Below are 72,089 nucleotides of genomic sequence, written 5' to 3' on the forward strand. Positions count from 1 at the left end.
AGAGAGAGAGAGAGAGAGAGAGAGAGAGAGATTAGGGGAGAGGGGGAGAGAGAGATTAAGACATCATAGGACATCATGAACCCTTATGACATTAAGACATCATGAACTCTTATGAGATTAGGGGAGACAAAGAGAGAGATTAAGACATCATGAACCCTTATGACCTCTTAGGACACCATATGACCCCTAATGACACCATATTGGGTCGCTTTGGGTCATATTGTGTCCTAAGGGGTCATATTGTGTCCTAAGGGTCTTACGACCTCTTAGGATACAATATGATCCCTAACGACACAATTTGGTGTCTTAAGGGGTCCTATGGTGTCCCAAGACACTATATGGACACCATATGACCCCTAACGACACCATAGGACCCCTTAAAACACCAAATCATCTTATTAGGGGTCATATGGTGTCCTAAAGGGTCGTAGGACACAATATGACCCCTAACAACATGATTTGGTGTCGTTAGGGGTCATATGGTGTCTTTGAACACCATAGGACCCCTTAGGACACAATATTACCCAAAGCGACCCAATATGGTGTCATTAGGGGTCATATGGTATCCTAAGAGCTCATAATGGCTCATGGGACACCATATGACCCCTAACGACATGATTTGGTGTCTTAAGGGGTCCTATGTTGTCCATAGGGGTCATATGGTGTCTTGGGACACCATACGACCCGTTATGACACCATTATGGACACCATATAACCCCTAACAACACCATAGGACCCCTTAAGACACCAAATCATGTCGTTAGGGGTCATATGGTGTCCTAAGGGGTCATAGGCCACAATATGACCCCTTAAGACATAATATGACCCAAAGAGACCCAATATGGTGTCATTAGGGGTCATATGGTGTCCTAAGAGGTCATAAGGGTTCATGGGACACCATATGACCCCTAACGACATGATTTGGTGTCTTAAGGGGTCCTATGGTGTCCCAAGACACCATATGACCCCTATGGACATCATATGACCCCTAACGACACCATAGGAGCCCTTAAGACACCAAATCATCCTCTCTCTCTCTCTCTCCCTCTCTTTCTCCCTCTCTCCCTCTCCTTCTCTCTCTCTCTCTCTCTCCCCTAATCTCTCTCTCTCTCTCTCTCTCTAAAATATGACTAATAAAATTCGATATCCGATTTAATCGGATATCGGATTTCTACCATGTGGCAGTTTACTAAATAAATGGCGGCAACGAGAAATTTTTTGGGACCACAAATTTTGGTACTAAAATCGGATATCCGATTTTAGTACAAAAAACCAGGAAAAAAAGGGTTTGTGTGCCATTTTGTAGATTCCAACGGCCCACAGTCTACATATTCTGTTTTCTATCGAGGATCACGGGTTTTCAGACAACTAGAGACAAATTTGTGGTTTTGGGAGATTCTTAAAGTGAAAACTTACATTATCAATCATGAAGGAGCATGTGTGGAGGGAAATGGGGAGTAGTAGTTGTCAAAAGTCTAAACGCAAAACAAAACTTTCAAATGACCAAATTGAAGTGTATAGAGAAAGAGATAGAGAATGTCATAGGAGGAGAAGACAAGGTATGTTAAATATTGCTAATGTTACTTCAACTAAAGAGGAAATTGAATTTGAAAATGTGCCACAAGTTATTGAAAATGAAAATGTAGATTTTGAAAGTAAAAATATTGAAAATTTTGAAAATGTTGAAAGTGATAACTAAAATGCTCAACATGTGGAAAATTTTGACATAGGAGGTGAAAATGTGGAAAACTTAACATTGAAGGTGGAATTGCTCAACCAAGTGAACCATATCTAACACCTAATTACTTTAGAAATAAAGACCCTCTCATGGATGAAAGAAAAATTCCAAATCCAAGACCTTCAAGAACCCCAAAATGGTTATTTGAAATCGATGAGAATATTATTGCGAATCTTGAAGGCAAGAGGTCAACAAGAACCATTCGGTTGTAGGCTACACAAATTTTCAACCAAAATTTTAGCAATAAGACATTGACCGAGCACTGCCAAATCTTTGATCAATTGCTAAATATGATAAAGATGAGACCATTGCTAAACAAATTGAAGATTCGTATGAACAAGAAGGTGGAGAGAAATTCTTTTATTGAAAAAAATCTATTTGACGCTCTCAATTCTATTGGAAAGAATACCAAAGAAAGAGATAAGAGAGCCACTTGAAGAGTGATTACAACCTCCTTAGTAAGCCATCAATTGAGGAAGGCTCATCAAATGAGACAAACTTGTGTTGATTTTAACATAAACCGTAAAACTTTGGATAGAGCACTTGCACGAACACAAAGACTTAACGATCCACTTCAACAAGATACATGGGCATTTGGTGGGCGGTTTCCATGTGTTGATAGAAAGTTGACTGACAATGTGAAGGAAGAGATTCAACAATTTTGGCACTCTAATTCTAGAGTGTCACCCAATGTAAAGGATGTTTTGAAATTAGGAATCGGCAACCGAGACCGCACACCGCACCCCAAACATTTCTTGGAATCAAGCCAAACAATGTTGTACAAAAAATTTTGTGAATTACATCCAACTTTGCAAATATCACAAAGGGCCTTTGAATCTTTGAAACCATTTTATTGTGTTCCTCTTAAGATTCGCAATACCTGTTGTTGCAAGTACCATGTGGAGTTTTCAATGTACCATGAACTTTTATGTCATATTCGTTCTATGATGCATACTATTGAGATGTTGTAGGAGTGTGGTGCAATGCTATTTCCAAGATCATCGAGAGACTTGCAAGATCTATTTTTATGCCCTAGAGATGATGGCTGCTATTTCTATAGAAATGATTGTTTGAATGAGAAGTGCTCAGAATGCGGTGGGTTGTCCAAGTTTTTTTCATGTTTTCATGAGGGCAGCGAACACGAGTTTGGAAATAATTATGTTGAGAAAAAAAGATACGAGACAGTGAAATATACTTTGAAGAGTGGAGGTGAAAATTCTAGATGTGAATTAGTCTCAATAGAAGTAAGTATTGCTGATTTTAATTTGGATTTTAAGGAAAATATTTTCTACAAGTATGCAAGGCACACTCATAGGTCTCAGTGGTTGGATCAACAGTTCAGGATGTGTAAGAACTCTTTCCCAATTGCCACTATTATATTAGTGGTTGATTTTGTAGAGAACTATACATTGCAACCATAGAATGAGGTACAGTCTCAGTACTACAATTAAGTCTAGATTGCTATTTTTGTTCACATTACATATAGACATGCTCCTGATAGTACAAAAGAGGACAGGAAGATAATCAGGGAGTATCATTTTTATATGAGTGATGATAGATCACACTCCTCCGAGTATGTGCAACATTCTTTCGACAATTTTTTTGAGTTCTTGCATGAGAAAGATATTGCAATTGACCGACATATAATATGGTCAGATAACTATACGGGTCAATTCAAGAATGCCCGTATGTTTTATTGGTTGAGTAGAATGCATGTGGAGAGGTGTATACCTCATATTTGGTGTTTTTTTGAGGCAGGGCATGGGAAGGAGAGCATGATGGAGCAGGTGCATGTTTGAAGAGAGCTCTAGTTAAGGAGCAATTGAGGATTTCAGGTGCAAATTTCTTTGATGCACGTTCTATTGTTAATTGGTGTACTTCAGCATTATCACATGGAGGCATTCTTGATTCAGCAATGAGCATATTCTTTTGGTTGGTTGAGGAGGGAACAGTGGGAGATAGATTGGATTGTCAAACAATTAAAGATTCTTCAAAGATGCATTCATTTCTCAACTCAGATGCAAGTACATGGACCATTTGGACACGAGCGTTGGCTTGTTTTTGTTAGAGTTGTGTTCGGTGTGATTGGGTTGATACGTGGGTTCCCCACTATCTAACTCCTTTATCTCAAACAATATCCTTGTCAAACAATGACATGGAAAGTTCACTTGAGTATGATAGTCTATCAGATCTTGTACATCCAGGACATGTTTTTGTAGTTGTTGCACCGCAAGGGAATGAAGAGAGATCAGAATATTGGTTGGTACGACGTGTACAGGGAAAAAAAAAGCTAACACAACCAGTGATAGATGATGACGGGTTCACATATCCTACAAGTTCAGTTGTTGTTGTGGGAACTTGGTTGCGAACATACATGATTAGAAATAATGGCATACCTGGATTTGAAGACTATGAGAGACACAAAACCATTATAATGTATTCACACCTTATTATAGCTGCAAATGTCAAGTTGGTGAAGCATCAAGCAAAGCCAAAGACCAAAGAGTTATGGACAGTGACTACTGTTGATCATGAAGCAATACTGGATACTCTTAAACAAAGAGATGACCCTTCAGGCACACTTGAGTAGTAGGTCTTTAATGGTGCCTTATTTTTTTTATCATGCATTTCATTTCGAACAATGATCATTAAACCTTAATGATCAAGTTTGTTATGTGTATATTAAGGATGTCTTGAAAATGCAGGTCTATTGATGAACGTTTTTTTTTGCAACACAGTTTTTGCTTGCACATAGCGGGTACAGGATATAATCGGAAGGGACGTATTTTTGCAACACGACTTATTATCGTGCATTTGATGAGTTTTACAATTTTTTATGATCTAATTATTGCAAAACCTTTATGCTCATGCAAGTCTTTATTGATGTTATACAATAGTACATCACATTATGATTTTTGATGATATACAAGTTCATACTAGATCATTTGTCGTTGACAAGACCCTCTCTTGGTGATGGTACATATTATTTTGTGCATAAACATTAAGTCAAGTGAATGTATTGCTATTTAGAAATGACCATATCTACCATCGTCTTCAACCATGCAGAGAAATACAGTGAGAAGGGCTTTAATTAACATGCGTCTTTCTTCAAAGTTATGCTTGTATACTTTGCAGAGAAACTAGTAAGTTTCGTAATTATACAATCTTGTGTGTCTTAAAAATGTTTGAAATGATCTATTTATAATTTTCCAAACTAATTTGTATTAAGTGTTATAATTTGTTTCTTGTAGCACATTCATTCTGCATAAAAAGGTTACTTATTTTGGTCTTCATTTATATGCAAGCATTGTTGTACGTAAGCTTTTCTCTTAGGACATGAGGATGTCTGATGCAGATGAAGTGGGATGTTGTATTTGTATATGGATGTGAATTGATTTAACATTGTTATGATGATATGCAATGTCCATGAGCAAATTGGTTTAGTTATATTGATGATAATGTCCATGTATCTGTACATGAGTACATTGGTGTAGTTGTATTGATAATGAAAAAAAAAAATCATGCTTGCATATCCCTTCATGGATGTCACATGCAAGTGTAATGGTAATTATGTGTATACAATACATGGAAATATTGATGATCATTATGTGTCTACAGTGTAATGCTTGTTTATATATAATTTTAGCTCTCAAGGGATGACGTTGGTAGGGTATGACCCCGAGCGTTGGATCGAATGGGGGGGTGGAAATAAGAGCATGCGTAGGGTAATAATGCCTAACTGGACATGTCGAAGCTGACAGTTTGTCATCGTGACGAGCAGAATGAGAAATCAGCCACGCGACAACATTCGATTGAGTGAGACTGGCGATTTTTTCGCCAACCAAAACATTGCTGCCCTTATAAAACCGTAGGGAAACTTGAAAAAACAAGATAGGCTTTTCTAGGGACCCCTCTCATGGCCACATAGGCTCAAACGGATCGTTTGCAGGTGCCACGGATTCTGAGTTAGGGACCGTCAAAGTTTGACAATTTTGAGCACTTAGGGTGCTCAAGGGACGATGTCGGTAGGGTATGACCCCAAGCGTTGGATCGAGTGGGGGGGGGGGAAATAGGAGCATGCGTAGGGTAATAATGCCTAAATGGACATTTCGGAGCTGACGGTTCATCATCGCGATGAGTAGAACAAGAAATCGGCCACACGACAACATTCGATTGAGTGAGACTGACGATTTTTTCGCCAACAAAAAAATTGCTGCCCTAATAAAACTGTAAGGAAACTTGAAAAACCGAGATAGGATATTGTAGGGACCCCTCTTGTGGCCTCGTAGGTTCAAATGGATTGTTCACAGGTGCCACAGATTCTGAGTTAGGGCCCGTCAAGGTTTGACAATTTTGAGCACTTAGGGCGCTCAAGGGACGACGCCGGTAGGGTATGACCCCCAGCATTGGATCAAGTTTGGGGGGGAAAATAGGAGCATGCGTAGGGTAATAATGCCTAACTAGACATGTTGGAGCTGACGGTTCATCATCGCGATAAGAAGAACGAGAAATCGGCCACGCGACAACATTTGATTGAGTGAGACTAACGATTTTTTTGCCAATCGAAAAATTGCTGCCCTAATAAAACCATAGGGAAACTTGAAAAACCAAGATAGGTTTTTGTAGGGACCCCTCTTGTGGCCTCGTAGGTTCAAACAGATCATTTGCAGGTGCCATGGATTTCGAGTTAGGGCTTGTCAACGTTTGACAATTTTGAGCACTTAGGGCGCTCAAGGGACGACACCGGTAGGGTATGACCCTGAGCATTGGATTGAGTGGGGGTGGAAAAATAGGAGCATGTGTAGGTTAATAATGCCTAACTAGACATGTCGGAGCTGACGGTTCATCATCGCGATGAGAAGAACAAGAAATCGGCCACGCGACAACATTCGATTGAGTGAGACATGATTTTTTCACCAACTGAAAAATTGCTGCCCTAATAAAACCGTAAGGCAACTTGAAAAACCGAGATAGGATTTTGTAGGGACCCCTCTCATGGCCTCGTAGGTTCAAACGGATCATTGGCAAGTGCCACGGATTCTGAGTTAGGGTCCGTCAACGTTTGACAATTTTGAGCACTTAGGGCACTCAAGGGACGACACCGGTAGGGTATGACCCCGAGCGTTGGATCGAGTGGGGGGGGAAATAGGAGCATGTGTAGGGTAATAATGCCTAACTGGACATGTCAGAGCCAATGGTTTGTCATCGCGACAAGCAGAACGAGAAATCGGCCATGCGACAACATTCGATTGATTGAGACTGACGATTTTTTCACCAATCGAAAAAATTGCTGCCCTAATAAAACCTCGAGCGTTCAACTGAGGTGGGGGGAAAAATAGGACCATGCATAGGGTAATAATGAATTGTTTCAAGTATTTTTCATTAAATGAATTGTATTGTATTGTTCATTAAATGAATTGTATTATTCATGAATTGTATTGTTCATTGAATTAATTGTATTGTATTGTTGATTAAATGAATTGTATTGTTCATAAATTGTATTGTTCATTAAATGAATTGTATTGTATTGTTAATTAAATGAATTATATTGTTCATTATGAAAACAACACTTACGATGAAATGAAATGAATTGTATTTTTCATTAAATAGCCATTATTAACCATTGTTAATTATTGGAATGAAGATTAAAGATTTCCATGATAACACCACACACAGATGAGCAACAATTTATATGATCGAATATCAACTTCAGTATATATAAAAATGTCAAATGATTACAAATGTATGTCCATACACAAATATGGTATACACGCCAATTGAAACAAAATGTATGTCTAAATATGTGAATGTATGTCCATATACAAAATATACATGCCAACTAGACATGTAAGCATCCAAAAACTATCTATAACATCCTAAGCTACTGATGGATCATCGAAATCGATCCTCCTCGCCGCACTGCTCGGCTCTGAAGGATCCTGCACAAGAAATACAAACCACGATTAATATTAGTTATATTATATAATTCACATTCGAAAAGTTAACATAAAAAATGAACTATAATTGAACTATTCATGTTTACCTCATCTCCACATTTTCTCTTCAACTTTGCAGGACTCTTGATGTGTGTCTTTGGTAGAGGAGGTATGTTTTGAATATTTTCATACACAACCTACATATGTTCAGAAACATGACATTGATACAAGTTAGCATATAATTGTCACTGATAATAACAAATTATATCTACTAATCAAAAAATAAAATAAACACACATCTACTTGAGGCATCTCTTCTTCTTCTTCAGGTATACTGGGTATAGTCATCAAGGATGTGAAGCCAAGAATTATTTGTATATATACACAACAAGTATATGAAACTATCAATCTATGTCTAGACATGTATAATCACTATAAGTTATTTAAACTATTTATTCAATCATATTTGCATTCAATTACCTTTCCCTTGTCTCCAACTGCACTACCAGATCCTAAATCACACTGCCTCGCACTCGTGTTGCTTGTGCCCTACAAGAGTAAAATAAGATATACATGCAAGTTACTACATAATCTAATTAATACCAATATAAATGATGAGCATGCATGTACAATAAAATACAAACGACTAGGTGCAATAATATATGTATCATCAAGCTATCAAGGCCAAATGAAATGGCTGACAAGGTGCCCTCATGAATCTGTCTCAACTCATCCTCGGTCATCAACTGTTAAATAGACCATGTAAATAAAAATTAGTACTTAATATTATCTAATTTATAAATATTTAATTAAAATATAACATGAACTGTGAAAATACAAATCTTACCACTACATCATCAATGTATGATAGTGGTGCCTCCTCGCCTCTAGCATGTGAGGACTCCCCAAGGTATCCTCCAGTCTGTGTAATAACATCTGGTGCATCATGCATCTCATGCACCTCATAATCTGCACTGTCCACGGGAGGATCAACGAGTTGTCCAACTTGACCCAAGCATACGTGCCCACACATGACACAGCTATGGGGCACACATATGTGTGGAGCTGAGGATGACATGTCAACAACACTGGATGCACTGCTACCATCAAGAGTAGGCTGAGCTACTGACGCAGCCTAAGAAACCAAAAGGCTACTCAAAGAGTGAATAGTCGATATGGTCCGTGAAGCCACCTCACAAATGATATCAGGATGCTGCACTACAGGTGGGGGATCAACAGGAGGAGGCGAGACATATGGGCCCTGGACTACTTTGACTGTCCCAGGTCTATTTTGGGGCATACCTAAACCTACACCCTGGAAAGGTTGGATGTCAAAGTAGTTCACCTGTTTATTTAAAACAAACTCAGCATACAATTTTTTATGAAATAGAAGGGGATATCAAGATTGTTGTTGGGTGGTTTGTCGAAAACCATCCACCAATGATCCCAAAATTTTTTCACAATCCCATCATTTGTGCATCATTTAATAGAAAGTTTTGTTTTTTGGGGATCTACGAGCTAACCAGTACGGGGATTGACAAACAATGAGGCTATTTCGGCTTTGGATATCTCGAGATCCTTGATATCCTTATATGACAAGCCATTTGCATATTTTTCCCTCATAGAATCTCGCCAAAAGGGTGGCATTGTGCTCCTCAGTCATGGTTTCCATACTTTTTATGATCGACATGAGAGGATCAAATTTTGGGTTTAGACGAGGGATCCTATGATATACTTCTGCAGTCCCCCTCAATTCATTCAAATTTTGTACAATCAAATCCTGAATTGAGGGGGGGTTTTGCAAATGAGGTTTTGGTTGTTGCAGTTGTGGTTGGTCAGGGTTTTCATTGTTATCCCCCATTTTTAACCTAATTGTATGTAAACAATTAAATTTAGTTAACAAATTTAAACAATTAAGTATTTGATTTTAAAAAACCTGTTTTTCATATGAAAAAACCATATTTTCAATGAAAATCAAATAAACATTAACAAAAAATACAAAAAATGAATGAAAATGATTGAAAACGATAAAATTCTTACCTCTCAATGTTTTTTTAGCAATTTTTTGCCAAAACACTGGATATCGGATTTTGATGAAATCGCGCAACTCGTGAGTTAAAAATGACTCACGGGTTGTCACTGTCGAAATATAAAAGTCTCAGAAAATCGGATATCCGATTTTGATACTTAAATTATTTTTAAATAACATATATAATGTATAATATATTATTATATTATATAATACATATTGTATTATATTATATATACTATAATATATAATATAATATTATATTATATATAATATAATATTATATTATATATTATATATACTATAATATATAATATAATATTATATTATATATAATATAATATTATATTATATTATATTATATTGTATTATATAATATAATATTGTATAATACGTATTATATAATATATTATTGTATTATAATATAATATTATAATACATAATACAATATTACATTATATATAATATAATATAATATTTTATAATATAATATAATATAATATATTATATAATACGTATTGTCTTATATTATATATATTATAATATATAATACAATATTATAATATATAATACAATATTACATTATATATAATACAATATTATATTATATTATATTATATAATATTACATTATATATAATACAATATTATATTATATTATATAATATATAATATATTATATAATATAATATTATAATATATTATAATATATTATATAATATTATATTATATAATATTACATTATATTATATTATATAATATAATATTATATAATATAATATAATATTATATTATATAATATAATATAATATTATATTATATAATATATAATGTAATATTGTATTATGTATTATAATATAATATTATATTATATATAATGTAATATTGTATTATATATTATAATATATATAATATATTATTATATTATAATATATATAATATATTATTATATTATAATATAATATAATATAATAATATATTATATAATACGTATTATATAATATGTAACATATAATATATTTTTTAAATTAAATTTACAAATAAAAATCGAATATCCGATTTGCATAGGTAATTACCAGGCCAAGGTGTACTGACGCCCAAGCCAAGCAAAAAGTCAACACGGATTTTCGCATTTTTAGGCGAGTGAGGAAGGCTATTTTTTTCACATCACCACTTTTTGCCCCCCCTTGATCCTGCACTAACCCTTGCCTCTATATGTAGCCAAAATAGCTTCAACCTATGTCAAATGTTTGCCTGTTTTGGAACCAGAATAGACACATATCGTCGTGTTAGGGTTACGTTTTCTTTTTTTTATCTAATGGGCACCTGGGAATAATGGAAACAGAGCATAATATTTCCATAGTTTCTTTTATCTATGTTTTATTTTGTTGTTTTCCTCTGTATTGTAGAGGACATGTTTGTTGAATTGCAGGGTCACAAGATCATCTGCATCACCTTTTTTGTGTGTATGTGTGTGTTTGTGTGTATATTGCTTCATATTGACATATATATAATAGCACACGCCAAACCGCAAACAAACAATGTAAACCCTAAAGGTTTTCAACAAAATCCCAAAAATTTGCCCTCAACAATGAGTCGTCAACAATCAAACCTTCAAAAATCGGACGCCCTTCAACAATGAGCCAAAATATACGCAGCCTACCAAACACAAACACACACACATATATGAATATGAAGAAATACACACACACACATGCCGATGGTCGTTTATTTTTTTCTGGCTTTTAATGTGCGTGTATAAGAATGAGCATTTCATCTTTAACAACTCTTCTCACTATGGAAAACTTACACATAATTATGGAAATATACATACCTTTAAAATCTTGTAGATCTTCTTCACTCCGCAAAACCACAAACAAGGAACCTTGGTATCCTAACACGGCCATGTTGCAAAATGATGCCTAATTTTCACAGATAGAATACAAAATGACACAGGAAATAAAAAAAAATTATTGAATGTCTTAGGGTTTCAAATTACCACAGCCGCCTAAGCCTCCACCCAAATCGTTGTCCTCTTGACACCTCCCAAGGGCACACTCACAACCACCTGTGCGATACAAAAATGATATAAAAAATTACAATCAAAAACACAAGGTTGATGAAGGAATCATAAAACTATCATTATCTGTTAGGGTTTGAATTTATCGATGTCACCATAACCCTACACAACAATCTTGAATTGTACCACCCACCTATGCACTACGATAGCTCCTCCCTGCACATAAAAAAACCTGCATGTTAACAGGTGATAACAATATACCCAAACAACTCCCATTATGCATGCGGTCTGCTTTTGTCCCCCCCTTTGGAGCCACAAATATTTTGACAATGCATACCTATAACTCCAATGGAAGCGCAACTCCTTCGCTCAGTGATTCAACCGAAGACATTGTGATGCAACAATCGACATGAATTTATACCGTCGAATGTTTTGTTTCACCTCCACCACTGTGTTCTGCATGTAGCTCCCGTACGAAATATATTTTCAATTTTCGTGAAATCGAGTTTTCATTATAAAAAAAAAAAATTTAAATGAAAATTGTACCCATAACACGTGACCACCGATGTTAGTCGACTCGTGGACACAATAAAGCAGGTTACCCAAAAAATGTAAGCCACGTGGCCATTTAAAAAAAAAATTAAAACTAGCGGTCACCAAAAATGTAAACCGTGTGGCCGGCGGTATGTTAACTGCCTCGCTCGATGTAACCATTGTATTTCTGTGACATCGGTCAGGAAAATGTTAACTGCGAGCAAGCTTTTCCGTCAAACGCAACAAGGCAAAATCATTCACGTCATCACCGTGGCCAATACGTTCATGTCATTTGTGGGTCCCAGGCACGTCGATCTCATGGAAATTTCAAACATGAATGGTATGCCTTCAACATCATGTAAAGGCATGCCGTTTTGGAGCCAGAATAGCTACAGCCATTTTAAATGTATGTGTGTAAAAGAATAGTCTAGAAACATATAGCTACAATCACCAAGAACAAGAGACTGGGTATGTGCAGAATAGAATGAAGTGATGCCATAATAGTAGGGTAATAATAGAGTAGAAAAATAGTTTGTTGGGACTATATGAAATTAAAGAGCATGAGCTCTATTTTCTAAGTCAGATCTGTATGATTTAATATATATGAATATATGCAATATTTTAAGTAAAGGTTTCTTTTATCTCTATTTTTTTATATGCTCTATTTTAGTTTCCTTTATCCCCTACCTATGTCTATCAATTTCTAATGCAATGTATTTCATTCTCAGGGAAATTGAAAAGGGTAAAAATTAGTTCCTTTAATGTGAGGTTCATAAAGATAAAGTTTGTGTTGGCATATCGGAAAAATGGCTGCTCGAAATGGCTCTCCATGAACAAACTTGGCTGGATGGAATGGTTCTCTGCGAACAAACTTGGCTAGACGAAATGGCTCTCAGCGATCAAACTTGGCTTCTTGAAATGGCCCTTTGTGAGAAAATTTGGTTAGACGGAATGGCTCTCTACGAACAAACCTAGGTGTATGAAATGGTTCTCTGCAGACAAGCATGGCTGCTCGAAATGGCTCTCTACGGTCAGGCTTTGCTAGAGGGAATATCTCTCTGTGAACTAGCTTGGGAGGTCGAAATAGGTTTATGTGATCAGGTTATCTGTATCTCCAATGTCCACTCTATAACAATCGCTCTTTTGAGGTTTTTCCCTCTCTGAAAGGAAAAGGACCAAACACAATTTCTAGGTTCTCATTTCGCAAGAGCGTTAGTGGGCCATGGCTGAAAATTTTCCATCTTAACAATAGGCCTTTAGGGATCAACAATGCAGAGCATCTGGGTCCTCTCTCTTATACTAATCCTTTATCCAGTTCAATAGCCATAGGTCCAAACAATATTCCCTTGGGTAAAGCGAGGACTCTCATGGACTCTCAAAATAGAAAAGACCCCCCATTCCTGGGAAATATCCATTCAAATGGCACGAAAGGATTCTAAAAGCCTGGAGATGGTTTATGGAGGCAGGAGGCCAACCTACAACAGGCTTCATGGGGTCCTGTGCTCATAATTGGTACCAATTCTAGGGGTCTTTGTTAATGATATGAACAAAGGAAAAGGGACTTTCTTGGGGAGGAACGCTTCTAAACATATTCAGGGCTTCAGAAAGGAAGAACCTTCCACTTTTCTAGAGGGAGTTAGGATTGAGTCAAATAAGAAGGAATGGAAAAGGAAGGGGTCGAAAAGCAAACTCTTTTTCCAGCCTTTAGACGCCATCAATCCATCCATTAGTCATCTTAAAGACAAAGCCCTGTTTGCTAAATGGTGTAGCATGGGAGGTAATAATCAAGGGATCTTATAATGGTGGCTCCAATCCTTCCTAGGATGGTATTTGTTCACATCTTGCAGAATAATTTCTTCTTCATGCAATGCATTGATTCTACCTTGAAAAATTGCATTCTTCATGGTAACCCAATCTTTTACCAAGGTTCTTCTTTCCATCTCTTGGATTAGAAGCCTAGGTTTGATCCCCAATCCTATAGAATTAAGAAATCCTTGATTTGGCTTAGCCTACTTAGTCTCCCTTTAGAATTCTTATGTGTTGAGGCTCTTCTAAAGATTGGGGATGCTCTGGGCACTTTTTGGGGTATAGAAGAGGATTTCTTCAATGGGAAGCAAGGAGATGTGGCTAATATTTATGTGGATATAGATTTAGACTTTGGTTTTTAGTGAGAACTAGAAATTGTTTCTGAAGTTGGTAGATGGAAACAAAGAGTTAAGAGGCTTACTGATAGGTTCCTAGGAAAATGTCTTCTTCAAGAGAAGATAATCTTTGGTTGTTCTCTAAAAGGCCAAATTGGCCCTCTTTTCCATCCCAATGAGCTCTAACTACAAAAGCTAAAAGATGACCTTCTTAACAAGACAAATAATAATGTGGTTTTATCTTAACTAGGAGAAGATAATTTCCCCCCCCCCCGTAATGGATTCTTGTCATCCTAACCACAATGAAGCCTTAGTAAATCCTCCTATCATTGCTCAAGGAAGTCCTTTAGGTACTAGGTCTTTAGGATGCAAACTAAAAAAGAAAAAAACCTTCAAGAAGAAGCCAACTTTTATTAGGGGAACATGCAAAACTTTCTCTTCTAAATCTAAGAGAGCCTCTAAGAAAAGGAAGCTGTCTAGAAATGCTAAGTGTGGCTCTAATGTTATTTAGAAATAACTTTCAAATTCCAAGGTTCAGGTTCTCATGGAACTCCTCTTTGACACAAAGAGTTTGAAATAGGATATTATTCAGGAATTGAACGCTTCCACAAGAATTGTTGATTCTTCATTGGATATGAAGATTTCTCATGAAGAAGACAATCTTCAAGCTCCAAACTAGGAGTTAAGGAGTTAGAATTAGTTAGACCCTTCTCCCTTTCATACCAGATTGGTTGTGCCAGAATATTATGTTGAATCCCCCTCTTTGAATCCATCATTACCTGCTTCTCCTTCAACTAGTATTGGCTTTCTGAAGTCAAGAGGAATTAACCTGTCTTCAGAAAACCCAAATCCTTTTGACAATTCCTTACATTCTATGCTCTTCTCTCCAAAAATGGGTCAGGATTCCAATTCTCAAAGGATTTTCAAAGATTGTATGGAGAAGGATGAGGAATTTGAAAATGTAATGGAAACCCCTCTTGCTGCCCTTTATTCACAAGTAAAAGAAAAGAGGAAGCTGGGTATTAAGCAATTGTTTGAATGCAAGTCCAAGCCTGATTTTGGTATTGTCTCTCCTGAGAGAGATACAAAATCCTTTAGTGAGAATAGATCTTTAGAGGGAGAAGAAGAAGGACAAATTAAGATAACAGATTTGTTGAAGGTAAGGAAGGGTTCATCCCTTCCTAAATAGAAATGAAAATCTTAACTTGGAATGTTAGGGATCTTAATGCCCCTAACAAAAAATGTTTGATCAAGAGGAGAATCATTTTGATCAATGTAGAGATAATTATGCTCCAAGAAACAAAGTTCAACCTACAAAAAGCAAAATCCTTCAGAGAAGGGCTTAAGAATCAGTACTATGGTTGCAATTATAAAGCAATTCAAGCAAATGGTGCTTCTAAGGGATTACTCATTTTATGGAAACCCTCCTTGGTTCAAATTAAAAGGGTGGCTTCAAGTAACAATTGGTTGATGGTGGCAGCCAAGGTTCTATCATCAAATTTCTCTTTTATGTTGATAAATGTCTAAATCTATTTACCTTATATGGTAAAGCTTTGGGTCAGATTGTTAATAAAGAAAAATCAGAAATCTATTTTTTCTCAACCCCTCAAAAAGTGGAGAGAAGAATCTTAAAAATTCTTAGTTGTAAGAAGGGTAATATTCCATGCATTTACTTTGGCATTCCAATAGACAAAGGTCTAAGGAGCTCAAAATTATGGGATTCTCTAAAATCAAAATTGGGGACAAGAACCAACTCTTGGAAAGGTAAATGACTCTCTTGGGCTAGTAGGTTGGTTATTCTACATGTGGTTATCTCAACTCTCCCCATTTATCTATTGCCATATTTGGCTCTCACAACAGGGATGAATTCTTTCATCATCAAGAATATGAAAAATTTCTTCTAACAAAACATGGAAGAGAAACATAGAATAGCTTTAATTTATTGGGATTGGAGATCCAACTGCGAGATGGGTTAGATTCATGCAAGCTAAGTATATAACGGATGAAGAGCCAAGAAACTTTATGAGAGCTGGCAACCCACCAAAGGGATATAGGATTTGGAGTTTCATAATTAAGAATAGATTTCTAGTTGCAGATTTTATCTCTTGGGATGTTCAAGATGGATCCACATGCCTTTTTGGGGAAGATTCTTCGGGTGGCTACCCAAGTTTAGATAGCATGATTTCAATTCAAAGGACAAGACATTGGCTCTAAAAAAATTGGGGCATTCATATCAGAGATTATGTAGTTTTCTATAAGGAGAATTCTTCTTTGGGCTGGAACTAGAAGAGTTTTTAAGGTTTCCCCCTTATAATGAAATACAGCAACTTCAAGAGACACTAAAGGACTACCAACTATTTTTCATAAATGGTCAGGACTCCTTAGTTTAGACTCTATCTAAAACAGGCCAATATAATGCCAAAGATGTCTATTGTCTTTTAGCCAATCAAGTTGAAAACAACAGTTTAGGAATCCCACTAAAGCTCTTCTAGAGCGGAAAACTAATTTCAAAAGCAGGTGTTTTTGCTTGGCTAGCTGTCAAAAAGAAAATTCTAACAACAGAAAGCTTTAAGAATGTGGCATATGAGGGTCCCTCAAGGTGTGTTCTCTGTAAGGCACATGAGGAAATCGTATATCATCTACTTCTTAACAACCATTTTTCAGCCAAATGTTGGAGATGGCTATGTGCCAAATTAGGTTGGATCTTGGCCCTCCCCAATGATATTGTCACTCTCTTTCAAGGAAGGCCAATAAGGGCAAAATATGGCCTCCTCAGTCCTCTTTGGAAAGTCAACCCTTCTAGCCTCATTTGGTAAATATGGAAGGAATGTGGTAGAAGAATTTTTGACAATAAATCATGGAGGTTAGAATCAATCCTCATATGTATTGAGACCTCGATTGTGGAAAAAATCAATTGCAAGCTAGCATTGAATTCCAACCCTAAAAAATATTTTACAGATTGGGATGTCCGAATTCAGCTTAGATGGAATGGTATTAAAGTTTCCCCTTGTATATGGAGCAAGGATCATAATAGAACAAAAGCAATTTGGCTCACGCCTAAGAGAGGTTGGCTAAAGTTAAATTTTGATGGTGCATCCAAAAGTAACCCAGGTTCGCCTGGTGTGGGTTATATTGTTAGGGACCATAAAGGAACTATTAAAGGTAAAATTTATCTTTCCATTCCTTTGAATACCAATAATATAATTTAATTTAATGCTCTCTTGATTGGTCTCTCTGAATTATCAAAGAAAGGAATCAAGCATCTTGAAATTGAAGGGGATTATGTTATAGTCATAAATGCTATTAGAACAACTAGGACCCCTAACTGGAGACTGCAAGCCTTACTGAAGAAAAATTTATCAATTCTAGGAAAGATAGATAACTTCTCTTATAGACATATCTATAGGGAAGACAATCCAGAAGTAGATCTTTTATCAAAATTAGCTGCACAAGGACACAAATTGGTGTGGTGGAAGGACAATGTCAGGGATATAAATAATTGTCAATGATTTTTTATGTAGAATTACCAGATTTTTCAGTCTAGGTCAACATCCTCCAAGATGGTGATTAAAAAATTATATATGAGGCTAAACAGTAACTTCCCACCATTTTCTCTTTTCTACAAAATTTAAACTTTCAGTGAACATTGTTGGATTAATTAATCCTATCAGACCCTTTGTCAAATCATAGATTCATTGAGTTGCTTCCAACATTAAAATGCATTTATTGATCCTAGTAGATCTAATTCTTCCTATCAAGGGCTTTTATATGATGACTTGGATGTTCAGATCACCCTTATTTTTCTAATGTGCTCCAAAGTCACTCAAAGAGGCACTCTTTTCCAAAAAGTAATTCTGAATCCCAAGGACCTCTATTCTTTTTTCTTCCTAGCTCAATTGGCGGGGTCCTCTCTTCTCTAAAATTGTTTAGATAAATTTGTCAGACGGAGTTAATTATTTTCCAAACAAGGTAGGGGATATCTCTAAATTTGCCAAGATGCTTAGCTTTTTGTCCTAATTAAATTAGTCAGATAGCATTTATTACCATGGCTATGGACAGCTAAAAACTCGATATCAGGATCTTATGTGATCTAGGCAAATGTTTTTAGAATCCGATCATTCTAATGACTCCTAATCTCAAGGCATTTTCATAACCCACTTGTCTTGGAAGGCGGTTAAGTGTGAGTTAATGCATTTCTCGCTTCTAATGGGAAGGTCATGTCAAGAGAATGTTTTTATTAAAATGACAAGCTTAAGTTGAGGGTGATGGACGCCTTCATTAATTAAGGCAACTCATTTAGCTCTGTTATCTCATTAAGTCCACCATCATATTTTTTTCTCATTAAGTCGGACTTCTCCTTTAGATGGATAGAAGGTCTTCGCATCAGAATAAGCAAGGGTAGGGTCCTCAAAGTTCATTTTCAGAGAGTTTCCAAGCCTGACTGCATGTGTTGGATTAGATACTCCGATATCCTTGACAAGCCCCAATCATCAGTGTAACTTCAAAGAAATCGAGGACTTGAGATTAAAACATATCCTCCACACTGTAAACCGTCTCATCATGTTGGCTACAAAAATGATCCTTGGGCAAGGTCATTTGGATAGAAAGGAGTACTGTAGGGACAATACACAGGATTCCTCTAGATTTGTCACATCCCTTCTGGATGCTAATTTCTCTAAAATCGAGACTAGAGTGCTTGCCTCTGAATTATTTGAGCTTGAATTGCTAAGGGATTTAGATAGGGTTATGAAATATTCCCTACTCAGTTCTGGAATTCTGAGGCTGTGGGATCTTGGTACAATTAATGAGATTGGTGACACCATCAATTTCCATCCTTTTCTTCTCAACCTTAAGGGGCCAGCCTTGATAAGGTACAGGCAAATTGTTGCAATGGCGACAACTTGTTTAAAATGGAGAGTTTTAACAAACAGAACTCAACACCCAGATAAGGAGATAAGGAGATTGTGTTCAAAGATTTTGTCATCCTAAATGGATTCCTCACTGTTACAGAAACCAATGATTCTCCTCAATCGGCTAGAGAAGAACCAACAGATTCGTAGGATGGCATTGAGGGTGGTCATGGATGTAGGTATGGTCAAGGCAGGGGTTGAGTTGGTGGTCATGGTCATCGCAGAGGTCAAGGATGTACTTCAAGAGACTGACTATGTGTATGGATAAAGAAAGATATGTGTTTTTGCTCATTTTTTTATTCGAATTTCTGTATAGTTTTCTAGAAACTTGCAAAATATAAGAGGACGGTAGTAGAAATCTTAGTTCATTTATGTTTAAATGAACTATTCTAATTTTTTGGAGAGGTTAAATGTTTTATCAGAATTTAGTCATTTTCTTGAATTTCAGTCACGGGGAAGGACAGAAAGGATCAACTTTTTTAAATTTTGTACTTCGAAAATTTTCTCTTTAATACCAAATATTTGGCCCTGCCTTTATCGACCAAAAAAATGTAAGGTTCATGAACAGGTGTTTCATTCCATGCCACCTCAAAAGATTGAAATCTTTAAATCACTCGAGGGTTGGGCAGAAGAGAATGTATTGACCCAATTAAAACACGTCGAGGATTCTTGGTAGACACAAAACTTTTTGCCCGATCCCGCTTCTGAGGTCCCTATCGATGACATTAAAGAGTTACAGAAGCAGTCCCTTGAATTATCAGATGACTATTTAGTTTGTCTAGTGGGGGATATGATTACAGAGGAAGCGTCGCCGACTTATCAGACTATGATTAATACTCTAGATGGTGTGTGGGATGAGAGTGGTGCCAGTCCCACATCTTGGACTATGTGGACTCGTATGCAGACAGCCGAAGAGAACAAACGCAGTGATTTTCTCAATAAGTAGCTTTATTTGTGTGGTCGTGTGGACATGAGACAGATTGAAAAGACCATATTGTATCTCATTGGATCAGGAATGGTTACATTCATCACCAGACTAATATTTTTCGCTGATCGTTGCAAACATATACTAAAAGCTATTATAATTGTGCCTAATGTGCTCTAAAGTGTAGAAACCTGAGGTTGTAAATTTCCATTCGGTGAAGGAAACATAACTTATTTGGTTGAGCGGCTTGTACTCCATGGACAAGGTCGCCAGGAAGAGACGATGCTAGAAACAAAAAATACGGTGCATGAAATGTTATTCTTCCTTCCTAAATAGCACTGCCTCGATTTTGTCTCACATTGCTTGGCATGCGATCTGACATTAGTCAATCATTAATTTCACATGGGGAAGAGATTTGAGGTGTTGGAAGAGGATTATATGAGTATATTGATAATCTCACTCTCATTCATTCTTAGTGCATCCCACTTCTATTTATCATTACCATCACCATCACACAAGTTGGGGGGTTGTCATGAATTGTCATGAATATGGTAGTGTCTACACTTGGCCTTTCATGTGACATGAGACCTTATCTAACTTTCATCATTACCATAGAAAGATCATAATGAAAGCACCTATAAATGTATTGTGAGCATTAATCATGTCCCACATGGAGAAAAGACGTACAAAAAACCAACACGTGTTAGTAAATACTTAACAGAGAGCTTCAACCAATGCGATGGGTGCCAAGTCACCATCTACATGGATCTTTACCCTATTTAGTATGACCTCCCCCTCAATGATTTCACACCCTTTTATTGGTACAGCATCGGCTAGTCTGTTGGCTTCTCTAAAACAATGCTTAAGGATAAAATCCTCAAATCTTTACAAAATTTGCTAGGCCTCCAAGAGAACATAACTTATTTTCCAAAATGGGGCTTCAAATTTTTTGAAAGCCGATATAATATTCATCGAGCCCCCTTCAATGATATTTTTTATACCTAACTTGCAGATCATGCATAAACCATAGAATAATGTTGTGGCTTATGCTACATTATCAATTACATCTAGAATCTTGGCCACTCCTACCTCCATAATTTCTCCTTTGTGGTCATGGATGACATATCCTAGCCCTGAAATATCTGGTTTTTCACTACACCATCAAAATTAAGCTTCCAATGGTGATTATTTGGGGGTTCCCACTTAACATATTTTCTTTTCCCTTTCCCTTTTGAATTCTTAGGGAGGCTACCCTTAAAGGGTATTGTGATCCCTAGCCATTCTTTGAGAACTATATCATCCCATGAAGTAAAATAGGATTCTAGCATATTATATTTAAAAGTGTAATCCCTCACCACCTCTGAGATGGGATTATCGATGTTACTAATTACATGACTTATTTTGCAGTACTTTCCTTTCTAAGGATCCTTTTGTTCCCTTCACACCAAAGATTCCAAATAACTATGGTTGGGGCAACTTCCCATAAGACTGCAAAAAAGGATTCCATGTGCAACTTTGGCCAAGATTCAAATACCAAGATAAGATTGGAGTGGAAAGAACCATGCCAATGTACCTTATTGCACAACCATGACTAGCATTCATAAGCAAATTCGTAGTTGAGGAGTAATTGATCTGTGGATGAACTATCTCCTTATCACATAAAACACAATTAAGAACTCATGAAATTCATCAAAAATTAAGTCTATCATTGGTGAGAATCCTCCCCTTAATGGCTAACCAAGCAAATGCCCCTACATTTGGAAGTCTTGCATCTTTGTCCAACAAAAGAAAAAACATCTTGTTTTTAGACATGAGTGCACTTTTCTGCTGAGGACCTCATATCCTTCCCTTATGGGTTAGTGCAAGATCATGGGGGGCCAAAAAGTGGCAATGTGAAAAAAATAGCCTTCTCCACTCGCCTAAAAACGCGAAAATTCATGTTGACTTTTTGCTTGGCCTGGGTGTCAGTACACCTTGGCATGGTAAACACCTAAGCAAATCGAATATCCAATAATATCGGATATGCAATTTTTTTTTGTAATTTTAAATTAAAAAATAAATTATATAATATATAATATATTATTATATTATATTATATATTATTTAATACATAATATATAATATAATATTAGATTATAAAATATCATATTATATTATTTAATATAATGATATATTATATAATATATTATTATATTATATTATATATTGTATAATATATAATATATTATTATATTATATAATATAATGTTATTTTAAAATAGTTTAAGTATAAAAATCGGATATCCGATTTTATCGGATCTCTGATTTTCTAAGACAATATATTTCGACTGTGGCAGCCCATGAGTTATTTTTAACCCACGGCCTATGCGATTTTTGGAAATCTGATATCCGGTTGGATTCGAAATCCGGTTTTTCGCCCAAAAATTGCTAAAAAATACATTGAAAGGTAAGATTTTTATTTTTTTTCAATCATTTTCATTCAATTTTTGTATTTTTTTAATGTTTATTTGTTTTTTCATTGAAAATATGGTTTTTTTCATGAAAACTAGGTTTTTTTTAATTAAATACAAAATTGTTTAAATTTGTTAACTAAATTCAATTGTTTACATTCAATTAGGTTAAAAATAGGGGATAACAGTGAAAACATTGATCAAGCACAACCGCAACAAACAAACCCTCCTTTGCCAAACCCCCCCTCAATTCAAGATTTAATTGTACAAAATTTGAACGAATTGAGGGGGATTGCAGATGTATATCATAGGATCCCTCACCTAAGCCCAATGTTTGATCCTTTCACGTCAATCATAAAGAGTATGGAAACCATGACTAATTAGGAGAACAATGCCACCCCTTTGTGGCAAGATTCTATGAGGGAACAATATATGGATGGCTTGTCCTATAAGGAGATCAAGGATTTCAAGATATCCAAAGCCGATATTGCCTCATTGTTTGTGAAACCCCGCACTGGTCAACCCGTAGACCAAAAAAAAAAACTTTATTTTAAATGGTGCACAAATGATGGTATTGTGAAAAACTTTTGGGATCGTTGGTGGATGGTTTTTGACAAACTACCCAGCAACAATCTTGATGTCCCCTTCTACTTCATAAAAAAATTGTATGTTGAGTTTGTTTTAGGAAAACATGTGAACTATTTTGACATCCAACATTTCCAAGGTGTGGGTTTAGGTATGCCCCAAAATAGACCTAGGGCAGTCAGAGTAGTCTAAGACCCATATGTCCCCCCTTCTCCTGTTGATCCCCCACCTCTAGTGCAGCATCTAGATATCATTTGTGAGGCAACATCACGGACCATATCAGCTATTCACTCTTTGAGTAGCCTTTTGGTTTCTCAGGCTGGGTCAGTAGGTCAACCTAGTTTTGATAGTAGTGGTGCATCTGGTGGCGTTGACATGTCATCCTCGGCTCCACACATTTGTGTTCCCCATAGTTGTGTCATGTGTGGGCACGTATGCTTGGATCCAATTGGACAACCTATTGATCCTCCTGTGGACAGTGCAGATTATGAGGTGCATGAGATGCACGATGCACTAGATGTTATGATACAGACTAGAGGATACATCAAGAGTCTTGCAAAGCCAAAGAGAAAACATGGAGATGAGGTAAACAAGATTAGTTAAATTATAGTTCATTTTTATGCTAACTTTTTGAATGTGAGTTATATAATATAACTAATATTAATCGTGGTTTGTTTTTTCTTGTGCAGGATCCTTCAGAGCCGAGCAGTGCTACAAAGAGAATCGATTTTTATGATCCATCAACAGTTTAGGATGTTATAGATAGTTTTGGGATGCTTACATGTCTAGTTGGCATTCATATTTTGTATATAGACATACATTTTGTTTGAGTTGGTGTTTATGCCATATTTGTGTATGGACATACATTTGTAATCATTTGACATTTTCATATATACAGAAGTTGATATTTGATCATATAAATTGTTGGTCATCTATGCATGGTGTTATCATGGAAATCTTTAATCTTCATTCCAATAATTAACAATGGTTAATAATTGTTAGTTAATGAACAATAGAATTCATTTCATCATAAGTGTTGTTTGTATAATGAACAATACAATTCATTTAATGAACAATACAATAGAATTCATTTAATGAACAATACAATTCATTTAATGAATAATACAATACAATTCATTTAATGAACAATACTTGATACAATTAATTATTACCCTATGCATGATCCTATTTTGGCCCCCCACTCGGTCGAACGCTCGGGGTCATACCCTACCGGCACCTATGAACGGTCCCTTGAGCAAAGTACTAAAAATTGTCAAACTTTGATGGGCCCTAACTCAGAATTTGTGGCACTTGCGAATGATCCATTTGAACCTACGGATCCACAAGAGGGGTCCCTACAAAATCCTATCTTGGTTTTTCAAGTTTCCCTATGGTTTTATTAGGGAAGCATTTTTTCAGTTGACGAAAAATCATCAGTCTCATTCAATCGAATGTTGTCGTGTGGCCAATTTCTCATTCTGCTTGTCGTGATAATGAACAATCAGCTCCAACATGTCTAGTTATGAATTATTACCATATGCATGCTCCTATTTTCCCCTCCCACTCAGTCGAACGCTCGGGGTCATACCGTACCGGCATCATCCCTTGAAAACCCTAAGTGCTAAAAATTGTCAAACTTTGATAGGCCCTAACTCGGAATTAGTAGCACCTACAAAGAATTTGTTTGAACCTACGGGTCCATGAGAGGGGTCACTACAAAATTCTATCTCGGTTTTCCAAGTTTCCCTACGGTTTTATTAGGGCAATATTTTTTCGGTTGGGGAAAATATTGTCAATCTCATTCAATCGAATGTTGTCGCATGGCCAATTTCTTGTTCTACTCATCGTGATAAAAAATCATCAGCTCCTACATGTCCAGTTAGGCATTATTACCCTACGCATGCTCCTATTTTGGCCCCCCACTTGGTCGAATGCTTTAGGTCATACTCTACCAGCGTCGTCCCTTGAGCACCCTAAGTGCTAAAAATTGTCAAACTTTAACGGGCCCTAATTTGGAATCCGTGGCACCTACAAACGATCTGTTTGAACCTATGGGTCCATGAGAGGGATCCCTAAAATATCCTATCTCAATTTTTCAATTTTCCCTACGGTTTTATTAGGGCAACATTTTTTCAGTTGGCAAAAAAATTGTTAGTCTCAGTCAATCGACTGTTGTCACGTGGCCAATTTCTCATTCTGCTCGTCGTGATAATGAACCATTGGCTCCAACATGTCCAATTAGGCATTATTACCCTATGCATTCTCCTATTTTTCACCCACACTCGGTTGAACACTCGGGTTCATACCCTACTAGCGTCGTCCCTTTAGCACCCTAAGTGCTAAAAATTGTCAAACTTTGACGGGCCCTAACTCAAAATCCGTGGCACTTGCAAACAATCCGGTTGAACCTACAAGTCCATGAGAGGGGTCCCTACAAAAGCCTATCTCGGTTTTTCAAGTTTCCCTTAGGTTTTAATAGGGCAACATTTTTTCGGTTGGCAAAAAAATCATCAGTCTCATTCAATTGAATGTTGTCACGTGGTCAATTTCTCGTTCTACTAGTCGTAATAACAAACCATCAGCACCGACATGTCCAGTTAGGAATTATTACCCTATGCATGCTCCTATTTTATCCCCCAACTTGGTCGAACACTCGGGGTCACCCCCTATCGGTGTCGTCCTTTGAGCACCCTAAGTGCTAAAAATTGTCAAACTTTGACAGGCCCTAACTCGGAATCCATGGCACCTGTGAATGATCTGTTTCAACCTATGGGTCCATGAGAGGGGTCCCTACAAAATCCTATCTCATTTTTTCAAGTTTCCCTATGGTTTTATTAGGGCAGCATTTTTTCGGTTGGCAAAAAAATCGTTAGTCTCATTCAATCAAATGTTGTCGCGTGGCTAATTTCTTGTTCTACTTGTCGTGATAACAAACCGTCAGCTCTGACATGTCCAGTTAGGAATTATTACCCTATGCATGCTCCTATTTTTCCACCCTACTCGGTCGAACACTCGAGGTCATACCCTACCGGAGTCATCCCTTGAGCACCTTAAGTGCTAAAAATTGTCAAACTTTGACGGGCCCTAACTCGAAATCCGTGGAACCTGTGAATAATCTATTTGAACCTACAGGTCCACGAGAGGGATCCCTACAAAAGCCTATCTCATTTTTTCAATTTTCCCTATGGTTTTATTAGGGCACCACTTTTCGGTAGGCAAAAAAAATCATCAATCTCATTCAATGGAATGTTGTCGTGTGACCAATTTCTCGTTCTGCTCATCATTATAATGAACCATCAGCTTTGACATGTCTAGTTAGGCATTATTACTCTATGCATGCTCCTATTATTCCCCCATGCTCAGTCGAACGCTCGGGGTCATACCCTACCGGCATCGTCCCTTGAGCACCCTAAGTGCAAAAAAGTTGTCAAACATTGATGAGCCCTTACTCACAATCTGTGGTGCCCGTGAAAAATTCATTTGAACCTACAGTTCCACAAGAGAGGTCCTTACAAAATCCTATCTCGGTTTTTCAATTTTCCCTACGGTTTGATTAGGGCAACATTTTTTCAGTTCCCGAAAAAATCGTCAGTCTCATTCAATCAAATGTTGTCGCGTGGCCAATTTATCATTTTTCTCGTCGTGATAATGAACTATCAACTCCAACATGTCCAGTTAGGCATTATTACCCTATGCATGCTCCTATTTTTCCCCCCCACTTGGTTGAACACTCAGGATCATACCCTACCCGCGTCGTCCCTTGAGCACCTTAAGTGCTAAAAATTATCAAACGTTGACGGTCCCTAACTCCCAATCTGTGGCACCTATGAATGACCCGTTTGAACCTACGGGTCCATGAGAAGGGTCCCTACAAAATCCTATCTTGGTTTTTCAAGTTTCCCTACGGTTTTATTAGGGCAGCATTTTTTGGGTTGGCGAAAAAATCGTCAGTCTCATTCAATCAAATGTTGTCGCGTGGCCAATTTCTCATTCTTCTTGTCGTGATAATGAACCATCAACTCCAACATTTCCATTTAGGCATTATTACCCTATGCATGCTCCTATTTTGGCCCCCACTCGGTCGAACGCTTGGGTCATACCCTATCGACGTTGTCCCTTGAGCACCCTAAGTGCTAAATATTGTCAAACTTTGATGGGCCCTAACTCAGAATCCGTGGCACCTCCGAATGATCCATTTGAACCTACGGGTCTAGGAGAGGGGTTCCTACAAAATCCTATCTTGGTTTTTGAATTTTCCCTTAGGTTTTATTAGGGCAGCATTTTTTTGGTTGGCAAAAAAATCGTTAGTCTCATTCAATTGAATGTTGTCACGTGACCAATTTCTCATTCTGCTCATCATGATAACGAACCGTCAACTCCAACATGTCTAGTTAGGCATTATTACCCTATGCATGCTCATATTTTTCCCCCCCACTCATTCGAACACTCAGGGTCATACCCTATCGGCATCGTCCCTTGAGCACCCTAGGTGCTAAAAATTGTCAAACTTTGACAAGCCCTAAATTGGAATCTGTGGCACTTGTGAACGATCCATTTGAATCTATGAGTCCATGAGAGGGGTCCCTACAAAATCCTATCTCGGTTTTTCAAGTTTCCCTTAGGTTTTATTAGGGCAGAATTTTTTGCAAAGTTGGCAAAAAAATCATCACTCATTCAATGAAAAATATAGATAAACAAGCATTACACTGTAGACACATAATGATCATCAATATTTTCATGTATTGTATACACATAATTACCATTATACTTGCATGTGACATCCATGAAGGGATATGCAAACATGATTTTTTTTCATTTTCAATACTACACCAATTTACTCATGTACAGATACATTGTATATCACCAATATAACTAAACCAATGTGCTCATGGACATTGTATATCATCATAACAAAGTTACATCAATTCACATCCATATACAAATATAACATCCCACTTCATCTGCATCAGACATCGTCATGTCCTAAGAGAAAAGCTTATGTACAACAATGCCTGCATATAAATGAAGACCAAAATAAGTAACTTTGAAGAAAGATGCATGTTGATTAAAGCCCTTCTCACTGCATTTCTCTGCATGGTTGAAGACAATGGTAGATATGGTTATTTCTAAATAGCAATACGTTCACTTGACTTAGTGTTTATGCACAAAATTTAATCTCATTAATGCACAAAGGAATATGTACCATCACCAAGAGAGGGTCTTGTCAACAGTGAATGATCTAGCATGAACCTGTATTTGTAAGAATTGTTAGTCTACACATAAAATGCATGGATAAACATAAAGGCTTTATGATAATCACTTCAACTGAAATGCATGATAATAAATAAAAAGGAGAGATTATGTACCATAAAAATACTTTTTTTTCGAATTATATCAACATAACCCACTATGTTGACGCAAAAATCATAATGTGATACTATTGTATATCATCAAAAAAGACCTACATGAGCATAAAGGTTTTGTGATAATTATATCATCAAAAATTATCAAAAAGTGTTGTCTAATAACAAAAATTGTAAAGCTCATCAAATGCATGATAATAAGTCGTGTTGCAAAAATATGTCTCTTCCAATTATATCGAGTGTACCCACTATGTGCATGCAAAAACCATGTTGCCAAAAAAAATGTTCATCAATAGACCTGCATTTTGAACACATCCTTAATATACACGTAATAAACTTGAATATTAAGGTTTAGTGATCATTGTTTGAAATGAAATGCATTATAAAAAAAAATAAGGCATCATTAAATACCTACTACTCAAGTATGCGTGAAGGGTAACCTCTTTGCTTAAGAGTATCTAGTATTGCTTCATGACCAGTAGTAGTTACTGTCCATAGCTCTTTGGTCTTCATTTTTGCTTGATGCTTCATCAACGTGACAATTGTAGCTATAATAAGGTGTGAATACATTATAATGGTTTTGTGTCTCTCATAGTCTTCAAATGCAAGTATGTCATTCTTTCTAATCATGTATGTTTGCAACCGAGTTCCCATAACAACAACTAAACCTGTAGGATATGTGAACCCATCATCAACTATCATTGGTTGTGTTAGCTTTTGCTTTCCCTATACACATCGTGCTAACCAACATTCTAATCTCTCTTCATTCCCTTGTGATGCAACAACTGCAAAAACATGTCCTAGTTGTACAAGATCTAATAGATGGTCATACTCAAGTGAACTTTCCATGTCATCATTTGACAAGGATATTGTTTGAGATAAAGGAGTTAGATATTGGGGAACCCACTTATCAACCCACTCACTTGACTTGCACTGATCCCAATCACACCGAACACAATTCTGACAAAAAAATGATAACGCTCATGTCCAAATGGTCCATGTACTTGCATCTGAGCTGAGAAATGAATGCATCTTTGAAGAATCTTTAATTGTTTGACAATCCAATCTATCTCCCACTATGCCCTCCTCAACCAACCAAAAGAATCTGGTCACTGCTGAACCAAGAGTACCTCCATGTGACAATGCTTAACTACACCAATCAACAATAGAGCATGCATCAAAGAAATTTGCACCTGAAATACTCAATTTCTCCTTAACTAGAGCTCTCTTCAAACATGCACTTGCTCCATCATGCTCCCCCTCCCCATGCATTGCCTCAAAAAACACCAAATATGAGGTATACTCCTCTCTACATGCATTCTACTCAACAAATAAAACATACGGGCATTCTTGAATTGACCCATACAGTTATCTGACCATATGATATGCTGATCAATTACAATATCTTTCTCATGCAAGAACTCAAAAAAATTCTCGAAAGAATGTTGCACATACTCGAAGGAGTGTGATCTATCATCACTCATATAAAAAGGATACTCCTTGATTATCTTCCTATCCTCTTTTGTACTATCAGGAGCATGTCTATATATAATGTGAACAAAAATAGCAATCTAGATTGAATTGTAGTACTAAGACTGTACCTCATTCTATGGTTGCAATGTATAGTTCTCTACAAAATCAACCACGGATACAATAGTGCCAATCGGGAAAGAGTTCTTACACATCCTGAACTGTTGATCCAACCACTGAGACCTATGGGTGTGCCTTGCATACTTGTAGAAAATATTTTTCTTAAAATCCAAAATAAAATCAACAATACTCACTTCTCTTGAGACTAATTCACATCTAAAACCTTCACCTCTACTTTTCAAAGTATATTTCATTGTCTCATATCTTTTTTTCTCAACATAATTATTTCCAAACTCGTGTTCGCTACCCTCATGAAAACATGAACCAAACTTTGACAACCCACCACATTCTAAGCACTTCTCATTCAAACAATAATTTCTATAGAAATAGCAGCCATCATCTCTAGGGCATAAAAATAGATCTTGCAAGTCACTTGATGATCTTAGAAATAGCATTACACCACACTCCTGCAAAATCTCATTAGTATGCATCATAGAATGAATATGACATAAAAGTTCATGGTACGTTAAAAACTTCACATGGTACTTGCAACAAAAAGTATTACGAATCTTAAGAGGAACACAATAAAATGGCTTCAAAGATTCAAAGGCCCTTTGTGATATTTGCAAAGTTGGATGCACTTCACAAAAAAAATTGTACAACATTGTTTGGCTTGATTCCAAGAAACGTTTGGGATGCGGTGTGCAGTTTGGGTTGCCGATTCTCAATTTCAAAACATCCTTTACATTGGGTGACACTCTAGAATTAGAGTGCCAAAATTGTTGAATCTCCTCCTTCACATTGTCAGTCAACTTTCTATCAACACGTGGAAGCCTCCCACCAAAAGCCCATGTATCTTGTTGAAGTGGATCGTCAAGTCTTTGTCTTCGTGCAAGTGCTTTATCCAAAGTTTTATGGTTTATGTTAAAATCAACACAAGTTTGCCTCATTTGATGAGCCTTCCTCAATTAATGGCTTACTAAGGAGGTTGTAATCACTCTTCGAGCGGCTCTCTTATCTCTTTCTTTGGTATTCTTTCCAATAGAATTAAGAGCGTCAAATAGATTTTTGGAAACAATAGAATTTCTCTCCATCTTCTTGTTCATACAAATCTTCAATTTGTTTAGAAATGGTCTCATCTTTATCATCTTTAGCAATTGAACAAAGAGTTGGCATTACTCAGTCAATGTCTTATTGCTAAAATTTTGGTTGAAAAGTTGTGTAGCCCACAACTGAATGGTTCTTGTTGACCTCTTGCCTTCAAGATTCATAATAATATTCTCATCGATTTCAAGTAACCATTTTGGGGTTCTTGAAGGTCTTGGATTTGGAATTTTTCTTTTATCCATGAGAGGTTCTTCAATTCTAAAGTAATTAGGTGTTACATATTGTTCACTTGGTTGAGCAATTCCACCTTCAATGTTAACTTTTTCCACATTTTCACCTCCAATGTCAAAATTTTCCACATGTTCACCTCCAATGTAAAAAATTTCCACATGTTCACCTCCTATGTCAAAATTTTCCACATGTTGAGCATTTTCCTTATCACTTTCAGCATTTTCAAAATTTTCACTTTCAAAATCTACATTTTCATTTTCAATAACTTGTGACACATTTTCAAATTCAATTTCATCTTTACTTGAAGTAACATTAGCAATATTTAACATACCTTGTCTTCTCCTCCTATGACCTTCTCTATCTCTTTCTCTATACACTTTAATTTGGTCATTTGACCGTTTTCTTTTGTGTTTAAACTTCTGACGACTACTACTCCCCATTTACCTCCACAAAGATGCTCCTAAATGATTGTCAATGTAAGATTTGACTTTAAGAATCTCTCAAAAGCAAAAATTTGTCTCCACCTGTCTGAAAACCTGTGATCGTTGATAGAAAAAAGAATATGCAGACTGTGGGCCGTTGGAATCCACAAAATGGCCCACACGGTTCTTTTTTTATTTACAAAAATCGAATATCCAATTTTAATGTATAAATTTGTGGTCCCAAAAATTTTTCCCGTTGCCGCCTTTTTTTTACTGTTGCCACATTAATGGCAATGAAAGAAATCGGATATCCGATAAAATCCGATATCCAATTTTATTGCTCATATTTAGAGAGAGATAGATTATGGGAAAGGGGGAGAGAGAGAGAGAGAGAGAGAGAGAGAGAGAGAGAGAGAGAGAGGAGGGAGAGAGAGAGAGAGAGAGAGAGAGAGAGGAGGGAGAGAGAGAGAGAGAGAGAGAGAGAGATTAGGGGAGAAAGAGAGATTAGGGGAGAGAGAGAGAGAGGAGAAGAGGGAGAGAGAGAGATTAGGAGAGAGAGAGAGAGAGATTAGGGGGAGAGAGAGAGAGAGAGAGGAGAAGAGGGAGAGGGAGAGAGAGACATATGGTCATATTGTGTCCTAAGGGGTCATATGGTGTCTTAAAGGGGTCATATGACACAATATGACCCATAACAACACAATTTGGTGTCTTAAGGGGACATATGGTGTCCTAAGGGGTTGTAAGACACAATATGACCCCATAGGACACCATAGGACCCATAACGACCCAATATAGTGTCTTAAGGGGTCATATGGTGTCCTAATGGGTCGTAGGATACAATATGACCCCTTAAGACACCATAGGACCCATAACAACCCAATATGGTGTCATAAGGGGTCATATGGTGTCCTAAGGAGTCGTAGGACACAATATGACCCCTTAGGACACCATATGACCCATAACGACACCATATGGTGTCATAAGGGTTCGTATGTTGTCCTTAGGGGTCATATAGTGTCCCATGACCACTTAGGACACCATATGACCCATAATGACACAATTTGGTGTCTTAAGGGGTCATGTGGTGTCCTAAGGGGTCGTAGGACATAATATGACCCCTTAGAACACCATAGGACCCATAACAACCCAATATGGTGTCTTAAGGGGTCATATGGTGTCCTAAGGGGTTGTAGGACACAATATCACCCCTTAGGACACCATAGGACCCATAACAACCGAATATGGTGTCCTAAGGGGTCATATGGTGTCCTAAGGGATTGTAGGACACAATGTGACCCCTTAGGACATAATATGACCCCTTAGGACACCATATGACCCTTAACGACACCATATGGTGTCATAAGGGGTCATATATTGTTCTTAGGGGTCATATGGTGTCTCCTGACCTCTTAGGATACAATATGACCCATAAAGATACAATTTGGTGTCTTAAGGGGTCATATGGTGTCCTAAGGGGTCATAGGACACAATATGATCCCTTATGACACCATAGGACCCATAACAACCCAATATGGTGTCATATGGTGTCCCAAGGGGTCGTAGGACACAATACGATCCCTTAGGACACCATATGACCCCTAACGACACCATTGATGTCATAAGGGGTCGTATGTTGTCCTTAGGTGTCATATGGTGTCCCATGACCCCATAGGACACTATATGACCCATAACAACACAATTTGGTGTCTTAAGGGATCATATGGTGTCCTAAGGGGTTGTAGGACACAATATGACCCCGTAGAACACCATATGACCCCTTAAGACACCAAATTGTGTTGTTAGGGGTCATATGGTGTCCTAATGGGACGTAGGACACAATATGACCCCTTAGGACACCATAGGACCCCTAACGACACCATATGGTGTCATAAGGGGTCGTATGACCCATAATGACACCGTATAGAGTTGTAAAGGGTCATATTGTGTCCTAAGGGGTCATATGGTGTCTTAAAGGGGTCATATGACATAATACGACCCATTAAGACACAATATGTCCCATAACGACACAATTTGGTGTCTTAAGGGGTCATATGGTGTCCTAAAGGGTCGTAGAACACAATATGACCCCTTAGGACACCATAGGACCCATAATGACCCAATATGGTGTTTTAAGGGTCATATGGTGTTGTAAGGGGTCGTAGGACACAATATGACCCCTTAGGACACCATAGGACCCATAACAACCCAATATGGTATCATAAGGAGTCATTGGATGCAATATGACCCCTTAGGACACCATATGACCCCTAACAACACCATATGGTGTCATAAGGGGTCGTATGTTGTTCTTAGGGGTCATATGGTGTCCCGTGACCCCTTAGGACACCATATGACCCATAACAACACAATTTGGTGTCTTAAGGGGTCATATGGTGTCCTAAGGGGTCATAGGACACAATATGACCCCTTAAGACATAATATGACCCCTTAAGACACCAAATTGTGTCGTTAGGGGTCATATGGTGTCCTAAGGGGTTGTAGGACACAATATGACCCCTTAGGACACCATAGGACCCATAAGGACTCAATATGGTGTCATAAGGGGTCATATGGTGTCCTAAAGGGTTGTATGACATGATATGACCCCTTAGGATACCATAGGACCCCTAACAACACCATATGGAGTCATAAGGGGTCATATGACCCATAACAACATCGTATAGAGTCGTAAAGGGTCATATCTCTCTCTATCTCTCCCCTAATCTCTCTCTCTCTCCCTTCCCTCTCCCCATCTCTATCTCTCCCTTCACCCCTCCCCATATCTCTCTCTCTCTCTCTCTCTCTCTCTCTCTCTCTCTCCGCTAGTCTCTTTATCTCTCTCTCTCTCTCTCTCCCCCCACTCACCCCTCTCCCTAATATCATATACTAATTTATTTATAAATTAATATATTAAAATATTAATAAACAATAGATTAATTATGTGCAAATTTAGTTAGTGAATTTACTTATTAAAATCGGATATCCGATTTTTGTTGTACAATTTTCAAATTTTGAATTTTGGCTAGAGAATGCTTTGGGATTTGGCTTGGAAGTGACAAGCTTGGAGAGTAAACTGAAAAAACATGTTTTTCAGTATTCCTCGATTTTCTAGACTTTACACTGGTGGAGCCAAAATTGATAAAACGAAAAGGGTTTTTTAAGGATGTTCTCAGCTTTCCAACAATATAAGGCTTGTCTTACTTCAACTTTAATAAATAATTATTATTTATTTTCTAATTGAATTCTGACAATAGTCCTGATTGATAGACTGATTGAAAAACACTCATAACTTTCAAACGCTATAATAGTTTTTGAATCTGAAACATGCATCACATCCTATGCTTCCGCTACTATAGGGAAAAATTTTAAAAAATTAAATTTCATAAGGTTTTGACCAATTTAAGGTGGTCAAACGTAGGAGTTTCTAAATTTTTGAAAAGTTGTAGTAAAAAATTCATAAATAATTATTTATTTTATAAAAAATTATGAAAAAATATGTCACATCTGGACATGAGTTTAATACTTATATTATAAATATTATAAAAAAATATTATGATTTGATTGTGATTAGGGTGGTCAGACATACGTCTACTTCTTATCATTTTCCTAAAATTTTAGTACCACTGCATTGAAATTTTCATCAAATAGGATTTTGTTTTTTCAAGAAAAAACTAGTAGCTTAGAAGCTACATTTAATTTTCTATAGATTCTCTTCTTACATATTTTAAAAATAATGTTCACAACTTATTCAAATTTTCATGTCAAGTTGCATAACTCTGATTTTCTGAAATTTCATTGCCACTTAAGGGCCTGTTATGGCACACCATGATCCTGCACATACCCTTATTGTGTAATTTTTTGACTTAGATTGAGTCTAAATTTGCTTATACTGATACTTTTTGAAGTTAATAATGTACTCTAGTTCAATGCCTTAGAAGGTATTACTTTCTGATAGTGTGTGATATCCAATAGGGAAAAATCTTCCCATTTAGGTACATGCACTTCATTTTGAATGGTAACAGTGAAATAGTCAAAAACTTTGGTGCCCCACTAGTTTTACAAGATTGACTTGATCTCTATTATATTTTCTATATTGTCAAGCGAGGGGTGTCCATTAATTCCATGTGCCCTCCTAGAACAAATGTTTTTTGCCATCATAAATCACCCACAAAAAATAAGGGAGAAGGAGCTTACAATCATGATCTCATTATTATTAAAATCGTATCCTTGTGATACAGAGTAAGACCCACTTTAAGAATTCTATTTGTCTTTAGTTAACAATTCTTCTTGTTCAATTTTCTAATGCAATGTATTCCATTCCAAGGGAAATTGACAAGAGTAAAAATCATTATCACATACATGAGGTCCATTGACAAGTGCTTCATTGCATGAAAATTTGTGGTGGCAATACAATCATTCGAAAATGACTAGTGTTGATATATGAAAAAAGAAAAAACATCAGCGTTAATGTGGATGAAAATACCTTTCACATGATAAAATTGTGCAACACTCCGCTGACATTTAAATAGATTTAAGTTCAATTTATGATTGAGTTCTTTAGAATGGTCTTTGTTAACTATAGGAAATTAATAATATTTGTTATTAAATTTGGTAGGGTATTTCATCTTTATCTACTAGGTGGAGAAAGATATTCTAAGAAATATGTGTTGATGCTATATGTAAAGTTTGTGTATTCATAATTAGATTATTATACTACTATGATTTTAAATTCTAAAGTTTATAAATAATACATTTCAAATTAACCTTCAATTAAATGAATCCAGACTTTAATTCTTTATGAGTTGTTACTATTTTTTATGCATTGGAGAGGCCAACTCATATGAGTTTAATGCGTTACGTGTTAAATTAATTTCAAAAACTATAGGATACTTAAATAATATAATATGATTATATTGATTAGCAAGAGTGTAAATCTTTTAAGTAATATGTTCTAGATAAATGTCCTTGTACTTATTAATGTCATGGTGATGAAATGATATTGATATAAGAGTTTAGATGGACATCAAAAACTAATGTAGAAATCCAAAATTGACCTAGAAATCAATAAATTAACTTTCTATTATGTTTGTTCAAGCCAAGGATAATGGTAATGTGAAGATTGGTAGTGTCACTTTTATGGTAAATTGGTGAAGACCATCACGAAGGTGACCAAGAATGGTGTTTCTTTCCCTAAGAAACATAAAGGGAATCATAAGAAGGATTTTGATTGGTTCTTTGAACCAGGTGAAGGGGTATCAAGACTTCAAAGCAATTACAATAGGAAGGAGTTACTTGCTATTTGGAGGACGCAGCTCTATTATGTATAAGGTACTTCACCCTCGATGGCAAGAAAAGGAGGTTCCATCGATAGATCTTTCCCATGTGTTAAACCATATCTGTCATGGGGTAAGAATGAATTTTTCCTTCTAGGTTAAATCATCTTTGTCTCAATCTATTTCTAAAGGGGCATTGTTAAAAGTAAACCCCTCTCCATCAGGGCCTTATATGTAGATTGTACAATTACCACCTAACTTTGACCCCCTTTGATCGGCTCCCTTCTATTGAGATTAGTTCCACCTATGACCCCAATTGATATGTGGAACTTATTGTGACTCCCTCTAATTCTGGAAAAGTTTTCTCATTTGGGTTCTAAAATGTGCACTAGGAAAAACCCTGCTAGAATGGCCAAATTTAAGGTGATAGCCAACACTAAAAAGGACCAAGATGTCTATGTTCAGCATGAGATGCAACAAAATATGGAGAATGTTGACTATTCAGGCTTTGAGTCTCTGTCCTTAGATGATTTGGACTCCTCAGACATGGGGTTGGATTAGTCCCCTCCTAAAATAATGCTATTCCTATCCCTCCACCCATAAACCCTGCTTCCTCTGCTAATACCAAACCCCCAAGCTCAATCTTTGTCCTAACTTAAATTCTTAAGGACCTACATGAGGATGTGCAAAGACAGGACAACCTATTAAAATGGTTGTATGCGTAGATGAATGTGGCCATAAAAAAGATCAATCGATTTGAAGAAGTGATCGAGGCGGAGGTGAGGGCTAACACTTGGGTCGATGATGTGGATGATGACAGAGTCTGGAGAACTGCCAATGATCTTGTTGGCATTATGGGGCAGTTATATAAAGTGGATGGCAAGATTGATGATTTGGATTCCAAGATTACAATGGTAGTGACCAAGCTCGTGTTGGAAGAGGTCAAGAAAACACAGGAGGCCCTTAAAAAGAAAATTGAGGAGGCTAACCTTGCATGTAGCATTGCAGTTAGTAAGCACAATGCCTCCTTATAGGCTATTCATGATGAAATGGAAAAGAGGAGGGCAAAGAAAAGAAATTGCATGGAGTCCCTGGCTGCTAGTTCTGGTCCCATGGCTCCCTATGTCAAAGTCACTCTTGACTTTGTGTCGGTTTCCTCTAGCTCTGGCATTGAGTCCAGTAAAAAAGTTTCTTTCTCAAATAAAGTGCTTAGTTTGTGCCAAGATTGGCAAGGAAAGGGTTCCCCCATGTAGTGGATCATCTCTTTGTGTTTGTCCTAGGTGACAGTTTTGTGTTTTTTGGTTGTCTCAGTTTGCTCTGTTTTCTTGTCTTTTGGTTTAGCTGATGCTTTTTTGTTCACCCTACTAGATTTTTGTTGTATGTGGTGGGGGGGTTTTGTTGGTTGTGCATCCCTCATGCACTCTAGGTGTCGCTTTGCAGTTATGTAATCTTACGGGCCTATCCTGCTTTTATTAATAAAAACTTGGAGAAAGCTTTATCAACTTAGAAAAAATATCAAATGACCTACTTTGTCATATGTGTATAATAATAGCAGTGCTTATTTGATACATATCAATGATATGTATAAGACTGTGAGGATAAGTTGGTATTGCGTATTTAATTCATATCAAAAAATTGTTATTGAGAATTAATGGTGCTACCTACATGGAATCCATTGCATTACTTAAAATATGCAACATGGAGGAGTAATGTAATGAGGAAACATAGGGTGAGAGCAGGAGAGGTCGTCTAAAACAATAATGTGGTGAGGAAGGCATGATTTGGAAGTCCAAACTTCTTTAGCTACTTCTACTGGAAAAGTTGTTTGTACTGGCTTTCTTTGTTTTTCGTGTGATATTTTCTGTGAAATGGCATCTCTGTGTGTTGTGAAATAAATGGTGAACCCTAAATATGGCGTAAGTGAGCTATTTTTTGTGTCTTGTTCAGTTTTAGGATCTCCGCGGCTCCTAGATTTGGTGGCTAGATCTTGTAGGGTTTCGATGACTGTGATGCTTCCTCATAAAGCCAAGAAAGTTTGAAGTGTCATGCTTCATTTCTTCTACAATTTTGTCTTTGATGAGATTTCAAGCATTAAAAAGAGTAGAACTGATAATATAATATCCAAGATCTTTCCGAGTGAAATGATAAAGTTTCACAATGCATAACATTTAAAGACACGAGAGCTAAAAAGATGATATTTCCAGAGTCTATTTCTAGATGGAATGTAGAGAAACCAGAAGGCCTTTTAGCTGAGGTAAGGAAGGCTCAAGATTATGTATGCAAATTGCCGCATCGTATCAGAAGACTTGAAGAAAGAGCTCAAGACTATGTAAATCAAGGCCAAAAATATGGTTTCAGTTGGATATTCAACAGAGAAGTGGTGCTTCTATGAAAAGTAGTGCTACTATGAAAGGTTCAAAAATTAGAAATTATATGATATAATATATTATAGTTAACTATTATTTCTTAGAGGTTGTTCTGAATAAATAAAATTGGGAGAGGTGCGAGGTGAAATTCACAAATACTAAAACCACCAAAACTATAAAATAGTTCTTAGAAATTGTTAAATGATCATTTGAACGCTATATATTATTAGTCCTGCATTGATATCTGGAAAAAATAAAGGATCAAATATGTTTCAATGTTTACAATTACATTCTATTTTATTATCAAAATCAAGATTTCATAATTTTTGGCTGGGAAAGTATCAATTTTCTAGGTGATTTATTGATTTTTGTGAAAATAAATCTAAAAAAAAAGGAGAAAGTGAAAAATCAAAGATATATCATTATAAAAACTTTAGGTAACCGTAATGTGTATTGCTCTATGCCACAACAATGCATGTCTAAAACAAATGTGTCTATCACCAGGCCATTTTGGTAGAAAAGTGTGGAATATTTGTGTCTCTATATTTTCAATTAAAAATGCATCAGCTCTACATGACCATCAACAAAAACAAGAATATTGAGCAGTGAAAGTGGGTTTCAAATTTTTTGTAGAGAAAATGCCAAATTACTTGTGAAAATATGCATACAATCCAATCATTGGGGAGCTTGAACCTATGAACAATATAGCATTTATCTCAATTTCATTCTTTTAACTCATAAGATGATAAATAGATTTTGATTTGGTGTTTGGTTCCTTAGTAGGTTTGGTCAACAAGATTTGACTGTCTACATTGGATATACAATATAAAGTTTACATTTACATTAACTATATACATTCAATTTATTTATGTTGTAGATGATTTTGGGAAAGTGAGAAATGCTTTATTTGGACATTTATAAATATTTTCCTTAGTTTCGACTTGATACAAGTCTGAAGGTTCTTAACATCTGTGTATTTGTACATATTGTAAGGCTTTAGTTATGTATTCAATTGTGTCCTGGCAAATTATAATTTCATCAATATTGCAATGAAGTGTTCAACTTTGTCCAAGTGTGTCATCATGATCCTATCATTATTGAAGCAATATCCTTGTGATATAAGGCTCACTTTAAGATTTCTATTTCTTTTGGGATAAAAAATAAGGTACACTTTGAGAATTCTATTTGTCTTAGGGTCAACAATCCTTCTAGAATTATTAATAAGTCAGTTTAAGAGGGCCCAACATAAGACCGACACACCTAAAAAATCAACGCTTGAGTACTTGATACTTTAACTTCCTATCATTATTGAAGCAATATCCTTGTGATACAAAAGAAAGCCCACTTTAAGAATTCTATCTATCTTAAGTGAAGAATAAAATTAGGGTCAACAATCCCTCTAGAATTATTAATAAGTAGGTTTAAGAGGACCCACCATGAGCCGGGCACACTAAGCAGTCAACAATCCTTCTAGAATTATTAGGGTACTTATTTAGATACTCCTTTAGCTTCTTCTTGTACTAAAGCTGTTTGCACTGGTTTTTGGTGATTTGATTGTCTTCTGTGAAATGGCGGCCCCTAGTTTGGTGATTTGATTGTCTTCAACAAATTCTTCAGGTTTTATTTGTGCTAAACTTGGAGGATCTTCGCAGACTGCTAGATCTCACGGGATCTCGATGACTGCGACACTTTCTCGGAAGACCAAGTAAGTTTGCAGAGAAATTTTAAATCCTAATATTGAAGTCTCAAGTTTTATGTTAGATAGATTGGTCGTGAGTTTCTAATGCGATGTATTTCATTCCCAGGGAAGTTGACAAGGGTAAAAATCATTTTCACATACGTGATGTTCATGAACAAGTGCTTCATTCCATGCTGCCTCAGAAGATTGAAATTTTTAAATCACTCGAGGGTTGGGTAGAAGAGAATGTTTTTACCCATTTAAAACACGTCGAGAATTCCTGGCAGCCACAAGACTTTATGCCTGATCCTGCTTCTGAGGCCTTTATCCATGACATTAAAGAGCTACGGGAGCGAACCCTTGAATTGCCGGATGACTATTTAGTTTGTTTAGTGGGGGATATGATTACAGAGGAAGCATTGCCTACTTATCAGACTATGCTTAACACTTTAAATGGAGTGCGTGATGAGAGTGGTGCCAGTCCCACTTCTTGGGCTGTGTGGACTCGTATGTGGACAGCTGAAGAGATCAGACACGGTGATCTTCTCAATGAGTATCTTTACTTGTGTGGCCGTGTCGACATGAGACAGATTGAAAAGACCATACAGTTCCTTATTGGATCAGGAATGGTAAGCATTCATCATCTTTCTAATATTTTTCACTGATTTTTGCAATACAGCCATTAGAAGATGACTAGGGTTGATATATGACAGAAGACAACATCAGCCTTAATGTGGATGGTTGTATTGCAACCATTAGAAAATGACTAGGGTTGATATATGACAGAAGACAAAACATCATCGTTAATGTGGATGAAAATACCTTTCATAGCAGAAAACTGTGCAACACTCCATTGACATATGCATTAGTGTTAATGTGGATGAAAATACCTTTCACAGGAGGATTAATGTGATGAGGAAACGTAGGGCGAGAGGAGGGGAGGTCGTCTAAAACAGTAATTTGGTGAGGAAAGCATGATTTTGAAGTCTGATATTTTCTGTAAAATGGCATCTGCGTCTGTTGTGAAATGCATGGTGACCCCTAAATATGGCGGAAGTGAACGGTTTTCTATGTCTTATTCGGGATTTAGTGACCCTAAACTTGGAGGATCTCGCAGAGTTCCTCGTAAGGCCAAGTTAGTTTGAAGTGCCATGTTTCATTTCTTATACATTTTTACCTTTGATGAGATTTCATGCATTTAAAAGAGTAGATCTGATAATATCTAAGATCTTTCCGAGTGAAAATGATAAAGTTTCAGAATGCTTATTTGTCAAATAAGTATCACAAAAATAGGTGTCAATATTACAAATGAAGCTAGTCTCAAAGAATAGCCTTCATAGAGAATTTCTCGTGAGGTGACTCAAACACTTATTATAACTCATTCAAGCAGCAACATCAAATACTTGAATTATTTAGACTTTAGATCTTTTAAAATGAAAGTATTTTTGAATTATTTAGACTTCAGATCTTTTAAAATGAAAGTATTTTTACTATAGGCTATTAGAATTTATCTCAGTGCATTTTGTTAATTTTCCCTTTGATCAATTATAATTTTATAGGGCAACATCAGCACAGCATGATTAACTTTGTTCAATCAATGGCTTAGATTTCACTTGATAGAAGAATGAATAGGGTTTTGTTTTGATTTGGGACATTTGCCAAGGTTTCTTTTCTTTTGGGGACATTTGCGAGTTAAATATATACTCTAATGCATCCATGGTCAAGAATTTTCATGGGGAATTGATGGTTAGAGTTATTAAGAATTGGATACAAAAATAGGCTTCAATATTACAAAAGAAGATAGTCTCAAAATAAAATACTAATGATGAGACTCTAAGACTTATTATAATTAATTCAAGTTGCAACTTCCAATACTCAAATTATTTAGATTTAGATAATTGAATTCCAACAAATAATTATAAGATAGTAATTTCAATCTAGGCTACTAAAATTTACATGAAATTGTTTTTTTTATATTTCATTTGGTGATTTATATATGAGGTTTACATAATTAGTTCTTAATAAATTTTGACCTATGTGTGGACCAACACTTTATCGGTACAATAGGAGTAGCCTTGAACACCCATCAAGAAGGTTTTTGAATAAGGAATACGTCTAATATAATTTTATACTTTATTTTAATCGTTAAGGAGCCGAAACCAAATCGTTTTTTACTTGAGCTATGAACCAATGAGACCTTATTTTTGAGGGACCTCATCCTCATATATGTTCGGCATTAAAACCTTTATATTTATTTTTATATTGAACAACATACAAAATATTTTTATGAAACAATATGGTTATTGTTTGCATTAATTAACAAGTTAACAATAACATAAAAGTCAAATATAATAGAAATAAAGGAAAAAAGTATTTGAAAATAAATGCATGGGAATTTGGCCCCACCTCCATGTAGGATGTACAAAGGAAATACAATGAAAGATGAGAATAACTTAGGTAATAATTAATTAACAAATGAAAACAAGGAAACAAGAAAGATGTAAAAGGCGATAAATAGTGATTTTATCTCACCCATGAATTTAACTTTGTAAAGGTACATTCTTAAGCACTATCTCTCTACCCCATTTAGTTGGTTACATGAAATAGTAGCCTATTTAGCATAAACTAGTTAAATAATTTAGCTCTATAAATACTGTTTAAAGATGATGGAATTATGAAAGATATGTGCAATAATGTTTCTTATTGTCATATGACTCATGAGTTGAAATCTTATATTTTTATTATCTAATCATTTTAATATTTTTAAAATATTAAAAATTGATTTAAAAAATTCATATATAAGATAATTAGATATAGTGAAATTGATAGTTGAAATTTAAAACTAAATGATAAATAAGTGTTTTCTTGTGTGGATTTAAGCTTAGAGAATGGAAATCATAGGGTCTTTCTAAAAATTTAGATTATTTTTCTTCCAAATATTTATTGATGTAAACAAAATGCAATATTCAAGAAGTTTGTCTTACCATCCATATTAAATAGTTTCCTTATCTAGTTGTAGACATGTAAATTCAATGAACTTGCTAAAGAAACATAGTCCAAGTTCAATGCATTGGTCTTTAGACATTTATCTATTTTTTTCCACTTTATTATTCATAGATTCTTTTGGAGGGTTATATAACAGATCATATATGAATTATAGATTTTGACTAAGCTAGTAAGCCACTTCACTATGCATGTTTTGGACAACTTGAGTACTCCCAACTCCTAAAAAATATTTTATCATTTTCATAAATGTGTATGAATTGATTTGTTGAAGATCTTGGGGGAAATTTGAAAGTTACTAAACACTTGGTTGTTAATAAAAATTTGATCTAACCCAAGTAAAAGCACCTACACTCTTTGCATATATATATATATATATATATATATATATATTTGGTACTTATAGTATTGATTGTTATAGCTTAATTTAAATATGCTATGAATGGTCCTTATTACTAAGTAAATATTCATTTAATTTTTTCTTGTGGTGTTGATTTTAATTTGAGTGCCTACAAATAAACTATGAGTATTTTAGCACAGAATATTGTGTGTTAGTGTACACTTCTTATTCCACCTAGACATCCACATAGGCTTTTAAGCCTAGTTAAGTGACTTGACACCTACATTCATGAGGTGTTCAGTTAGTTATAGGTTTGTGAGTGGTGTCAAATGAGCTTCAACACATCACCCTATTTCCTTGGGTTGTTTTAGCCACCCCTCATAGTTGAAGGAGTCTATCCCTCTTTTGGTGGAGGCACTCCCACCTATTTGTACACATCTTCTTTCCAAATTCATTGGTAGACTTTGTTCAATTTCATGTTATTATGTTCTTGTGTTTTGTCTTCATTGGATTATGGATTTCACATTAGAAGCCCATTTGACACCACTCACAAAATCTAACATGATAGTTGAAGGAGTCTATCCCTCCTTTGGTGGAGGCACTCCCACCTATTTGTACACATCTTCTTTCCAAATTCATTGGTAGACTTTGTTCAATTTCGTGTTATTATTTTCTTGTGATTTGTCTTCATTGGATTCTGGATTTCACATTAGAAGCCCATTTGACACCACTCACAAAATCTAACATGATAGTTGAAGGAGTCTATCCCTCCTTTGGCGGAGGCACTCTCACCTATTTGTACACATCTTCTTTCAAAATTCATTGGTCTGCTTTGTTCAATTTCTTGTTATTATGTTCTTGTGATTTGTCTTCATTGAATTTTGGATTTCGCATTATGGATCAACATATAATAGTTCACTAGTAGATCTAGTTGACAAGATTTGACTATAGATATTGGATATACAATATATTGTTTACACTTACACTAATTATATATTTTAGATTTATGTAATATTGTAGGTGATTTTGGGAAAGTGCGAAATGCTTTATTTGGGTGCTCACAAATATTTTCCTTAGTTCTGACAAGTTCCTAGCATCTGCACATTTGTATAGGTTACAGAACTCTACTTTTGTATTCAATTGTGTCCTAGCAAATTATAATTTAATTGTCAATGAAGTATTCGACTTTGTGTATTCAATGATATCCTAGCAAATTATAATTTAAATGTCAATAAAGTATTTAACTTTGTCCAAGCTTATGATCATGATCATATTATTATTGAAGCCATAAGACCCACTTTAAGAATTATATTTGTCATAGGGTAAACAATTCTTCTTGTGCAAGTTTCCAATGTAATGTATTTCATTCTAGGGAAATTGACAGTCATTAGAAAATGACTAGGGTTGATACATGATAGATGATTTAATCCATTTCACAGGAGAAAACTATGCAACACTCCATTGTATCTATGTTGCCAAAAATATGACGAGCCAACCTTGTTTCACATTTCAATAGCAGTGTGTTTCTCGTCGCCAATGCCCGTTTCCAGCAAGAAAATGCGTTTCGAGGATGTTTACAGTTTGCCTCCTATAATCGTTTATGAGGGGTCCTTTTATCCTTATGATTTATGGGCTCTCTACTCTGCATGTGAAACTTTCTCAGATCTTGAGTATTTAAAAATGCGGTCTTTCACTTAGTCTTTGTACCAATTACTGCAAGTGTAGTAAAGTAATTTATTTTTTACTGATTTGACATTGATAGTTTGGTTTTTGAGGCATTTGAAATCGCATCTCTCATAAATTAACAAGTAGATGCATGCACTACCAATATGACATGCAAATCGTAGTTATCTCGATATATCATAGTGTATGACTTGCAAATAATAGTTATATTAACCATATAGCCTCCATAGGCTATAATTTGCATTCAAAAAATATCTCTTTCTATATATATATATATTTTATTTTGTTATAAAATGATTGAAATGAAGATTATAAATTACAAATTGATTCAAAGAATTTCAAGAAGAGTTTTAAGAATTGGTGTTTCAAATTAGGTATGTTTATTTCTTCCCTCCATTAATATATCAATCATTTTTTTTTTGGTATAAAATAAATTTTAGAACATGAATTGATCTGTTAAAAAATGGATGGTGCTTTTTCAAATCCCTTTATGTTCAAATGACAAAGTCAATCCACAAACCCCACAAAATGTAACAAAAAAAAGAGAGAATTTGAGCAAAGGTTGTGGAAGATTGTCATAATAATAGGAAATTATATAGGAGGAAATTATGGCAATTCTAGAAGCAGGCAATCGATGTGCCCACATTGCATGACAAACAAGGCTAGTTCAATCGCATGAGTTCAATATCATTTGTTGGGGGTTGGAAAGAAAGAACAAATAGTTGTTTGTAATAAAATTCCAAAAGGAGAAAGATACGATTTAATCAGAGTTTTAATTTTGATAGTCTTTAAAATCTACGGAGAGACAATTAACATATTCTCAACTAGGGATGCCACCATTTTCAAGTGCTTCTTCTATCTCTATTTATGAATCTCAAATTGGGAAAATGTTTGATGCTACAGAAAAAAAGAATGTAGATGTTGCTATTAGATGACTTTTCTTTGGTTGCATAATACCATCAACATAACTAGGTCTCTTTTATGGAAAGAGGCTATGAGGATGGTCAATAATACACCTAAAGGGTATGTTCCTTGAAGTTATGAAAAACTTTGCACTATTATTTTAGATTATGAGAAGAAACACATTGAAGAAAGGCTAAGAGACATTAGAGATGGTCATATATGGGTGTTTCTATAGTTTTAGATGGTTGGATTGATATTGCACATAGACCACTAATTAATATTCTTGTTTCTTCACCTAAGGGTACAATGTTTATCAAATTGCATGATACTTCTGCTCATGTGAAAGATGCAACATATACGATAAGCCTTTTATCAAATTGCATGATACTTCTGCTCATGTGAAAGATGCAACATATATGATAAGCCTTTTATCAAATTGCATGATACTTCTGCTCATGTGAAAGATGCAACATATAAGATAAGCCTTTTTAAGAAGCAATTGAATAGGTAGGGAGAAATAATGTGCAAATTATAACTAATAATGCTTCAAATAATGTTTTGGAAGGGGAGAGAATTATAGATGAATATTCAAACATTTTTTGGATACCATGTGCAGTTCATTGCATGAAATTGCTTCTTAAATATTTGCTTAATAAGCTTCTTTGAATTGACTGGTTTTATTTTTCCATAGTACTGGGTTTTGAGAAAGTTATCCTTTGAGTATGCTTAAATCAAAAATATCTTTTGAATGTGTTTTCTCAATATTCCACTAGGGTTTTCAATCCTTATTACAAACATTAGATAAAGTTTCTTGATTAAAAAAAAAGAGAGAAAAGAATGATGAAAAAAGAAAAGAGTGAAAAGTGAAAGATCTGCAAAGTAATGTAATTAATCTTATATTGGTCTTTTGTATTAGTAATAGTTATGATAAGATTTTGTAGTCCATTGTAGCCAACAATTATAGGCATACCATGTTTCTCTTATAGATTATGTATTTTTGGGTTCATATATTTTAATCTTTCTCTCTAATTTTGTACTGAATTTCTTTTTATGCAAATATTAAATAAGCATATTAACGATAAATATAAATTAGAAACATCTGTTCCTGAACCTCACGATTCAAGAACTAATTTACCCTTTTCAACTTCCCTGGGAAAGAAATACATCGCTTTAGAAACTCCCCATCAATCTATCTCACAGAAAACTAAAGATAGTAAGATTCATCTCCACTAGAAATAGACTGGAAATATCATATTTTTAATTCCCGTTTCTTTAAATGTTAAGCATTGTGAAACTTTATCATTTCACTTGGAAAGATCTTAGATATCATATCATCTGGTCTACTCTTTTTAATGCCTGAAATCTCATCAAAGGGAAAAATTTATAAGAAATGAAGCATGTCACTTCAAACTTGCTTGGCCTTATGAGAAGGTATCACAGTCATCGAAACCCTCCAAGTTCAGGGCCACTAAAACCCAAGAAAGACACAGAAAATAGTTCACTTCCGCCAATGTAGGGATCACCATTCATTTCGCAACAGACGCAGATGCCATTTCACAGAAAATATCACACCGAAAACAGAAAAAAATAAGTACAAACAACTTTTCCAGTAGAAGTAGCTAAAGAGGTTTGGACTTCCAAATCATGCTTTCCTCCCCACATTACTGTTTTAGATGACCTCCCCTCCTCTCTCCCTAGGTTTACTCATCACATTACTCCTCAATGTTGCATATTTCAATGGAGTGTTGCACAGTTTTCTCCTGTGAAAGGGATTTTCATCCACGTTAAGGCTGGTATTTTGTCTTATGTCATATATCAACCCTAATCATTTTCTAATGATTGTATTTCCATCACAAATTTTCATGGAAGGAATCATTGGTTCATGAACCTTACGTATTTGATAATGATTTTTACCCTTGTCAACTTTTTCAAGAATGAAATACATCGCTTTAGAAACTCGAACCAGAAGAATAGTTGACCCTAGGACAAATAGATCCTTAAAGTGGGTCTTACTTTATGGCTTCAATAATAGGTTCATGATTGTAAGCTTGCACAAAGTTAAACACTTTATATACTTTCTCTCTTGAATATCCAGCTGAAACCACATTTCTGGCCCTGTTTTACCCTTCCTTGAGCTCAATTTGCATACATTATCTTGAGCTTTCCTTCCTTCAGCTGAAAGGCATTCTAGTTTCTCCCCATTCCATGTCTTCAACAAGAATTCCAAGATATCCGCATAGTCCCCTAACTTTTGTGCAACAACTAAAAAGTGCTCAAACAAATTGTCATCCTTCCCTTTCTTGAGCTCTTTCTTCAAACCTTCTCATACAAACCTTCTTTCCCTCATCTACAAGGCCTTCTAGTTTCTCTACATTCCATCTCTTCACCAAGAATTCCATAATATCGACATAGTTCGTTGTTGTGCAATAGCTGAAAAAGTGATCAAACAAGTTATCATCCTGCCCATCATACATCAAATGGGCAGACATAGTAATCTTCTTGTGCATCATGTCTTCAAAATCAATGATTGTACCATCAGGGTCAATCTCAAACAATTTTTTAACCATTTTAGTATATGCAGTCTCGTGGCACTTCTCATCTGCAGCAACAGTTCCACATATTTCACTCATAATATTTCTTATGGATAAATCTACAAACATATACATAAACTATGATTGACCTACATGTAGTAGTTTCTAAGGTACTAAACTTATATTGTTAATCCTACTTGAGATAAGTCATATTTGTTTGTATCATTAGCATAATTAGCGAATTAGTGTTGGAGGCTAAGGATCTCTAACTGCTAAGTTGTGGTATACAAGAGATGAATGGGTAGCTTGTAGTTATGGAGAAGTATGAAATAGAATGATGGATATAACTTAGTATGAATTATTGAAGGATTTGAGTCTCGATAAATTTATAATCTATGTCACTAATACATTTGGCCTTAAATTTCGACGAGCATTTCCGACGATCTATGTGATTTCTTTTGCTTTGTCAATTGATTTGTTTTTTTTTCAAAAAATTGCCCTGTGTTCATTGGAATTCCGACACTAATACATTTGGTCTAGAATTATGATGAAGGTTTCCGACGGAGAAGGTATATTGTTACCAAATTTCATTTTTTTTTGAAAAAATGCCCGAATTCGTCGGAATTCCGACGATAATTTCACATTTGGTTTTGACGGAGAAGGCATTAAGAATGAATTTTTTATTTTTTTTTAAAACTGCTCGCGTTCATCGAAATTTCAACGACAATGGGTATTACTTCAAAAAAAAAAAAAACACTGCATTTCATTTTAACCCAAAGTTGCAATCCCGCGCAAGCAAAGCTCTTTCACTCCCTACGTGCGATCTCCTCCACCTAATCCTAAATCAAACTACCAGCCTATGAAAAGCAGAGCTCTATCACTCCCACCCAACCCAACATTCGAGCTTCACTGCGGTGGCACATTCCAACTTTGACAACATTTCGCGCAATTTAACAACTAAAAGATTAGGGCACTCTACTTCATATGAATTTTGCATATGAATTTTCATTTTGGGGTTGCACATTATCGATTTAACATTAATAATATTGAATTTTGCATATGAATTTTGGACCTACTGCAAGGGAACTTTATGCCACACTATCGATAGCTAGATTATCTATGAAGATCATGATTATTGACAGCTAGATTAACCTTGATCATGCTAACAAAATATGGAAGTTTAACCTTAACAATAAAATGTTGAAGAAAACCCTTAAGTCTTGTTGAAGCTCCCATACATCATATCAGGAATAATCCTAAAAAGGACCTCTTTCCTTATATTCCCATCATCGGTATACTAGACCTAATAGACATACTAGCATGCATAATTCCTCTGAAACATAGCATTAATTCAGAAGGGCTTCAAGAATGATAGCGAGATAATTGCCAACTTCTACTACTTTCACTGCAAAAGCTACCGAGAGCCAGCCATCTTCTGCATCTAGCATCCTTCGGAAGGGGGCTAAATTTTTGTTAATGACCCCAATTCGGTACACCTCCCATGCATCTTTTATCGTTGTTTTCTTTCTTTCCTTCTCTGCCTTTCCTTGGACATGCTCCTCTTCCTCATCGTCTGGGTCCTCTTCTAAATTTGATGAGAAGTAATTGCTCGAGTTGAAATACAGACCCAACAGGCTTACCTAGCTACTTAAATCCAGGTTCAAGATTTCGTTAGCAACAGCCTACCCATCCACAGAGAGAATAAACATCGACCATTGGGCAGAGCACGGCTTCGTAGACAAAACCATCACACCAATGTCTACCACCGCCTAAGGTGGAGGTCACCGGTCTCCATACCACATCTCCTGCCCTATCATCAGTATGAAACAACCTCCTGCACTGCATTTGAAAACTTTCCTCTCTACACATGCAACTCAGACTGAAATGATGAACCATTTTTGCGGCACTTAGTTGAATATCGCATGCCTCCTCTCTACAAACAGAATGCCCTTTTTATAATGATCAATCCTGAAACTACTGGGCCACAATTCTGGAATCAATTAGACCAGTCTGATTCCTCTCGATTGAATATTGTCCTCACTATCTTCCTGCAATATGCACATAATCTTTCTACAGTGCCAGCTATGTACCTCTATTTGTTGTATTTCTCATACTCATCGTTCTCTCCTATCAAGATTGTTTTACTGAGATCCTTAGTATAAAGCAAGGCAAAATTTCATTCAAAAAATATCTCTTTCTATATATATATTTTTTATTTTATTATAAAATGATTGAAATGAAGATTATAAATTACAAATTGATTCAAAGAATTTCAAGAGTTTTAAGAATTGGTGTTGCAAATTAGGTATGTTTATTTCTTCCCTTCATTAGTATATCAATCATTTTGTTATTGATAAGAGGTGTAAGCAAGGGGTTTGTGTGTGTTTGGTGTCAGGAAAGAGATTAGAAGGGGTTCACAATCTTTGTGATAATAATTTGGAGTATTGGGAAGGGGGTTTGTCCCTTGAAAGTGTGACTGTCCCAAGCATACATGACTATCTTAATAGGATAATGTTGCAGCAGTAGGATACTCTGTGACCTTTAGCATGGTTGGGAGGGTAAAGTAGGGTGTTTGGCTCTAAAAAAGAGTTCCCTTGAAGTTGTCATGCAATACCTTGGAGTGGTATGCACCCATTTGGCATTGGGAGTTGTGTCTAAATCACCACAAAGCCATTAGATATGTTTTCAGATGAAAAAGAAGAGTTAAATGGTTTTGGTTCAATTTGCATAATTTCAATGTTCAAGTAATTTAATTTGGTATATTATACTGAAACATGATTTCATAACTAACATTTCAACTTCTATATAACTAGTTCTATGGCCCGATTTTTTTGCCTATGAAGAAAGACCATGTGAGACAATATCAGCGAACAACAAAATAAGGAGACAATTGCTAGATTGTGGTCTAACTTGAAAAGAAAAGGTGTTGGAAAATTTTATTGTCCCTGCAAAATTTGTAAGGGATTAAAGACTAGAAGACTTCTAATCAAAACAGCTAAGAAACATTATAGGCTGCATGGTCACATTGAAGGTGGACATGATTAGCATCCATTGGTAAGTTTTTCATTATATCGTTTTAACAATTTATATACATAAGAAATCACTTGATGATGAGATTGTGATCATGGTTTATTTATGTTTATCAATTTTATATAACTCGAGCACCCTGGAGCACATGATATGGATCAACACAACCTGGAGAATATGGTTTTCAAAGTGGAGGAACATGGAGTTGTAAATATCGAAGCTGAAGATAATGATCCCATGGATGATGATGATCATGAGCCACAAAACACAATTGGAGATGATGGTACAAATACATTGATCCATGACACATTTAGTACTAGCGCAGCTAATCATGATGATGAAGATGACCTTGATGTTTTTCATGATGTCCCTCTACTTGAGAAGGCATCTGAGGCCCTTTACGAAGGCTCCCAGACAACTCTTCTCTCTGTTGTATTGTTGTTGGTGAACTTGAAGGTTATGAATGGTTTATCCAACATAATAATCTCACGTATGTTAAGGTATGTCATATATGTCATTATAGTTAATAAATGGTAAATCATGTACCATTAATATTCTTTATATTAACAAATTATATTTTTTTGTTGTAGATTGATAAGTCAGTTTTTGTTACCACCATCAAATATTCTACCTCACTCATACCGAGAATTATCTGTCATTATGAAAGATATTGGAATGGAGTATCAAGCAATAGATGTGTATCCCAATGATCATATTATATATCACAAACAACATGAATTTTGAACTGAATGCCCTGAATGTCATATCAGTAGATATCAAACAAATCAAATAATAAAAAGGGTTCCTCACAAGGTTCTTCATTATATTCCCATTATTCCACGTATGCAATGATTATTCAAGTGCACTAGCTTGGCACAATTTATGGATTACCATACATGCAATAGAAGTCGAGATGACATTATTCAAATGCCTATGGATGGTTCAACATTTATGGACATAGAGGAAAAGTGGCCACACTTTAAAGAAGAACCTTGTAATCTCAGACTTTCATTGGCAGCAGATGGTGTCAATCCATTTGGAGAACTAAGATCTGTTTAGTCAGTGTGGCATGTTTTTGTTATCAACAATAACATTCCTCCATGGATGTCAATAAAGAGGGAGCACATAATGTTAGCCAATGATTGTTCTAGGTATTTTATCATTTAATAGTCATCTACATTTCATTATAAATATTGCAGTAAAATGGTCATAATAATTATGTAATGTTTTTGTTCATTCGATTAGGTAAGTACCAAGTTAAAGATATGAATGTATATATTGAGCCTCTTATCGATGAGTTGTTGGAGTTATGGAATGGTGTCACTATGTATGGCGTCTCTAGACTAGTAGGACAAAGACAATTTCAATTCCATGAGATGCTTGTATGGACAATACATGATGCTCGAGGGATAACACATTTTTGTGGTATGTTATAGTGTTCAAGCGCATGATAATTATAATTAAAAAAATTAACATATTTAATCCAATTATACATTATCTTGTAGGTCTTCAAACAAAGGGAAAATTTGCATGTCTAGTTTGTGGTCCAAAGATGAAATCTTGTCATTCAAAAAGTTTAGGAAAGCGGGTGTTTGATGAGTATAGGCACTTTCTCCACAAAAATCATAAGTATCGAAATATTGAAAAAAATCTTCTCAATGGGAAAGAAGAGAATACATCAAAGCCACAAAGATTGACACCTCCCCTGTGGAAGTTGGAATATAATAGAATTAATCGTCAAGGTAATGCCATTCCATCTAATGGTTTATGTCATAAAACATCTTTTCTATTGTGTTTTGTTTACTGATGATGTGATTGATGATCGTGAAGGTCGTCAAGGCATAAATGACCACCTTCCTAAGGGACTAAAAAGTTATCCCCGACAATTTAGTAGGTTGCCCTACTACGAGCAGTTACAAATTATGCATTTGTTTGATACTATGCATATTGGAAAGAATATAAAAGAGATATTATAGAAAATATTGGATGGAAGGCGTGACAAAGAAAAAATTGTCAAAATTTGTAGTGACATTCAGGAATCCAATCATGCAATGAAAAATGTCATTCAATCAAACAGCCATGGAGACCATATTAATATAAGTGACCTTCCTTGGTTATTAACGGACTAGCAAAGCAATGTTATAAAAGAAGTCATACCAAAAATTCGATTTCCCGTAGGATTTGCTATGAACATAAACAATCTCATATCAAAGAAAATTGAATTTGGGCCAGGGATGAAAACGCATGATTGGCATACCTTCATTAAGGTAATTCATGTTCTTGTGTTTTTACTATATATTTGTATACTGCACATGTACTTTTCATTATATTATGTTAGAAAAAAATGTAAAGATAATTTTATAATTGTTGGAGTACATTCTACCTCTATCTCTCCCAGACGACTTTGACAATAATGTCAAGCAAGTCATATATGATCTTGGAAAATATATGAGGTAAGTAGTGATATTTGTTCAGTTCGTTGTATAGATATTATATTTGCGATTTGTTTTACTTGTCATGTAATATATATTTTTGCGTCTTGAATATCTTGTAGGTGGTTGTCATGTAAAGAAATCCATAAAGAAGATATAAAATATTGGAATAGAAAAATTTGTCATCTAATGTGTGAAATGAAAAAGTGTCTACCTTCATCTTTTTTCAATGCACAAGAACACTACCTCATACACCAAGTTGGGGAGATTGAATTGTGTGGACCTGTACACACTAGGTCAATGTGGATGGTTGAGAGGCACTTGAAATTTTTGAAGGCTTTGGTTTGACAAAGAGAACATCCTGATGTTTTTATGGTGGAGGGATATATGGTATACCAGGCTATGGTGTAAAATTTTTAATATCTTCCTAAGTTTGCAACAAAGATCCACGTGGATCACATTTGGTATCCCAACCCCATTAACAAATTCGAAGGGGAGTACTTGACGGGGAAAGGTAGATTGAAGAAAGTAAGCTGTAATTATAAGATGTTATTGTAGTTAATTAATTCTTAATCTTCAAAATAAATGGATTGTAAGACGTCTCTTTATTTTTTGTATAGTTGGTTGAGAGTGGGATGCACTACATTTGTATATTGCAAACAATCTTGATTGGATGACGCTATGGATTAAACATTGTCAACATTCTGCCTGCACATTAACATGGGAAGGTGTGGCTTCATTGGTTAAAGAAGCTCATTGTAATGGAGATTCCAATGTTACGCAAAGGGAAATTGATTTAGCATATGGTTTAAGAGATAAACAAGTACATATAAATTTATTAATCACCCATATGCGTATCAACTCATGATGCAATAAGTTTTACATCTTTGACATATTGTAGATCAAACACCACAACGCTATATGCTGCAATGGTCATAAATTTTGCATCAAAAAGTTGGATGACACAAAGAAAACTTGTGATTCTAGGATAACTACAGTCTTTGAGGTGAGAAATATTTTATTGAGAAACGACATACATCCTCAAGAGTCTCAAAATCGATATTATGGCATTTTGGATGATATACTTGAGTGTGACTTTAATTCCTTCAAATTAGTTTTGTTCGTTGTCAAATGGTACAGCTACGATTAAATAAAAATGATCTTGATAGAACTGTTATTGAACATGATAATGATTTTACAATGGTTAATAAAAGGTCATTTGAACCAATTGAGGATGAGCCCTATGTTCTTCCAAGCCAATGTGAGCAGGTATTTTACTCAGAGGTTCCACATAAACTGGGTTGGTCATTTGTTGTTAGACATGATCCAAGAGGAAGGCCGATAAAGTATAATGTAATGGAAGAAGAAGATACCAAAGAAGTAGAAGATAATGTAGATGATGATCATGATCGATAGTTACTCGATGATGATGAAAAAAAAGAAGCTGATGATGGTGATGGTGATGGTGATGGTGATGGTGATGGTGATGGTGATGGTGATGGTGATGGTGATGGTGATGGTGATGGTGATGGTGATGGTGATGGTGGTGATGATGACGACGAAGACAATGGTGGTGGCGGTGGTGGTGGTGGTGGTGATCATCATCATCATCATCATCATCATCATCATCATCATCCTCATCATCATCATCATCATCCTCATCATCATCATGGTCATGATGGTCATGATGATGAATGAAATGTATGAGGTATGTAATTAGTATATTATCTATTTAATATTGATTTCTTGATAGAAATTTATTTGACTTATATGGTTACGTAATTAGTTCATTATGTTTTGAATTCTAATGCCATTACATAATTAATTCATGATGCACCTTTTAATGTTTTTAATTCATGTTCCATGACCTCTAGCAGGTCTTATAGTAGAACTATGCCACCCCGAGGAGATGGAGATAGGGAGAGTGACTATTTATGTGACATTTTTTAAACTTTGTGTTTATTTATGGAATTTGGATTGTTTATTAGCTATGTGATGTTGATTTAAAATACATATGTGATGGATTACATGTTTATGATGATACATGTGACATTTTTTGAACTTTGTATTTATTTATAGAATGTTGATTGTTTATTACCTATGTGATGGATGGTGATTTATGATACATATGTGATGGATTACATGTTTAAGATGACACATATGAGATGCTAATTATGATCCTCAATTACATATATGATGATACATCATGTGATGCTTATGATACATATGTATTTATTGTTTATCAACTTACAAATGTAATGTTTATGATACTCAATTGATGGTGTTGATTTCATGTATATATTTTGTGTGATGTTGTCACCCTTGGTGGGAATGGGTCATTGACTACAAACATCATCAACCCTTTAGTTGAGGATCATGCACAGTCTACATAAAGTAAAGGTAAGGAATTAAAAAATTTACAATGATTATGATGATAGCATCTTTTTATTTATTTAATAGTCTTTTTGTCTACAAAGTTCATGTTGTTCATGTTGTGTACTATGTAATTTTTAGCTAACATAAAATAATTGAATTACATGTGCAGGAACCTGAACCCCTTTGCACAATCTCATGGATCAACAGGTGTAAGTCAATACACCATATAGAAACAATTTATTTTTAAAAAATTACTTGGAAAACAAACTTCCTCGGTTTTTCAAACCTCGACATTAGCGGCAAATCTAATACAGTTATCAACACTTGAGGCCCTAGTTGGACTTATTCAAATTTTAATCTCAACATCAACTTTAGGGTCGACTTCTTCATCAACATTACCCTCATTTGAAAAATATCTCTCTCATTACCAACTAACTATCCCATTTGATGGAGTGAAAGTACCACCAAATAGGTATTTTTCAGATGTGTCTTCCTCAAGTGAGGGAAATGCAAGAATAGAAAATGAAAGTGAGACATGTAGTAGGTCTACAGTAGGGAGATCAACTAGAGGTCAAAATATTAGAAGAAAATTCAATAAATGCATGAAATTTTTCCTTGCTCAAGGGGGGTCATGTTCTTATGATGATGAGACCAAAGGAGACATTGAGGTACAAACATCTACAGAAATAATGGGTACCCAAGGAACTTCCACAAATAAACACCAATTTTTCTGTTAACGATAGGATATATTGCATAGCACCTTCGTCGTTACATGGTTTGGGCCTATTTTCCATGGACGACATAAAGGTTTGTTACAACAAAGTTGTTGAATTGACGTAGTTTGTCGGACCTTGTTACAATTACAATAATTGGATGCAGATTGTTCGATATAAAAAAAGTATGCGTAGGTATGCACTATCAGCAAATCATATACAACAGAAAGATAATGATCAAAGTAAATGAGTGGCTGTATACATTGAGGGAAGGTCAAAAGCAATAGGGAATATTGCAGATTTTATAAATAGTACATGACGTGGGTCAACTAATAAACAACCCAATTGCATATTTGAGGCGGGCGAGGGAAATAATGTATTCGTGTGTGCGATAAAATCAATAAGTGCATGGGAAGAGTTGCTAATCAATTACAATTTGAATCATATAGATACAAATAAAGTTACTATCATGAGGGTGGTATGTACTATATACCATTTAAATTAACCAACCTCCAATTAATGACTCCAATTACCATTTTATTATGAAGTTTTTTTCCTAAGTCTATTGGTTTAATTTCACTAACGTTTTTATATTTTTTCTTTATCACAGGGCGACATGGATCCATCACATAGCATAGACAGGGATGTAGGTCGTGATACTTCTATCGAGCAGGTAAATCTCATTGTAATTGTACAAATTAGATAGAAGCAAATTGTTACATTATTATGATCTTTTTTTTAGTGTTTTAGACTAATTTTGTAATTGTTAATGACATTCTTGTCACAGATGGATGTTCGGGGAAAGGGAAAGGGAGTTGCAGTAACTGAGCACCTCCCTAGGGATGTGGACTCAATAGGATTAAGTGATGATGACCCTAGAAATTCCACAAACCTTGTGGAATTGCTAAAAAAATCACTTAGAAAACTTAGTAGAGAGATTATTGTTTTGGCATCCATGGAGCCTCAAACTGATGAGATACAAGAGAGGGTGCAAAAATTGATTCAGACAGCAGATAACTTGCAAGTGAGTAGTAATGAAAGCTTTAATTATAACAAAAGTTCAATAATGGTTTATATTTTATACTCTTTTATGTCATTAACTAAAATATGTACGTGTTGATTTTACAGCAATTTATGCGTCCTCATGAAACTGGTGGCCATGATCAGGGTGTTGCAGGTAATTCAGGTGATGAAGATTTTCTTGGCTTATCACTTGCTTGGCTTATCACTTTGAGTACCCAAAAGACATCATACTTGATACTGTCAATGTTCATAATAAAGGTTCATCCTTGTTTACAATTCTTGCACTTTTCATATATTTAATATTTTATATATTTAATGTATTACTCTTCAGGTGTTATCAATGTTCCTGTGCAAATGTCGTTGGTGCCTCATCAGAGGTTAGCCCCGCCTGTATTGTCGACTGCAATATCAAAAACATGCAGCATGCAGACATCCTCTACTGCATGTCATATTGGCCCGCCCACTGTTGGTAGATCCCTCTTTTTCTCTATCTTGTGTTATGTGTTTATTTCCCTTCATGCATTTTTTCTTGGGGGCATTTCATAGTGGATTCATTTTCTACAGCAGGAGATACACATGAGGATGCGCTAGAGGCGACTACTGCTGATAACATACCATCATTTCCTCGATCTTCTCGTATTGCTAGTACGGGAATGTTGCAGCCCACATTGGTGGTGAGCGACAAAGAAATGATTCCCTTAAAGATACTGAATGTTTCAGGTACTTTAAAATTATTATTATATAGTCTAATTGTAATTTACTTCTGATCACTCATTTTGGATTAATGATCCCATGGATTTTTTTGCAGGAAATGATATTTTTTATAAAAATCTTAATGACATTGCATTGCAGATATTTGGGCCCACCATACGTAAAAGGTGGAACATCATATGTAAACTAACCCTAATCCACTATTTTGATTTCATATCATTGCTAGAATAGTTTTCCTTTGATCCATTTCTTGAACTATAATAAAAGTAGCTTCAGTTCATTTATGAATCTAACAGGTTTGTTTTTTCTTTAAAAGGTGGAATGACCAAGAAAAAAGGTTAAAAGATGAATTGACAAACCGTATGGTTGAGTGGTTTGGAAATGACACCTTTGACAAAACCAAGCTCCTTGAAAAAGTTGGCACATATCTAAAGTATGTGAGGGACCAATACAGAACCCATTTAGAGAAGAACGTAAAGTACGAGCATCCCCCCATGATTCCAGAGAGGGAGTGGAAGGACCTGATTTTGGATGCCAAGGAAAGAATTGAAATGAAAAAAGGAGATACACCAACAGATGCCAAAAGAAGGTATGGGATACTATTAAGAATGTAACTATGTACTAATTAATTACTCTTTATATTTATATAATCTAACATATTTCAAAATTTTCATAGACTGAGTGACACGTCAACAGAAACCAAGGCAAGACAACAAAAGCACGGGCAACACAAACTCGGCTCTAGTGGTTATATGAAACTTTCTGCATGAATTGTAAGTATCTGTAAATGAAATATCGCATCAAATATTTATAAATTGCAAACGATTTTTTTTTTATCAAACAATGCAAGAAAAATTCACGATACAAAGCAAAAATGCAGGGCTCTGAATTCAATAGAGCGCCCATAGAAGATGACAAGAGAATTTCCTACGATCAAGGCTATACAGTCGTGGTTGATCGGCTACAAGAATTGAGTGGGCAAACACAAGATTCTGGTGCATCCATCACAGAGGTAAATAAGATAAATGAAAATTGTTTCAAATTGAATACTTTACCTACTATAATCTAATTGATGTTGAGTTCCAACATAAAGTGACTATATTTGTTTTAAATAAGAAAGCAATGATAAAAATGTGCATGACATTGGAATGTAGCCTGCTAATCGTGAAACACCACCTACACATGAAGGTTCAGATATGCATCCCAGTAGTGGAGGTATTCATTTGCTATTCAAATTTATTTATGTAATTATTAATACAATTAAACATCTTAATTTGTAATTAGAGTAGTAATTAATGTAACCTTTTTTGTTAATATTTTAGAGCATATAGTCGGTGGTGACCAAGTGGAGCATGATCCGAGTAGACAACATCAGGAACATGATGTTCCCCAATCAGGTAAAGAGGACAATTGTTATTCCTTTAAACAAATTTAATTGCAATTGGTGTTCAGCATTAATGTAACCTTTAGTATTTCAACTCCAGAGGATCTAGGGGGTGTTCAGCATGTTGAGGTTGAGGCTAGACAAAATGATGTGGCCCCATCAGGTAAAGAGCGCAACAGTTATGTTCTCTAAATTAATGAAATACTTGTAACAATAATAAAAAATATTTTGAATTTAACCCATTTCTTTGTTATTGTAGAGGACCCCCCTTCGCTTCAGTGTCCTCGTCCTTAGTATAGGACTAGGCATACATCGAGATCATGAGCAGAGGGATGAACAACTGAAGAGGGGGGAAATGATGAAGAAAACGATGTTCCACTTAGTCTTTTTATAGCTTCAAAGAAAAAACAAAAAAACAAATTATTGTAATTTACTTTATTTGATAATGACTGATTTTTATGTGTTAATGAATGCAATTATGTGCTAATCAATGGTTATGAATGATATGTGTTAATTAATATTGATGAATGTTGGGTGTTAATTAATGTTAATCAATGTTATGTATTAATGAACTTTATGTGATATTAATGAATGAATGTTATATTTTATTAATGGTAAAAAGAATGAATGAATGAATGTTAGATGTTAACGAGGAATTCAGAGTGATGTTAAGGGGGGGAGGGGCCAAATGAGCTTCCACCTTCACGTGGTTGGTCCTGTTAAGTAGAGAATATTAAACTATTGTCGAAACCAAGTGAAGCTCAATAAGATAACACACTTTTCAATATTTCATTATGTTGCACAGTTAATCTTATTGAATAATGTATATTGAATCTTAATTGCAGGGTCCAACAGAGCCAACACGAACAACAACACCACAAGTTCTTGGGTATAATGAACTCCCATTTATGTATACTTTATACTATGTGTATGCACATCTTATGGTTTGTATGTATAGTTTATGCTACGTGTATGCTACATGCCTTAAGTGAATTAATGCGTACACATCATGCTTTACATGTATTTGTGCCTTATGTGTACACTCTATGTTTTGTATGAATTCTTCTTGCCCCAAGTATATTCATGTGTATGCTCTATATGTATTCTTTATATTTTATGTGCATACTTAATGCTTTAAGTGAATCCATGTGCCTCATGTATATTACTCTTAAATGCATGTTTTATGTATATATACCTAATAAATTATGGATATTAATGTCTTCAACATGATTTCCTCATTGTATGATTTATATGTGTACTTTTTCATATATGCATTGTACCTTAGGGGGTATTTGTGTGTATCACTTCATGTCTTGCATGGATGCTTCATGCTCTTGCCTTGCGTGTAACAATATGTATGTTTCATGACTTAAGAGAATTCATGCTCTACATATATTCAAGTGTATGCTATATGACTTCAGTGGATTCATCTGGATGCCTCATTCTTTATGTATGCTTCCTGCTTTATGTGTTAAGTATATTCACGAGTATGCTTCATGATTTAAGTATTCATTTTATGCTTCATAATTCAAGTGTATTCATTTGTATGCTTCATGCTTTAAGTTCTCATTGTATGCTTCATGCTTCAAGGTATTCATTTAATGTATGTCTTATGACTCATCTGTATTCATTTATAGTCCTCATGTTTCGAGTATATTCTTCATGCTCCATGCACAACATGTGTGCTTAAGTGAATTCATGGACACTCTACGCGTTACAATGAACATCCTGTTAGCATATAATTTTTCAAATTAATTATGCTCTTAAAATGTTGCTCTCCTGTATTTCTTGGTTTTATACATTGAACACTCTTTGTCATGAGAATAGTTATTGCTGGATTTTTTGTGCAGGGATGATCTCACAACATCAGTCCTCTTCTATCTATAATCCATCTCCTAAGATTCAACCATCAAATAGGTGATTAAGGAGTGGCACTGAGTTGGGATAAGACTTCTGAGGTTTATTTGGGAGCTAAACCTATTAGACAATTCCAAAAGTGATCAAATTGTAAGAGGGCAATTGAATTTCAGTTTTCATCTCGACAAATTTGATTAGGAAGAGCAAGATCTATGTGATATTTCAGATTTTAAGCTTTTAAGAGGTTTTTGCTTATATATAAAATTATAAGAAATGATATTGCATTAAGATAAGTATGTTCGGTTATAGAAAAAGGCTTATTTGTCCATTAGTGTAACTTAACTCAAAGAAGGCTTATTAGCAAAGCCATCAGGAAGACGTGAGTTATCGAAGCAGAAGGAAATAAGCTATCCCGATACCCGATGGGTCTATCGGGAAGACATACACTGATATGTTCATAATAAAACACTATCGGCAAACAGTTACAATCCATCGGGGTAACCTAAGTAATCGGGATTTGGCTTGACGGGCTATACCGAAACCCAATGGAAACACAAAAGAAAACGTTCATCGGGGAAGAAACAACCATCGGTACGAGGTGATAAGGGCTATATCGATACCTAATGGAAACATCAATAAAATACATGTCGATAAAATAACTCAGAACAAAATGTTTTTGTGGTGCCAAGGAAAATATTTCATCAGAAAAGTAACACTGATAAGTCCTTGCAGAGTTAATTCAAACTGAAACCAGAAGCGACCTGTATTTAATGCTCTCAATTTAATTGGTGGCTCACATGAGGCTAATTGAGAACTCACTCGAGAAATAAAAGCACATGAATAGAGAATTTATGTTCATAACTCTTCACACAGCGTATCTTCTTCAAGTAGATAACATAATTGAAGAACTAGAGCTAAGAAATCTTCACAATTACAGAAATTGAGGCCTCAAGTTCTTCAGGGAAAAAGAGAATTGCTAAAGGGTCTGAGTCCACATCAAAGAAACTGAAAACATCAGAGACTCCTCTTGCATGGAGATTGAACTAGGACATGATCGACCAAATGCAAGCACCAGGGCTGAAATCCAGAAGATCAAAACAACATTTGCCTGTTAGAGATCAACTGGAGGACAAACTTAAGAGGATCGGAGATGTGTGGACTAAGGTAAGGGGTTACAAACTTTTCCTGTTTCATTTCTTGAGGCAGAATAGGGAAGTTCCAATTTGTAACCCATGGATGACGAATTTAGGCAAGCTGGTTGTTCCAAATGTGTTTGTAAATATTAGACTGTTGGAAACTTTGGTTAGGAATTATGATTCTATAAAGAGGTGCATACAGCTTCCAAATGATGATATATTTATCAGGTTTAATAGAGGCACCATAGATGAAGTTTTTAACCTTGACTTTAATCCTGATATGCCCTTATCTTTTGAGAAACTGGAAGAAGAATTTGTGAAAATGGACACTAGTTATAAAGGGTCGAATCTCGCCTTTCATAAGGCTAAGAAGGGTGTTTTGACTGATGAGGATAGCATGGACATATTCAGGAATTACTTGCAGTATACTTACATGTCATGTGGACAAGTGGGGGTGTTGAAGTTTCGAATGTGGCCAACATTGGGCCTCTAGTATTAGTAGTTAATATACAAATGTATGAACCAAGGCTCTTTAATTATGTTTCATACCTTGCTGAGAAACTACAGGAGGGCTTCTTGTACCTCAGGGATAATAAGGAACCCACATTTCAATTTTATTCATTGTTTATGCACATAATTTTTTTTTATGGAAGACATCGGAGCATGTGGCCTTTGAGTCTATGATTGAACACAGTAGACAGGGAAAGGAAATAACAACCTGTACAGATGTGGACATCGGTATGGGACTCATGGTATGGAATATAAAATTACATTAAGTTTGAGGAATGGATTGTAAAACCGTTATATCAACTTTTCGGTGTCCCATGTGAGGGATCAATTTCACTTAAAATTAAGAAATTCTTAAGACCTGCTACCTTTGATGATAGGGGTCTGGTGAACCACAATTGGGGTGATTGGCTAGTGCATAAGGACTTCACTTGTTTTAGAGTTTATGGCTTTGAAAGACACCCTAATCTGCTGCCAAAACTTGTACCAGACAAAATTGCCTATTTGGAAATTGTGAGGCAGTTAAGTGTATCAAATGATAAACATTTTGCAAGCATCCGCAAACAAGTTTTTCTGCCTAGAACCCTTAGTTTTGGAGATTTTATTATTGTATCAATCAGGGCCTATGAGGCCATTGATAGAAAACTAATTGAAGAATACAATCTATTCTAATTTATTATAAAGCTAATTATGACCCCAAAGGATACATAGGTATGTGCAAGAAAGGACAGAGCTTGGGAGATTATGTGCACATTCTTGTGGAATCAAAGGCCTTTTTTCAAAATATGGAAGAGGAAGAAGCCCAACTAGTTATTGATAATTTGAATAAAGACCTGGAAGAGAAGAGGTTGAGATTACAAGAAATGGCAGCAGAAGAAGAGGAAGGTGAAGAAGAATCTGAGGATGCTGAAACCATATTCAGACAGCAGGAACCTGATATTGTTGAGGAACCAAACTTGCAGGAATAAGTTATCACCAGGTTAATTATTCATAGTGATGCTTAGTATGATTCCTATTCAGCTTTTGTTTTAGATGATGTATTTTTTCAGTCTAAGGAATTGAAATATTTTCTTTATCATTTCAAAGGAAAGAAGTTAAGGGACTCTGTCCCTAATATTACCCTTGAAAATGAAGCAGAGTTATTGAGAAAACTTAAGGAAGAGATTGATGCAGAGGTCACAACTATGACCCCTCATAGAGGGAGACAAATTTTAATTGAAGCTGGTGTTATTGTTTTCCCGGGATGGGACTTAAGTGCATCTTTCATTTTTTACAATATGTTGAAATCAGAAATAAAGAGTTCAAATTAGATATCCAAGAAGTTCAAGATGTTTTTATTGGTTCAAGATTTGATCAAGACAAGGAAGCTCTACGGTTATGGGCCCTTTACCCTCCTAACAAAAGGTCAAAAATCACTGATGTGGATAAGGCCTTTGGGCACATGATGAAATTGAAGGTAGCTGAAGTGGACCTTGTTATAATAGCAGATATGGGTATTTATCTTTCACGGTTTAATAAAGCACAATTAATCAAGGTGATAAAATGCAGAGATCAATATAAAGGTTTGTATGAGGGATTGCTAAGAGGAGGAGGTCAACTACTGCCAATGATTCATGATGGATCCCAAATCAAAAATAAATATGAAGAGTTATTACAAGAAAATAAGAGGATCCAAAGGGAAATTCAAAGTGTGAGATCAGACACTTCCTCTGTATTCCTAACAAACAGATTTAATAAATTGTTGATACCTCTGGGAGAATTTTGGACTATATATCAGAAGAACATGGACACTGCCTTGTCCCATCATCAACATTGCAACATGATAAGAGGATGGCAGGTGCTAATAAAAAATTGATTGAAGAAATACAAGGTCTTATAGATGCACTTGAAAGGTTTGGAGAAGAATTGAAGAGTGAATTTGATGAATGTAAAGAAATTACACAGTATGGTTTTGTAGAGTTGACAGATCGTAATGGAGGAATCAAGGATAAAGACAAGTGGCTCTTAGAATGTCAGACCCTTCTCAGTCTTGCTCTTGGCATTTCTCATTCTAATTGTTTGGAATTGACAAGGACTATGGAACAGATGGAAAAGTTCATCACATGGGAGATCGTTGTTAGGGACCTAATCCATGATGTAGACACCTATAAATTAGAAGAATACTTGAAGCATCTTCGGAAATATGGCGGGGTCCTTGGAGATTAAAATTATTTTCAAACATTGCAAACTGTTGTTTTCACATACTTTTATGTAATGTGTCCAGTAGTTAAGTTAGTTTCAGTCCGTTAGGATATTTTTTAGGCAGTTAGTTTCTAGTTAGTTTTTTGTTAGTTTTAATTTTAATGAAAGGGTATGTCCTTTCATCTTCAAACTAAATCCTCATCCATATATAGAGGATATTTTAGGAAAAACATATGACATAAGTTCTTTATAGTTTTTATCAAGACAATCTTTCATGCTTTTCTTATGAACTCGTTGTCTGGAAGTATCAAGTTGGTGGATGATACATGCTGAAATCAACTGGTTTAAGTATTATATTTTCAATATAAATATTTAAGTGTTTTTATTTCATTATGGTATCTATCTTTCAATTAAATTGATTAATTCCTTACATAAATTTATTTACCTAGATTGTTTCATTGTGCAGTCTTATGTTGTTGTGATTAAAATTGATTTTCAGTTTGAATATCAGTTTGGAGGATTGGTTGACAAACTTCAAATTGTCTTATTGGTCTTTCACAGCAAGGTTAAATTCAATAAGACTAACTAGATGTTATATTTTAATTATAACGCATATAGAATCTTTTGAAATGATGGTCTTGTTTCATTAACAAGTATTTAAAACTGCCTCTAAGGTTATACGTAGAATCTCTTATTTAAAATGGTATGAAATCAATAAGGAATTAAGGCACTATTCTTTTGTTGATTTTATATATTTGAATCAAGTATTTTCAGAGTGAACTTCATTAAGGATTCTAAATCATACAATTATCATTTTATAAACATTCATTTACAAGTAAGAATTACAGTTTTTAGATAATAAAATCGGGTTCAAAAACAATTGCCATCTTGGAGCTATAAGGTTTTCTAAATTTGCTATAGAAAAGTTTCACACCAACATAGTGGATTGGGTGATAAGGTTTACCCGCCTAGGTTGATTGAAGCCTGAAGTGCAAGGGAATTTGGTCTGTGACCATTCCCGTTTGTTGGCCAAGACTGATTGAGAGATCATTAGGAGAAGTGGCAATACTCTGTGATTTCCAATCTGTGGTTTTGGGAACCAACACACCCCATGCTTTATAAGATACATATATTCACTTGTACGATCCTTATTCAAATCATGCCTTAAATATATTCATGAAATTATATTTTCTGAGTTTATTTTTCATTGTATTTCATTCTTAATTGGTTTGATAACTTGTTATATGTCTGCAGAATGTTGTGCTAACAAATTTGATTGATAAAGAGGGCGAAGTAAACCCAGTGGAAAGTCAAAGAAATGAGTCTGAAATTGTTGGACTTGAGCAGCTCTTGAAAAATAAAACACTCTCGAGGTGGGCAATTATTTTTAATACAATGTTTACTATTTTAAGTTTGTTTTATTCCAGTAGATCTTTGTACGGTTCATTATTTTCTATCTTCCATTATCATGCTTATTTGATAACTTTGGATGTACCTATCGTGGGAGGGAGATTGATGCTAGTAGACATGGCTGGATCTGAGAATATTGATCAATCTGCCTTTGTTGTGTTTGAGGCAAAACTTCAGGTATTCCTTTTCCTTATTATCATCATTCATTGTGCACAACATTTGTATATCTAAGGTCAGACTGTTGATATCCATTTTGTAATTCAAAGATTTATAATGCAAGTATATCACACACACAATAGCCAAATGAACGTTACTGAATAGAGAATTCCAAACCACAATATTAGAATTACATCTCCTCCAAAATGATATTGCTCTAAAATTAATAAGACTCGTACATCTAACTTTCATCTCCTCATTTGGTGAATGCTTTAAATTCCTTTTAAAAGATGTCATGCACTATATACATATTTGTTTAGTTAATAATTGCAGACTTTATAGATAAAATGCATATACTTTTATTTATTTATAGTGTTCGGTATCACTTTTCTTTGGCAATCGTCAAGGAAAGATTAATGTTTCAAGGTTTTGAATCACTATTTTTGGCAAACATTATGATAAGTTTATTAGTTTCAAAGGTTTAGATCACTTTTCTTGGTCAATCACAAGGATATTTTGTTATTGGATTGGAGAAAAGTTAAAATATATATACAACTAATTATTTATATATTGTACATGATCTTATGTTGCCCTAGCATGAAAGATAACAAGAATTCCTTGTATTTTGTTTACCATTTGAATTCATTATCGACTTTACAACTAAATCTAGCCTAAAGTTCAACTCTCATAACTATTTGGGTTGTTAAGATGTTTTTATATTTTCACTACTTGTGTTATACAATTGGGAATTATGACCCTCACATTCACAATTCACGGCCAACATGCGCCTTAATCAATACTCAAATTATTCATATGCAAACCCAAATCATATAAATAATAAATGTCAAATCGACCTAAACAAATCAATGGAGTCACCTAATCAGTGTCTCCTACTCCCTAATAGATAATGGGAGATCAATTAAACAATCTACAATATGCAACAAACTGCTACAAACCTTACAAAATGAATCATTAGCTCACTACATCATGGCCATGGATATTGGAGGATCCTCTTAGAATGGTTTAATCTTCTTAAATTCCATTCCATAGTTGAACTATAAGCTATAGTAAACACTCTTGTTGAATAACTCCAACACCATGACTTGACCAAAGGTAACTTAGGTAGCTTTGTCAATCACAAACATTTAATGAAATTATAGAAGTCCTTAACACCCAAGTCTGATCAGAACATGAATAGATTCTTCAAGCTTTTCACCATGGTTGTATATCCTAATTTGCCATACGAAGTTAGATCTATCTCCCCTTAGAACCAAAATGAAACACTTTCCCACCCTTACATAGAAAACTATTTCAACTCTAACTCTCACGCGCAAGCTTCTATCATGTCCCCGCCATGACAACCAGACTCACACCATCTCTAATAAGAGAAAATTGTCTTGTTTCAAGACTTCACAATTTTCTATAAATCAAATCATGCCCAAACATCAATTTGACCCTTTGTTAGTGCAATTAATGATATATACACAACAATCAAGGTATATATCATTGTCTTTGAGGAGTGGTCCTATTATCAACTAAGGCAGCAACCTTATTATTAGTGTTGCAATCTCAACCTTAGTGGAGCAGTGATCTCTATTGTGTGTTGAAAATTGTAGCTAGCTCAGATACCTGACTATTGAATTTTAGTGTTGTCAATGACAATTAAAATTCCTATGTATTACCTCTCATGCAATCTGAATCATACCCCACATGCTAAAAGCGAACCAACAAGCACCATTATAATTGGCATGCGTATTCTTTTTTTTTTTTTAAATCAATCTCTGTCGAAATTTCGATGGCCACACAACTTTGCACCGATGGCCAAACCATTGGTTCAACAACATCCTCGTCAGTGCAAAGTTTCTGGCAAGCATCGGAATTGCGACGCTAATTGAAGAAACATCCGACAAGGATGCTATATATCTGACGACACTTTCTTGTTGGACGGTCATCGTAGTTGTAGAATTCCGAAGGCAACACAACTTTGCACCGATGTCCAAACCATTGGATCAACAACATCCTCATCAGTGTAAAGTTTCAGGCAGGCATCGGAATTGTGACACCAATTAAAGAAACATCCAACAAGGATGTTGTATTTTCAATGACACTTTCTTGCCGGATGTCATAGTCATAGTCGATGCATATTCATGGTGAGCGTCGAAATTCCGACGATATTTTTGGCCGATGGAGCGGTCATGGCCATCGTCGGAAGAGTTTAGGAGGTAGTCAGAATTTTGACATTAGATGGCATCGTCAGAATGTCCAACGAAAAGTTTTCGATGGCTTCATTTGTTGATAGTTCGATGAAAAGTAGTCAAAATACTGATGATAGGCCATTGGAAATCAGCCCCAAATGTACTAGTGTGTCCATAACAATTTCTTGAACTAAGTAATGGGCAAGTGCAAGGTAATGAGTCACAAATTCGCGGAAGTCTACGCGTTGAAAAACGCGCTCTTATAAACGGGGGCCCGTTTGTGCTTGGGCTCCCGAGCCGAAAGGTAACGGGGGTCCGAAGCAAAAAAAAATGGGCCCCCAGTTTGTTCTAAAATGGGGGCCCACTTTTAAAAAAAACGGGGGCCCGTTTTTAAGAAACGGGGGCCCGTTTTTAAAAATGGGGGCCCGTTTTTTAGAAACGGGGGCCCGTTTCTAAAAACAGGGTCCCGTTTTGTTTAAAAGCGGGCCCCCGTTTCTAAATGGCATTTTTCCTTTTTTTCCCTCAAGCCGCCCTTGTTTGAAAATGGGGGCCCGTTTTGTGGAAGTTGATTCCACAACCCGCCACTTGGCTCGGGATTAGGCCCTGGATAGGCCTGGGATGGCCACACCTGAGACATGGACCTGCAAATTCAAACCTCCATGAATGAAAGCACAAATATGAACTTTAGAAATAGTTTACGCTCCTCTAATCAGAGAATTTTTATACGAAATTAAAACCCATTTCAGATTATACTGTCTAGATTCTAAATATGTAAATTTATTTAAAAATTGATTATTTTAACTATTTTTCATTTAATTTATATTAAATCGGGTCCATAAATTTGAAATATTAACTAATTTTGTTAATTTAATAACTTTTTTATTTTAAAGAATTTTGGAAAAAAAATTATATGTCATCAATCTACACAAAATTCTTTTGTATTTAAAAAAAAAAAATCAAAAAATGTTAAGTTTACATCAAATTATGTGGGTCGTACACGTCAAATTTTTAAAACGATAATTACAGCCATTAAAAAATTAATTAAAAAAAAAATATTAGAAAAAAAAATACAGAAAAATATGCTCATCAATCTTCAATGTGTTACAAACCATTTCCCAAAACGGTTTGAGAAAATAATTTTAATTGTATCAAAAAGTGTGGGTCGTACACATGCATGGTATGGTCCTGAAACAGGCATTTTAAAACATAGTTTTCAGAACTCCA

The 72,089-nt window shown here is 35.4% G+C and overlaps 1 protein-coding gene and 1 pseudogene across 1 annotated transcript; one reads left to right on the plus strand and one right to left on the minus strand.

The window, feature by feature from the left end:
* Positions 1-15,289: 15,289 nt before the first annotated feature.
* On the plus strand, positions 15,290-42,442 carry LOC131858483 (uncharacterized; annotated as a pseudogene).
* Positions 42,443-48,666: 6,224 nt separating this feature from the next.
* On the minus strand, positions 48,667-49,856 carry LOC131858484 (stearoyl-[acyl-carrier-protein] 9-desaturase, chloroplastic-like). The gene is made up of 3 exons (XM_059211739.1): positions 49,560-49,856; positions 49,302-49,435; positions 48,667-48,694 (listed from the first exon to the last, which is right to left on the minus strand). Exons 1-3 carry the CDS (start codon positions 49,854-49,856, stop codon positions 48,667-48,669), a joined length of 459 nt encoding a protein of 152 aa, XP_059067722.1.
* Positions 49,857-72,089: the final 22,233 nt, after the last annotated feature.

Source organism: Cryptomeria japonica, chromosome 9 (assembly GCF_030272615.1).
Source record: "Cryptomeria japonica chromosome 9, Sugi_1.0, whole genome shotgun sequence".
Taxonomy (NCBI): domain Eukaryota; kingdom Viridiplantae; phylum Streptophyta; class Pinopsida; order Cupressales; family Cupressaceae; genus Cryptomeria; species Cryptomeria japonica.

Excerpts from the sequence above, each read along its gene's own strand:
- LOC131858484 (XM_059211739.1), bottom strand. The coding sequence starts at position 49,856 with ATGAGTGAAATATGTGGAACTGTTGCTGCAGATGAGAAGTGCCACGAG. Across the intron at positions 49,436-49,559 it reads TTGTAGATGAGGGAAAGAAG|ACATGGAATGGGGAGAAACT; the intron begins GTTTGTATGAGA and ends TTCTTGTTGAAG. Across the intron at positions 48,695-49,301 it reads CTGGATATTCAAGAGAGAAA|TGGCCCTGAACTTGGAGGGT; the intron begins GTATATAAAGTG and ends CTTGGGTTTTAG.